This window comes from Schistocerca nitens, chromosome 8 (genome assembly GCF_023898315.1).
Source record: "Schistocerca nitens isolate TAMUIC-IGC-003100 chromosome 8, iqSchNite1.1, whole genome shotgun sequence".
Taxonomy (NCBI): domain Eukaryota; kingdom Metazoa; phylum Arthropoda; class Insecta; order Orthoptera; family Acrididae; genus Schistocerca; species Schistocerca nitens.
Genome location: NC_064621.1, coordinates 377,028,644 through 377,100,732, shown reverse-complemented (window position 1 = coordinate 377,100,732; position 72,089 = coordinate 377,028,644).

The window sequence follows — 72,089 nt, the reverse complement described above, 5'->3', positions numbered from 1 at the left end:
ATGACATCCACTTTTTTACACATCAGGCCGCAGAGGACAAGGACCTCAAAGTGGTTGTCAAACGTCTACCTGCCGAAGTTACGGAGGAAGAACTGAAAGACGCACTGATAGAGAAGGGTTTTCCTGTCATCAACGTCCACCAGTTTAAAAATCGAGACGACAACACGAAGGAATTACGACCTCAAGATGCTTACTGTGTCACGTTGCCAGCCCAAAAGGAAAACTACAAGATTTACGACATGAAATACCTTCTATATACTAAAGTCGTTATTGAAACCTACAACAGACAGGAAGGACCTGTTCAATGTCGCCACTGCCAGCGATTCGAACATACGGCTAATTATTGCAGCTTGCCTGCTCGCTGCGTTCGCTGTGGAGGGCAACACCGATCTTCAGCCTGTACTCATCCCCGAGGGGCTCCGCCGAAATGTGCTAACTGTGAAAAGGACCATCCCGCCACATGGCGTGGCTGCCAGAAGTACCAGGAACTTCTCAGGAAATACAGACAACGGTCTTCCCCGCAGCCCTCTCAACGGAGGACTCGTGTCATACGGAACTCCAACCTGACGCCACACCCTCCGCCCCATCGTCAGCAACCGCCACAAGAACAGCCGGCGGCGACACGGCAGCCAGTAACACAGCCTCCTCCTGAAGCACTTCCATCTCGACAGCACCGCCAACATTATTCATACGCCCACGCAGCGTCACCACGCCGACCGGAACCGGAAACCTACGTCTCACCAGCTCATTTGATGGAATCTATAGCTCCAGCGCTCTCTGATGTCGCGAAACTTCTCACCGCCGTGCAGCAACAACTAGTGGGGATAGTTTCTTTAATCGAAAGTGTATTGACGTCCTTTGGAACACCTTAAGATGTCTCGCCCTGGGACCACGAGAAACCTGAAAATCTGTATATGGAACGCCAACGGAATGAAACACAAGAAAACAGAATTCACTGAATTTTTACAACGTCACAAAATCGACATCGCACTTGTATCGGAAACGCACCTTCGTCCCACAACTGAGCTCAGATTTCGTAACATGTACGTCTATAGAACGGACAGACAAGGCCAACGAGGTGGAGGGACCGCAGTTCTGCTTAAAAGGGAACTGCGGCACCATCATGAAACACTACCACACCTCCAACATCTGGAGGCAACAGCAGTAACGGTTCGATCGGCGACAGGCAACATCACTTTCATTGCGGCGTACAACAGCCCCGGTAAAAACCTGGTGCCAGACGACCTAAGGAGTATCTTCACCAATTTTGACAAAATATTCCTCGGAGGTGACCTCAACAGCAAGCACGTCGCGTGGAATTCCCGGCGTACGAACCCTCGTGGACGAACTTTGATTGCCATGGAAGAAGAACTGGGCATCACAGTCCATGGCCCACGAGAGCCGACACGGATTCCTTACGTCGATCGGCAAGAAGCAGACGTCCTAGATATTGCTATCATCAAAAATATTGAGACGAACCTCCAGCTCCGCACCGTTGACGATCTTTCGTCTGACCACCGACCTGTTATCAGCATAGTGGAACACGCAACGGCCAACCTTCCGCCCCCAACCTCACAAACTCTGAACTGGGGTCAATTTCGGACATATCTTGACAACAATATCTGCCCGACGCAGGACGTTTCAACACCGGGAGCCATCGACATCGCGGTACAAACTTTGACGCAGAAGATAAAGGCAGCCAAACGGAGGGCAACTACTCACACGGTCTACCCTGTAGTAGCTTTCGATGAGTTCCCGCCTCTACTCCAAGAACTGAAGACACAGAGAAACAGGAGTAGGCGACGTTGGCTCCGCTATAGAAACCCGATCGATCGACGAGAAACACACGTCTTAACACGAGAACTGCACAGGAGAGTGGCCGAGTGGCGACAGCAGGTCTGGGAAGATAAGATGGATGAGTTCTTACTTCGAACCAAGAACGAATGGCAGGTAGTCAAGAACATACGACACCAGCGGCCACCTAAACGAGCCATCAGAGGACCAGATGGCCTCCTCTATGACGAACTCGCCCAGGCGGAGCTGTATGCTACGACTTACCAAGAACAGATGTCTACACCAGCGACCCCCGTGAACGACGTCCGCCTGCAAGAACGGGAAGCCGTCGTTACAGCAGAATGGACTGCTTTTCGTGCTGCGCCTGTGCAGAGCCGCCCACAACTCACCACACCAGCAGAGATCCGTAAAATTATCCGGAAGACTCGGAATAATGCGCCGGGCAGCGACTCCATAAGCAACACCGATTTGAAACAGTTGCCCAGGAAGCCAACTGTCCTCCTTACCCGAATTCTCAACAGCTGTCTTCTGCAGGGATATTTTCCTACGGCATGGAAGACGGCTCGAGTAGTTCCAGTACCCAAGCCAGGTAAAGACCCAGCAGAACCCAACAGTTACCGGCCAATTAGCCTCTTGCCGACCCTTGGCAAGGTGCTCGAGAGAGTGCTGTTGAAGAGGCTCCATGACACGCTTACAGCGCATGATGTTATACGACCCGAACAATTCGGTTTCAAGGACAAGTTATCTGCCGAACTTCAACTTTTACGGGTCACCGAACGGATACAAGAAGGATACAACAAGGAGCACTTCACTATTGGTGTCTTCCTTGACATCGAAAAAGCTTACGATAAGGTGTGGCGGCCCAACCTTATCGTCAAACTGCATCGCACTACCCCTATTGCGGATTGTTACATTAGACTCATTGACAGCTTTCTGCAGGACAGGAAACTGTATGTACGAGTCGACGACAAAAACTCCGAAATGAAACTGATCTCCGCAGGAATTCCACAGGGCTCTGTCATTTCGCCTCTGCTTTTCAACATATATATAAATGACATCCCAACAGTCCCCCTTGTTACGGCGAGTTTTTATGCGGACGATACGGCTTTTCTGACAACTGGACGACACTTGGACCAGCTAATCGCTAGGATGCAACGGCAACTTGCTGTTATGGAACGCTGGGCGCTGCAAAATAAGATAACGATCAACCCGACGAAGACGGCAGCCGTTCTGTTCACACGGAGGAAACCAGTTCTGAACGACAGACTCCAAATAGCTGACCAATTTATCCCTTGGTCGCCGGGAGTGAAGTATCTCGGTGTCTACCTTGACAAAAAATTACTCTTTACGCAGCATATTGACGACAAGAAGACGGCAGCCCAGAAGATGGCCAGGTCATTGATTCCGTTCCTGAAGAGTAAGGATCTCAACCCTAAGACTAAACTCCAATTGTATAGGGCAACAGTGGAACCCACAATATTGTATGGCTCCACCTCGTGGGGAACTACGTGCGTCTCCAACTGCAAAAAACTCCAAGCGCTGCAAAACATTTGCTATCGATGGATCACAGGAGCTCCATGGTGGACACGAAACGTCGACATCCGCACCGCACTCCACGAGACCACTATACAAGAGAAGGTCCATGACAAGGCTCTACGAGTTTTTGACAAGATCGATGCCCTTAGGGGCGAAGTTCGACAATTAGCAACGGTAGGAACGGTAAACCCTGCAAGATGGCACAAGTATCGAGTACCGAAGTCAATAACGTTTCACCCCCCCATAGGCAATCTGTCATAACACGAGGAAGCAGTCCCACATAACAGCCTTGACACATTTCACCCTCCACAGGAGATAGACATCACCAAAGACAGCAGGCTAAAGGACCCATTGCGTGCCCAAGCCTAACTGAATGTGTAATAAATAAAATGTTTTCCTTTTATCCTTACATCCCATCCTAGAAGAATAAGTCATCAAGGATGATCTCTTCAGTCCACACCACACACTAAAAAAAATGGCACACACAGTGCCTCGGTTGAGGTCGTGCCGAAAGCCCCCGCGATTCTGAGAACAACACTCCTCTGACAGCGCCTCACAATGGTTTTATGCGTAGCTAAGCATAATCGTTGTGCCGAAACACTAGCCGAAAAACAAGTTAGTGACTTCAAGAGTGCTGTGTACACTGCTGGCCACCGTAAATGCAACACCCTGAAGGAAGCATCCGAATCAAGTGAAATTTACACCATGAGTTTGCAGCGATGAGATATGCAACTGATTAGAATTTCAGCGCAGACGCACATCACGCGCGCCTGTGGCGCCACCTCATAGCGCCATTTAAGGCTTGGCGATTTCGACGGGTGTACGTTCGGCACGTGTGTTTACCTTGTGGTTGTTTCACAAGACGATCAGTTATGCCTCGTAGACAACAGCGAACATCTTTCGATCAAGTATCCGAGTTCGACAGAGGAAGGCTAGTGGCTTACCGAGATTGTGAACTATCATACAGAGAAATCGCTAGTCGTGTTGGACGAAACCAAACAACTGTAATGCGGATATGTGACCGTTGGATGCAGGAGGGTACGACGGACCGACGTGGTCGATCGCATTCACCTCGGTGCACCACTGCACGTGCTGATAGGCAAATTGTGCGCATGGCAGTGACGGATCGCTCAGTGACATCCCGAAGCATAGCACAGCACATTGCGTCTGTAACGCATCATCCAGTGTCTGCGCGTACCATTCGACGCCGTTTACAGCAGAGTGGTGTGTCCGCAAGACGTCCATTGCTTCGTCTACCATTGACGCAGAACCACAGACGTCTCCGTCGCCAATGGTGTGATGACAGACGGATGTGGACGGCAGAATGGAATGACGTTGTCTTTACTGACGAGGCACGCTTCTGTCTGTAGCACCACGATGGTCGGATTCGAGTGTGGAGAAACCGTGGAGAGAGGATGCTGGACAGCTGCATTATGCACCGCCACACTGGTCTTGCACCGGGTATTATGGTATGGGGCGGCATTGGATATTACTCTCGCACGCCTCTAGTACGCATTGCCGGTACTTTAAATAGCCGGCGCTACATATCAGAGGTGCTGGAGCCAGTTGTCCTTCCTTACCTTCAGAGCTCGGCCACAGACATATTTCAACAGGATAATGCGCGACCACACGTGGCACGCATTGTCTAAAGGTTCTTCGTCAATAACCAGATTGAATTGCTTCCCTGGCCGGCTCGCTCTCCGGATCTTTCGCCGATAGAAAACATGTGGTCCATGGTTGCTCAACGAGTGACCCAGATTATATCCCCAGCTGCCACACCAGATGATCTTTGGCAACGTGTGGAAGCTGCTTGGGCTGCTGTACCCCAGGATCACATCCAACGTCTCTTTGACTCAATGCCGACACGTGTGGCAACGGTGATCTCCAACAATGGCGGCTACTCTGGCTACTGATTCTGGCAGGAACCACATGTCACAGACGTCTGTAAACGTAATCATTTGATACTTGGTCAACATGTTATCTACAAAATAAATTTTGTTGTGCTACCTCTTGTCTTTCTTGGTGTTGCATTTACGGTGGCCAGCAGTGTAGTATGTCCTCATCGTCTGAAAGGGTAGTCTGTATCTTATAGTGTTCAGTCTTGCAAATTTTATGCCTGAGTTTCGTCGCTTTGTCAATTGTCAGTCTGGCATGTTCGTTAAAGTGTATATATTCGTCAGTATAAATGCCAAATTATCTTGTCATAGCTTTCCATTTTATAGATATATTCTTTAACTTCATCAATGGATTTCTTTTCAGGGTGCATCTTAGATATAGGTAAACAGTTTTGTTAGTTGCTATGGTGAGTTTGTTGTTCGTGCACCATTCACAGATGAACGCGAGGAGCCACGTTGTTACACACTCTAATTTTGATCTGGAGTTTGTAATGCCAGACTGAAAATTCATCTGCTTACGCAACCACCCCATTTGCAGTGTCTTTGTCATCTAGTGCGTTCAGTAGTGATTCTACGGCTATAGGTCAGCATAAGGGTCTTTGCAGACAACTACTTGTTACCCTCTTTACGACCTCTTAGCGGCCAGTCTTCCATTCCACTATTCAGTTTTTACAATAATCTCTAAGGGTGTTGCATAGAGTCAGCGAAACATTGATCTCTCTTAGTCTTGGGCCGGCCGAAGTGGCCGTGCGGTTAAAGGCGCTGCAGCCTGGAACCGCAAGACCGCTACGGTCGCAGGTTCGAATCCTGCCTCGGGCATGGATGTTTGTGATGTCCTTAGGTTAGTTAGGTTTAACTAGTTCTAAGTTCTAGGGGACTAATGACCTCAGCAGTTGAGTCCCATAGTACTCAGAGCCATTTCTTAGTCTTGAAACAACGCCGGCCACCAGAGGTTGTCGAAAGCACCAGCTATGTCAATTAGTACTGCTACTATGCATTTGTCACGTATTGTCTGTGTCATTTCTGTGGTTCTTTTTTCTGCGGCGCCGATGGATTTATGAGGTCGAAAACCGAATTGATGTGGGTAAAGGCCGAAGAGCTGCAGGTGCGTCTGAAGTCTGTCGCACTTCAGCCTCTCCTGTATTTTTTTCCAGAATGTTAATGAGGCAAATTGATCTGTATATCTTAGATTTAGTAGGTCTTTGTCCTCTGTTGTCTGGATTAAAACCGGATTTGCCGTCTTCCGTATTTTCTGTGTTCGTCCTTCTAGTAGAGCATCATTCAGTAAGTCTGCCAGCTATGGTACGATAAGTGGGGCTGCTTGTTTGATAGTTTCAAGGTGGATGCCCAAGACCGGAAGCCTTTTTGTTGTTTGTTTTGTGTATTGCCAATGCAACTTCCTCGCCAGCAGAGGGGACAGTGACACCTTCGTTTTCATATTTGTCATAGGGTAGTCTGCGATGTGCGGTGTGAAGATGGCTGTCCTGAGTGTGGTCATCGTGAGGAAGTAATTTGTTGAGGAGATACTGTGCTGTGCATCTCCATCCTTTTTGTTGTAGTACCATCTAATTTATAAGCTGTTGATAATGTTTTAGGGGTGCTGATACGTTCTGTTTGCAGTTTAAACGGTTCCCCTTAGACGTTGTTCTGTAAGTGTGTCCCAACATATGTGTCCCGGTGGTCTTTCCTGTTCTTATGTAGTTCGTCTTTCTATCGTGCTTTAACGACTTTTCTGTGCTGTATTTGAATTTTGTAATATGTCGTTTATCACAGTGTCTTTTCTTAGCCGTCAACAGTGCTGAACATGGTGCCCTTTGTTTGGGTGTGTCACGTGCTTTTGCTATTGCTGTAGCCTGCGCTCTTTGTAAGACGACTTTAAGAACGTGAGCTCTGAAGTCTATGCTTCCTTGGGCTACACATAAAGGAAACTCTTCAGTCACATGCCTTAGTTTTTGCCAATTGGGCTTGCGTTGCAGCAACCTTCCGTGTGCCTCTGTGTTTGTTTGTTTTAGTGTATATAACTATTAAATTTGATTAGCCAATTCGCTACCTGGATTAATGATGCGCTGTTAGCCAGAGAAATGTCCATGTTGGTGCCTGCTCCACTATTTCCGTGGTAAGTTGGCGGTTGGCTTGATTTGTTTAAAACGAAAAATTGCATTGTTTTATAACGTCGACTGTTATTTGTCCTCTGGCGTCCGGTCTGTCAGAGTGCCAGAAGGTTGACCAAGCATTTATGTTGTTAAGATAATCAGTCGTCTGTCATTTGCAAATGGTGCAGTTTCTTTTATTACTTCAGCAAAAGACTCTATATCAAATGAACTCTGGGCGTAGATCGACGAGATGATAGAAGTTTCCCTGCCTGAAGTTATTTCGACTGTAACCGTATGTTGTGTGCATGGTTAGTGAAAGCTAGTTTCCAACCATAGAACTAGAATGCATTAGGATAAGACGTGGAAAATTATTAGCAGTATACTGCTGCCCATCAAAATTGCTGCAAATCATCAGCATTTCGGCGAAACCGATGTATGTACGAAGAAGTAAAGACATCAAAATTGTGTAGACAAGGAAAAGTTACAGAGCGAATTTATCATTCAGAAGTTGCATTTGAATGACTGTTAATTTTTGTGCCTTGTGTATGAATAAGAAATTTGTACCATATATCTCAGAATTAGACAGAGTAATGGGTAATTTGGGGATGTATTTAATGTTGCTGTTGCGATGTGTAAGTGTTACTGTAAAACACATGAAAATGTAGCAGCAAGAACAACAGTACGATTTGACAAAAATAAATAACTCTGATAATTCTTATTTATGTGCTGCTGAGCTCGACTATAGTTTCATTAATTCTTTACTTGACACTGAAATATATGCACCTAACAGTGTATCACACCACAACCTCTATCCGTAATAACACTGGTGTCGTAAATACTTTTGTTTCAAGTCACTGATAAATTAGTCTCTGAAAAATTAATCTTAGGCACCAGCCATAAAATTATTTCATTTACGTAAAAGAAGATTGTTCTAATGCATGTTATTTTCACTTTTACAATAGAAAAATAATAAATTCCTTTGGGTTCTTGTCCTCGGAGTACAAATATTGTAATAATGATCGAAAGAATTAGTGTCTCATTATTTCTGCAGTTTAAAATTGCCGCTCCATACGCTCACGTAATGGCGGCAAACAAAGCAGTCTCGACTGCAGCAGACACAAAACTTAACACATTCATAGTTGGCTGTTTAGTTACAAATAAAAGTCCGTACACAAGAATTCCATTTTGTAAATTTTACGTTATAATTTTCCTTTGACCACTTATGGCTATATTTTACTGTATTTAAAGGAACAGACCTCAGCTTATCTTCGATCTCATCCGCTTCATACAACATAGAGAAGAAGAACATAAGAAGGAAGAATTCCACAGACAATACAAAGCCAGTACACTCTTTTAATGGTATTACCTTTTGTTATGTGGTTATTCTTTGTAGGAAACTGGTTATAAAATAATAAAACATATTGTTGTTATTTCACAATGTAATAATAATTCACAATATAATAATAAGTCTTTTCTCACTCAAAAGTCATTTTTGAAAAAACATTCGTTAACTGATAAGTCTCGAGCACTGTCCCATACACTGGCGACATTACAACAGTTACAAGACGTAAGCTGTCGAGACTGCAATCGCGTTGGAGGTGATCGTACGAATTTTATTTGAATACGGAATCGATGGGCTTAGGAGAGCAATTCTCAACACCTTGCTGGATCCCAACGTCCCAATCCTACTATCAGCCCAGAGGATGTATTATTTTACGCTCGCTCGTGAAGGATCATCCAGCATTGACGCGACTTCGGCCGACGCCGTAGAAGAGGGAGACACGTCACAGTGTTGTGCTGAACGATGACTCCAGATGCAGGAGTCATACCATGTACACTTCTCAGACGACTCCTGCTTCTGTGTACCGCATCATGAAGGACATATTCGTTTGTCAAGGCTCTAAAAAGAACGGAGTTCGTCGCATCGTATTTGTCATCTTCCAACTGAGCATCTTACGTGATCAAATGGGATGCCACAGGATAAACAACACGATCAAAAAATGGTTCAAATGGCTCTGAGCACTACGGGACTTAACGTCTGAGGTCATCAGTCCCCTAGAACTTAGAACTACTTAAACCTAACTAACCTAAGGCCATCACACACATCCATGCCCCAGGCGGTCGCGCGGTTCCAGACTGTAACGCCACACCGGCCGGCAACAACACGATCACGTCGGATTCATATAGCTGGTAATTTGAGCAGCAGTCATTAAAATTCTGACTTATAATTAAATGCGTGCCTATGGAGTATCGTCTCAGTTGTGTGACTTGATTCGTGATTTCCTATCAGAAAGGTCACAGTTCATTATAATTGAGGGAAAGTCATCGAATAAAACAGAAGCAATATCTGGTGTTTCCCAAGGAAATGTTATAGATCTGAACCAGCACGGAGTGAAATACCCGTGTCATCCGAGCTCAAACCGACTCAACGCCCTCACTGATTAGAACCAATATTGGTACCAGAGCTGACATGGCACGTCTGCATGCTAAATTCCGCACACTATAGTAGGTGTTTCAGCTGTCTCTTATGGCGTCTTTTTATGTAACCTGCAGTGTTATAATTCGAGATAGTCACATTTTTTCGCTCGCTAAGCGTATGTTACCAGTCCTAAACAGAAATTAACGGGACCTTTTTGTAGGAAATTTAACGCAGTTGAATTTTGTACTTGGATATATTTTTGCTGGTGGTCACAGTTTTCGAGTTGTTCAGGAAAAACTTCCAAAAGCTGCCTTCAAACGCACTTACACCTCCACAGTCATCCCTCACCACTGAGATTTCTCGTAAGTTGTCCGTAGTACTCCCTCCTAACACTACAAAAATTTCCGATTACACCTACTATTCCTAATATTTCATCACTTTTTGATCCCTATTGATTGAGCTGTTACGCCACCAGGATATTCGGCTAATTCATTAACATCATTAATTTAAAAGTGCTGGTGAGGGTAATAAAAGAAAAAACGGATTTTATAAACGTTACACTAAAACTAATTACAGTGACAGTTATATCCAAACTTAACCATTATAAGCACAGTAGTTTCTGTAGTCAGAAGGCCTGACGAACACAAGGATATAATTGTTTATTTTATACTGCCAAAATTCACAAAGTTATTTGGTGAAATTCACACAAACGTCAATTTTACAATTCGTAAGTGCTCGTGTTAGCCGATGGCGTAATGAAGATAATCATTGAAGACTAAAAATGAGCGAATATTGAGAAATAATTCGTGCAGTAACAAACAGTAGTACTGTGATAGGAGTGATTGCCATGATCAACGTATTAGAAATCCTGATCGCTGGGGGCTGAGTGTTAAGAGACCATTTGAGCGTCACTTTTGTACGTCCCTGTTAAATTACTCGAAAATTACAACAGTTAGCGGAAACGTATCAGAGGAAAAATTTAAGAACATTAAATTTAATGCTAGAAGATAATCTTTTTTGTCTAAGGCTTATGCACGACTTCTAGTTTCTCCTATTTTATTATGATGATCATTTCTCTCCAAGTAGGTGGGCGCCAGCAGTACATTTTCGCAATCGGAATCGGAGATTCTGCCACAACGAAAGTCTCCTTTGCGTTAATGATTGCCATCTCAATTCACGTGTAATGCCCGTAGCACTCTGCCCCCAATTCGCGATAGTACATAAGTAACTGCCCTTCTTTGAATTTTTTCAATGTCCCCCGTCAGTCCCATCCGATGCGGATGCCCCACGCAAAGCAATGCTTAAAAAGGTGAACAAGCTTAGTGTAAGCGGTTTCTTTAGTAGACCTGTTGCATTTTCTAAGTGTTCTGCCAATAAATCGCAGTCTTTGTTTTGTATTCCCAAAGCATACAGGATTAATACGAGCAGTTAGCGCATAGCGAGCGAGCGAATATGAAAATCTCGCACCTGATATTTGAAGGCCAGATACAACATTGCACGTTGCATAAAACGACATCGATAGGGGTTGCTGAATCGCACTATATACCCCGAAACATGAGTTCCCTATACTATTTACACCCAGCAAGCAATATTTCGTTAAGTGCTGCCCTCCATGATGTTGCAGTTCTAAAGGCCTACAGTGTGTTAACGGACAGGAATACTAAATTATAAATTAAAATCCAAAGTGTAATTACGAAGAGTGCAGAACCGCTTAGTTTCCTAATTATGATGTCAGCCGTTGTCGTTGTGTCATTATAGAGGTGCAGTCAGTATTTTTTTGCATAGCGCATTGTTCTATTCCCGGTAGCACGCTGCCGCTTGGTTTACGTCTTACACGACTGTACCTCATTGCACGTGATCCTGGTTATCGGATAGGATAGATGAACACTCGACTTAAACCCATGGAAAGTCTGTGTTCGGTTATGTCGACGGTTTACGCAGAAACTCCTAATAATGAAGTTCTTCGTTTTTCGCGATTTGTGGAAGTACATGCGATAGTACACTCTGTGCCGTCGAGTATATCATCGCATTCCAATCTGACTGCAGCGGCCAGCAGAAGCCTGTAATCGGGCGGAAGTCAGCAACGGTAAACACGAGGTGTGAGTTGTTGTGAACCATTATAAAATGGAATAAATCGCACATGTAATGAACAGTTACTTCAGCTAGCACCCTACGCATGATAGTTTCGTAACTGAGAATCTAAATATTTCCAAATCCATAATAACATACAGTTCTCTTCTTACTTTCGCATAAACACCAAATTATACAGTATTCATGCATCTGAGAAGTAACCTGATTTTTGTTCAGTATTAAACTACGTATATGGTGGATTTCGTTTTATTATGAGAAAACAAAATTAGGGGTGATCGAAGTTGATATTTTCATGCATACCTTCTAAGGACAAAACTAAATATCTTGGATTATCACGTCGTCGGGCTCTCTCTTCTTCCATCGTTGTAGACGGGCATACCTTGGAACGAGTTGAAGGGTTACAGTACTTGGGCTCAATATTAACCAACAAAAGTGAAGTGACGAAAGAAGTACATCAACGCATAGCAAGTGCCAATGGCGTGTTCTTTAGTCTGAACAATCCTCGTCTGGTATCTCAAAAGAACAAAGTCCATCTGTACACGACACTGCTGAAACCAGTACTTTTATACGCCTGTGAAACTTAGGTGACATCAACAGTGACAGAAGACTCAGTACGTGCGTTTGAAAGAAAAGTACTTCGAAAGGTATATGGACCCGCCTACAACAGCATGGAAGGTAAATGGGAAAGAAGAAAGAAGGAAGACAAGAAGACCTGTACCAGAGGTTTGGAAAGCCACACATTGCACAAATATTGGGGCAGAGGGGACTACTGTGGTTTGGTCACATCTTACGAGCTGACGGATCCCTTCCTGAGAAAGTCCTCCACTCTCAACCCACGGGAAAACGCCCAAGAACGCGATGGAAGAATCGAGTGACGACGATCCTTGAAGAAGTGGAACCGGCGGCCGTGGAGGATGACGCTAGAAACCGAAAAAGATGGAATGCGATCTGCACCAAATACCTCCTCTCTTGTGATTGACAGACATTTCTTTTATTGAGGTTTTGTGTTTGTAATGTTTTTTTTCTGTTGTTCTGCTGCTGTATGCCTCGAAGGCCCTTTAATGCAATAAATGATGAAATCCTTTTCATTTCCTATGTAATCTACTACATTTCCCCTAGTAATAATTTGACCCGCATACCAGAGCCTCAGCCGTGGAGTTCAAAATCCCCGTGTAGTCCTCCTAATGTTGGTTTTCGGTGTTTAGCGAAGCAGGCTTACTGCTGATATCCTTCCTCTTTCTCCATTCCGAGTTGGTTCTCTACGCCAAGAGATTAAAATCATTCATAATTCATTCATAACTGCAACATGACTGACGTAATGAGAGCGAAATATGACTTGTATTCGATACGACAACGGAGATAATCCTCCTGAGTGAGTGTGGCCAATTTACAAGTGCGTGCTGAAAAGTTATGCCTCCGAATTTTTATGTGACCACTCATAAAGCTTTCTTTTTTTTAAAAAAAAGTCATTATTAAAATTCTACATCTTGTTGATATTTGCAGCCATTTTCATCAGTTGCCAATCTTAAGAATAAGACCAATTCCCCGTCTTTTGCAGCTGAAATTTTGTTCTAGAGCATCGGACATGTTTCGCCATGTATCTTCAGTGGTAGTCATTTTTGTATCCTGTTCATCCAGCCATTTGTGGTCCTGTGCGTAATAAATGTCAATTGTATAAGTTTCTTTCAGTAAATACTTCATCGCACGTAACCAATACTGCAAAGAACATCATATGTTTGCGCTGTTCTTGGTCACATGAAGTGCAAATATCTGCAGTTTTCTACAGTGTGGGTTATGTCCGAAGAAATATTTTTCTGAAATAGATCTATACCATGTGCATTTAGCACGTATAGATCATCAAATGCTTGAATGAACAGCACATAAAAATGACTCCACGTAAAATGCGTAGCATGCATAGGCGGTACTCAAGAACAAATTTCACTTGTAAAAGGAGGAAGTTTTCTTATCTTTCCAATAAAACACAATTGAATTTCTACGTCTTTAATCTTCTTTATGTCTGAGCACTGTTCCCTGGCGACGAACAACTTTGTCCCAACAAGAGACCAGTTTGTTAATGCCGCCACTGTAGAATGTCTTGTTGACAGAGTTACAAACTCACCTCTGTTTGCACCGTTTCTTTATTATCAAAGTGAAGTCCTAGAAGCTGTTCTTTAAGTTTTGGAAACAGGTAGAAATCGGGGCCAGGTCGGGACTGTATGGGGGATGGTCGATGACTGAATACAAGATGTCGTATTGTCGCAGGTGTCGCAGCGCTGGTATGGTTATGCTGGAGGAGTGGGCGCTCTATGTGTGGGCGAACACACGCACCGGCATAGTTACGTTAAACCATCATCATGTTACTAGCTGCAATTCGGAGCCGTCTGGTGTCCAAGGGTTGCAACTTACGTCATCGAAGCGGGGTTGAGTTGGGTTGTTTTGGGGAGGAGACCTGACAGCGAGGTCATCGGTCTCATCGGATTACGGAAGGACGGGGAAAGAAGTGGGTCGTGCCCTTTCAAAGGAATCATCCCGGCATTTGCCTGGAGCAATTTGGGGAAATCACGGAAATCCTAAATCGAGATGGCCGGACTCGGGGTTGAACCGTCGTCCTCCTGAATGCGAATCAAGTGTGCTAACCACTGCTCCACCTCGCTCGGTAGCGAAGCAGGAAATCCAACCGAGTAATATCCATGACATGTAATATCACAACCGATGTTGAGAAGAGGATACAATAGTCGGAAGCATTACTTTTCAGCAACTTGGAATTCTACTGCTCTGCGCCACAATATAGCTGCCTGTCGTTACGTTTTGCACATAATAGTGGATTCCATGAAGTCAGGGCCGTAACACGGTTTTTGGGACCGCAGTTACTTGCGTTTTAATGGAAGTGGCAAAAGATGATAATTCATAACTGCAAAGTCCTTTTCTTAGCGAGTATTTTTGATTGAAACGTCGTTAAAGACCAACATGTGATTAAATTAGTGTAGTGTGAACTATGTGTTGTGGGGATCCTACAGGAATGTCAAGATTGTGGTGGTAGGAGAGCAGGAAGCGAAGGTGTGCAACATTCCAGCGAGACGCAAGCTGACGCCAGCAGTGAGAGTCCAAAAGTAATAACGAGTCCCAAGTTCCCTCGCCTGAGGGGCAACTTATGAAGTTGGCAGTGCTACCCCAACAGGAATCTGCAATATTCGTTACTTGGAACATTAAGCCGACAGAAACGTAGTCGGGGTGCCATCTTACAAACGTGATATTCGTTCCGCTCCCTCGCGCTACTAAATACGTGCTGCGCAGACGGAACAAATACATTCTAGCGTAACAGATGAGCCAACAAATCTCCTAGCGAAGTTTTTAAATAACACGCCCTTTGTTAGGGGACAGTCCCCAGTTATAGCCCGTATATCTTGCATTGTGTGGTGCTTCTGTTACTACTTTCAGTCAACAGTGTGACCAACCCGATGACGTTACATTTCTTTATTTTGTGTCAGACAAAAGAAAAATGTAAGCTATGTATGGTTTTGTTATTAAAATGTAACAGAATTATCGTTTCGTTATCCCAAACTATGAATCAAATTTTTAAAGCGTTACCTTTTTCGTCTTCTGTGGCAGTTCACAACACTTTATTTAATGCTGAACGACGAAACATTTGGTAAGTGAAACGATAATAAATACAGTAATTCAGTGTAATTCATAGTGTGCTTTTCGAGATGTCTGGTAACAACGTAATTATATATATATATATATATATATATATATATATATATATATATATATATATATATATATGTGTGTGTGTGTGTGTGTGTGTGTGTGTGTGTGTGTATGTATGTATACTGTGTATATTAAAATATGTAGCCTATTTCCACCCAAATGTTCATTACGGAATCGTTTAAATATTTCAAATAAATCGGCCAAGAAATTTTTCAGATTTTTTGTAACAACTTTCTCCTTTTTTGTATTACATACATAATCGTGTCAATTTAGATTACAAAAGGTTATGTAGACATCCACGCAACGCCCCCCTCCCCTCCCGCCCCCCTTGAACCATGGAACTTGCCGTTGGTGGGGAGGCCAGCGAACCTCAGCGATAAAGATGGCCTACCGTAGGTGCAACCACAACGGTGAGAAGCCAGACAAGGGTGTGGTTCCTAGAGAGGGGCAGCAGCCTCTTCAGTAGCTGCAGGGGCAACAGTCTGGATTATGGACTGATCTGGCCTTGTAACACTAACTAAAACGGTCTTGCTGTGCTGGTACTGCGAACGGCTGAAAGCAAAGGGAAACTACAGTCGTAATTTTTCCTGAGGACATGCAGCTATACTGTAAGGTTAAATGTTAATGGTGTCCTCTTGGGTAAAATATTCCGGAGGTAAAATAGTCCCCCATTCGGATCTCTGGCTGGGGGCTACTCAGGAGGACATCATTATCAGGAGAAACAACACTAGCATTCTACGGATCGGAGCGTAGAATGTCAGATACCTTAATCGGGCAGGTAGTTAGAAAAAATAAAAAGGGAAATGAATAGATTAAACTTACATATAGTGGAAATTAGTTCGGTGGCAGGAGGAACAAGGCATCTGGTCAGGTAAATACAGGCTTATAAATAAAAAGTCAACAAAAAGTAATGCAGAGTAGATTTAATAATGACTAAAAAAATAGGAACGCGGATAAGCTACAATGAACAGCATATTGAACGCATTATGGTAGCCAAGATAGACACAAAGCCCACGTCTACAACAGTTGTACACGATTATACGCCAACTAGTTCCGCAGATGATGAAGAGATTGAAGATACGATGCAATAAAAGTAGTTATTCACATAGTTAAGTGAGACGAGAATTTAATAGTCATGTAGGACTGGAATTCGACAGTAGGAAAAGGAAGAGAAGGAAAAGTACTAGGTGAGCATAGACTGGGAGGTAAGGAATGGAAGAGGAAGCCGCCTGGTTATATTTTGTAGAGAGCATAACTGAATAATAGCTAACCCATGGATTAAGAATCATGAAAGAAGGTTGTATACGGGGAAGAGGCCTAGAGACATTTAAGGTTTAAGACAGATTACATAATGGTAAAACAGAGATTCAGGAACCGGGTTTTAAATTGTAAGACATTTCCAGGGGATCATGTGGACACTGGCCACAATTTATTGGTTATGAACAATAGATTAAACGGGAGCATTAGGAAACGGTTGCCAAGAACAGAAGAAAGAAATACAGTAGAAGAAGAATGGGTTGTTTTGAGATATGAAATAGTGAAGATAGCAGAGGATCGAGTAAGAAAACAGACGAGGGCCAGTTTAAATCCTGGGGTAAGAGAAGAGATATTGAATGTAACTGGTGAAAAACGAAAATATAGAAACGCAGTAAATACAGCAGGTGAAAAGCACTACAAACGTCTCAAAAATGAGGTCGACAGGAAGTGCAAAATGGCTCAGTAGCGATAGCCTTGGACATATGTAAGGATGTAGAAGCATATATCACTATGGGTAAGACAGATATTACTTACAGGAAGATTAAAGAGACTTTTGTATGAAAGGGAACCACCTGTTTGAATATCAAGAGCTCAGATGGAAAACCAATCATAAGCAAAGAAGGGAAAGCAGAAAGGTAAGGAGTATGTAGAGGGTCCATATAAGGGCTATGTACGTGAGGGCAATATTATGGAAATGGAAGAGAACGTAGATGAAGATTAAATGGCAGATATGATACTTCGTGAAGAATTTGAGAGTGCGATGAAAGAGCTAAGTCGAAAGAAGGCTCCGGGAGTAGAGAACATTCCGTTAGAACCACTGATAGCCTTCGGAGAGTCAGCCATCTTGCATCTGGCTTCTGGTGAGCAAGAATATGAGACAGGTGAAATACCAACAGAATTCAGGAGGAAAATAATAATTCCAATCCCAAACGAAGCAGATGTTGACAGGTGTGAAAATTACTGAACTATCAGTTTAATAAGTCATGGTTGCAAAATACTAACACGAATTATTTACAAACGAAAACTGGTAAAAGCCGACCTCGTGCAAGCAATAAAGGAAACAAAGGAAAAAAAATCGAGTAGCATTTAAAATCCAGAGAGAAGTAATAAAAACTTCGATGTTTGTCGGTGACATTGTAATACTGTCAGAGACTTAAAAGGGCTTGGAAGAGCAGCTGCACGGAATGGACAGTGTCTTGAAAGGAGGATAAAGGCAAAACGAGAATAATGGAATGTAGTTGAATTAAATCGGGTGATGAAATGAGACACATAAAGTATTAAATGAGTTTTGCTATTATGGTGGTAAAATAATTGACTATGGTCAAAGTAGAGGGGATATAAAACGTAGACTGGCAATGGCAAAGAAAGCGGTTATGAAGAAGAGAAATTTGTTAACATAGATTCAAGTGTTAGGAGGTCTTTTCTCAAAGTATTTTGTATGGAGTGTAGCCATGGTAGCCCTGTATGAAAGTGAAATATGGACGATAAACAGTGTCGACAAGAAGAGAATAGAAGCTTTTGGAAATGTAGTGGTACAAAAGAATGCTGAAGATTAGATGGGTAGATCGCATAACTAATGAGGAGGTACTGAATAGAACTGGGGAGAAGATGAATTTGCGGCACAGCTTGACTAGAAGAAAGGATCGGTTGCAAGGACAGGTTCTGAGACTTCAAGGGATCACCAGTTTAGAACTGGAGGAATGAGTGGAGGCTAAAAATCGCGGAAGGACACCAAGAAACGAATACACTTAACAGATTCAGAAGGATTGTCGTTGTAGTAGTTATTCGGAGATGATGAGGCATGCACTGATCTTCCTCTTGTCTTGAAAATAAAGTGTGTGTTACAAGTTATCTGCTGTGGATTTCCGCGTATGAAGTCATTATTTTTGTTGGAAGGTAAGGAACGCTTGTTCTAAAATGCTCTCGTTGTCCATATATGTTTTTAAACTTTTGATTTATATTATTGCAATAAGATCGTGCTACTCAATCAACGTTCTACGCCAATTGCTTTTGAAGTTATTCGCCACAATGCCAGCAGTGCATGGTCGGGCGGTGCAGTCTGTCGTGAAGAAATCATAATCTAATAGTCTGGCACAATTATATGATCATTAAGAATCTTGTCACAATTAGTATGCACAATCATTACCACTTCGTCTAGAGACATTAATTTGGTATGTAAATTTCGTATGTATTCTATGGATAACTAAAAGCTACACACTGAAGCAGTCCATTGTTCCTTAGTTTTGCAGTCTACGGTCTGGAGGTATCTATAAGACACATCTAATGCGAGCGTCGTAAGGAAGGACTGAATTCTCGGCGGGTAAAAGTTGCACGTCAAGGGAAAGCGATCATGCTGTAATTCATAGTGACCCACGAGAAGGTGACCTCCGATGGTTCATCTAATAGGAGTACAGTACGTGATCAAAAGTATCCGGACACCCCTAAAACATACGTTTATCATATTAGGTGCCTTGTGCTTCCACATACTGCCAGGTACTCCATATCAGGGGCCGCAGTAGTCATTAGACATCGTGAGAGTGCTGAATGGGACGCTCTGCGGAACTCACGGACTTCGAACGTGGTCAGGTGATTGGGTGTCACTTGTGTCATAAATTTGTATGCAAGATTTCCACACTCCTAAACATCTATAGTGCCACTGTTTCCGATGTGACAATGAAGGGGAAACGTGAAGGACACGTACAGCACAAGAGCGTACTGGCCGACCTCGTCTGCTGACTGACAGAGACAGCCGACACAGGGCGAAATGTGTAACAGGCAGATATCTATGCAGACCATCGCACAGGAATTCCAAACTACATCAGCATTCACTGCAAATACTACGACGGCAGGTGAGAAAACTTGGATTTCATGATCGAGCGGCAGCTCAAAGGCCACACATCATGCCGCTAAATGCCAAACGACGCCTCGCTTGGTGTAAGGAGCGTAAACATAGGACGATTGAACAGTGGAAAAACGTTTCGTGCAGTGGCGAATCAACGGTACACAATGTAGCGATCCGATGGCAGGGTGAGGGTGTGGCGAATGCCCGGTGAACGTGATCTGCCACAGCGTGTAATGCCAACAGTAAAATTCGGAGGCGGTGATGTAATTGGTGTGGTCATTTCTTTAGTGGAAGGGGCTTGCACACCTTGTTGTTTTGCGTGGCATTATCACAGCACAGGCCTACATTGTCGTTTTAAGGACGCTCTTGCTTCCCATAGTTGAAGATAATTTCGGGGACGGCGATTGCATCTTCAACACGATCGAGCACCTGTTCATCGTGCACGGCCTGTAGCGGAGTGGTTAGACGACAGTAACATCTCTCTCCCTAATGGACTGGTCTGCACATAGTCCCCACCAGATCCTAAAGAACAGCTTTGGGATTTTTGGAAGGGTGACTTCGTACCTGGCCTCACCGACCGACATCAACAACTCTCCTCAGTGCAGCACTCCGTGAAGGATGGGCTGCCATTCCCCAAGAAACGTTCCAGCATCTGATTGAACGTATACCTGCGAGAGTGGAAGCTGTCATCAAGGCTAAGGGTGGGCCAACATCATACAGAATTCCAGTATTACCGATGGAGGGCGCAACGAACTTGTAAGTCACTTTCAGCCAGGTGTTCGGATACTCCTGATCACATAGTGTAGCTCACTGTTTAATAATATGGCTGAAATGAAGCTCTACAGAGAAATCGTGTGATCGCTAAATAGGAAAAAAGTGATGTTTCGCTTCTTAGACAGTTAAATGGAAAGGGATTGGGATACTTGCTTTGTCTAGTGTACGAATGTGTGTGTGTGTGTGTGTGTGTGTGTGTGTGTGTGTGTGGAGGGGATGTTCTGGTGGCGGTGTGAGGGAGAGGGGGAGCGTGCGTTAGACAGACGGCAGACAATGCACAGTGGTCGACCGACAGCTGGGGGAGTGCTGCACCGGACGGGGTCCCGTGTTCGATGCCAGACCCTTACTATCGAGCGCCGGATCTGGCAGCAGGGGACGGCGTGGGCGAGACTGCGACTGGGCGGTCCCGGGCTCGTTACCCGGTGCTGCTGACAGCGCTCCCGTAATTGTGTGCGCCCGTTCCTCTTGCAAATAAAAAGATACACGGTGCGAGGCGGCGTATAACGGTCTAGAAGGAGCACTATACCAGCACTGTTGCAGAGGAAAAATGTCGGCGAACGAGATTATTTTACTTTTTTCATTCCTGCAGAAAAAGGGAAGCTGGGACATTAGTGAGTGACTGGACGTTTGTGTTGAATCTGTGGATTGGTTGGTAGGTAAGTCGTACTAATTTCAGAAATCAGGATAACTTATGCGACCCCAGCCGCGTTGCTTACCATGGTCTATTCAGTATAGTTCGGTGATGAGGTGTGGCATAATGGACGGATTCGAATACCATATCCACAGATACCAGAATTCAAGAGAACATGTATGTTGATCATAACGAACCTGCAGCGTTACTAAGGTCTGTAGCTGTATGCGTTTTCTAAATGCTTCAACAAAACAAAATTTTAGGCCATGGTGATCGAACGTAGTAAACTATACTTAATGTCTGACTTGGACGAATCCGACGCACAGCAGCACCTAAGGTTGGTAGGCAATGAAAACCTCGTAACTCCATTTTGTTAAATTTTTACAGGAGAAGAAAAAGGTGTCTTAAAATAATAGAGGGCGGTACAGATGAAATCGTTACGTGTGTAAATAACTATATAGGAGAAGCCTGCTTATTCGCAGGTTAGAGAAATCCGTGCTCTTTCAAATACATCTATGACTATGGGTTACTGGTTACTGTAATTAAAAGATTTTCACGGTCACATGGAGTTACGAGGTTGTTTCAATGCCTACCACTGAAAAATGCAAGTACTAAGCCACATGTTCCTCTTTCATTACGTGAAAGGGGAATAACTTCCTCGCGCTACACTTTGATTACTGATGTAATACAAATGATCGATTTTGGGGTATACTTCTATTATTGCTTGTTAACAGGGAAACCAGTTACATCTGTTGTATACAAACTGTATATCGATTTTATTAAATACGTCCATGTTTTGTAAGCGGTTCTGCTGTTGATAATGGTGTGTTGTAAAAAATCGTACCCCTTACGCATTGGCGGTTATCTGGAACTTCCGGATTTGTGTTCGTCTTTCCCCCAGCAAGTGCACTGTACTTGCTGTTATCTTCACCGATCCCCCGGCACTGTTTGTCATGCGCCAGTATGTGTTACGTGAGTCGTTCGGGTTTCGCGCGGAACGGTGGCTTGCGGAAGAGTCGCATCGAAACTGTAACCGTTTGTAGATATGACTAAGTATGAATTTGGAAGTTCTTTGACAAATGATACGGCAAGTGTCTGCGGTGCTTAGAGGGCGCAATATTGTCGTGGTGGCTGATGAGAATGCTAAATCCCCCCTATGGCACAGTGGCAGTCGGGATGAAAGAGGAGGAAAGCTGGAAGAGACCTTCATGTCACTACAGCTCCTTATTGCTAATAGACCAGGTAACCCCCCGCCCCCACCACCACAACCACCTATACTGCGGAGGGGAGAGGCAGGAACTTCGATGTAACGTTAATGTCAGCAAATATAGCTGCCAACATACAAAACTGGATGGTCAGAGATAGGATCACCACTAGTGACCACAATCTAATCACATTTACGCTTTCTGACAAACAATGCAACTGGAACATGGGGTGGGAAGTGCAACTTAACTATAAAAACTAACTGGGAGCGCCTCGCAAGAGAGTTTGACGTTCCGTTTGACGAAAACGTCAACAGGCACACCGAAGAGCTGGTGAGTGCATTTACCTGGGCGGTAAAGGCTGCTGTACAATCCAGGAAGAGAGCCGTAGCGGCCTCTGCGTCACCGTCGTCTGCGGAACTAGAGCAGATGCGTCGGTGTGTCATGAGGGCGAGGAGGCTCTACCAGCGAAGTGTCGTCTGGGAAGAGAAACAACGCTGGTTGCAAATCTACAGAGACGCTAAGGAGCAATTCCAGAAGGAGCTAAGAACTGTCAGGCTCCAGAGTTGGGAAAGGTATGTGCAGAGCCAATTGGCTATTATCCCTGAGGCATTCCATACAAGACGGTAAGAGAGAAAGTCCGGTTGCCAATGGTACTCTCTACTGTCAGGGACGGGAACCGGATGACGGGATCCTGGCAGGTAACTCCTCCAGTCCCTGCTCCCTGACGATAATGTGGACAGAGAAGAGCAACGCCTAATTAGGCAAATAGTTCAGGAAGGATATCAGGAGGAAGTGGCGGCACCGATAAGATCATTAAAGAGAGGAAAGGCCCCAGGACCAGACGGCATCATAGCGGACATATCCCTCCATTTGGAAACAGGCCAATGTCGTGATTATTAAGAAAGGCCAAGACAGAGACCCAAAGGAAGTCAAGTCCTAGAGACCACTCTGTCTGTTGGACCTGTTGGGCAAACTGCTAAATCGGTTGCTGGCTGACAGACTGACGGCATACCGAATGCTGGGTGGGATGAGCGGCAGGCAATTCGGTTTTCGGCAGGGGCGATCGGCGTCTGACGTAATTGCCCTGGAGGACGACGTCTGTGGGTCGTCCCCATCATGGTTGACATCTGTGGTGCCTTTGACAACCTCAAGTGGCCTTCGCCCTTCTCCTGTTTGCGGGAGAAGGAGTGTCCAGGACTGCTATACGGCTGTCTGAGTAGCTATTGTATGGATGGGTATGTCTGGCTATCGTCCCCTAGGAGGAGAATTGACAAAAAGATCACAAAGGGGTGTCCACAGGTCTCTGTTCTGGAGCCACTCTTTTGGGACATAAACATGGAGTCTCTCTTGGAAAGCCTGGAGAATAGTGAAGATGTGCTCGAGGCGATAGCCTACGCGGACGACCTCCTCCTGCTGGCGGGTGGCAGTAGCCGCGAAGATCTTGAACCAAAGATCGATAGGGCTACCAGAATTCTAACACAATACTGCCAAAGAACTAAGATGAAAATTGCACCCAAAAATCATTGTGCCTCTTACTAAAGGGCCAATGGGCCAGAAATCCGGCAGTGAGAACCGAGGGCTCGCCAGTTATTCGGCGTCGTTAGGCCTGGTATCTGGGTGTTATCATAGCTGAGAAATGGAGCTTCGCCCAACATATCGAAATGGTAACCCAAAGGTCGTTAGAGGCCTTGAATAACATTATCGTGATTGGGCACTGGAGATTTCACCTTCCCCCAGATCTGATCAGACTTTATCACACCATTCTCGCCTCCATCGTGGGTCAGGGCACACAGGCTCACGAGGGTCGTGCCTGCCATGGCTGTGATGAGGGAGCAGCGCAATATGTTTTTACGTTCGATCGGTCCATACAGAACATCTCCTGCGGGGGGGGGGGGGGGGCACTCTTAATTCTCATGGGATTATGGCCCTTGGACAAAATCAGGGAACAAGCAGCCTGGTATTGGGTTAAAAAGAGGAGAACTTGAAAAAACCGAACACATTCTCGGTGTGGAGGTGGGGGAGAAATTTTCAATCACAAGGAGAGGGGAAGAACTGTGGCAGGAATTCTGGGAAGAGACAGCAAGAAGGACATACCAGTTACTGCCAAATATTAAGGAACGACTTCAACTGTCGCACTTCAAACCGAGCAAGGGCTTGCAGCACTTCCTTACAGGTCATGGGCCGTACCCGGCATATCTTTGCCGTTTCTAAAAGAGGGCTAACCCCTCGTGTGACTGTGGTACTGAAATTGGCACTCCGGACCACGTGATATACGAGTGTCCCATTTTCGATGATGTAGCCACCGATCTAAGACTCCAATTACCCAATAAAGACACATACCATCTGATTAAGGACCCAACGACATTCAAGATCATCGATAGTCTTGCGAGCGAGTTATCGGCAAAGGTCGTGCATGAATATCGTAGGGAAAATATATAAATCGTGACCATAATATGAGATACCCGCACCTATCCCATTTCGCCGGGGCGTGGACTGGCCGATCGCCGCGTTTTATTATAATTAAGTTACACTTCGGAATCCGGCACGTCTTGGAGTAGGGGGAAGATGCGAAAAACCCGGATTTGACTTAATGCACACCGATAATGACTCATAGTAGGTAGGTTGTTTTTAAGTAGACTGTAAATTTTGGACATCCATTAACAGTACCTGCAGCGATTTCCAGGTTAAGGCCAGCCCAGTGCTAGGTTAGCTCGGTGGGCACGGCCAAAGTTGTAGGTTTATAGATCAACCGGCACATCTGTAACGCTGCAGGAGTAGCTTGTTAGGACAACACAGTAGATAAAGTAGAAAATAGAACGTAGACTTACCCATAGCAAACAAACACTCTCTCATCCTGTAGCAAGATAGAAGGTAGAAAACTAGTAATAGCAATAATGCTGCTAAAGTAAATTACCGTGTTGTAGTAATTAAGACCCACTTATATATAAGGTGGTGGGTTATTATCTATGAATATCAATGGCTGAATAAAGAATGTAAAATATTATAAAGCAAGAGTGAGTAATTATTCCTTTTATTCGCGGGTAATTACGCACGAAATCAGTCAGTAGCATCCGTTGGCAGAATCTATTTTTATTTAAACAGTAGTAAAGGCTATCGTGGAAAGCTGTAGCGTGACAGACGCATTTGGATAAGCATTACAGTACTGTAAAACTTCAGCGTGAAATACTAATTACAATTTAACCATTAATCCATACATGTTTGTGTCTAGGCATGTCCGAAAGTATATTACTTACGAATTCAATACTCGCATTGAAAAACAGTGCGTACAGTTAACCTTTGAAAGCAATCTTTTTCCACCTGAATTTGAGGCACTTCAATATTCGTAAAGTGACGCGCCATTCGTTTCAGGCATCACAATCAAACTTCACAAGTAATATATTGTGTTTCTTAACAATCCCAACATCTCCATCTACAAGACTACCCTGTAATTCACTTTTAAGTACCTGGCAGAGTCTTCATCGCCCTACTTTCACTAAGTTTCCCTACAATTCCACTCTCGAACAGCGCGCAGGAAACATGAACACTTAAATATTTCCGTGACAGCTCTAATATCTGTTATTTTATTACAATGGTCATATCTCCCTATGTAGGTGCGTGTCAACAAAATAGTTTCGGATTCTGAGGAGAACGTTGGAGATTGAAATTTCGTGAAAATATCGCCGCAACGAAAAACGCCTTTGTTTAAATGAGTGCCACCTCAAGTCGCGTCTCATATCCATGACACTCTCTCCTCCATTTTGCGGTAACATAAAACGAACTGCTGTTCTGTGACTTTTTTTTTATGCTCTCCGCCAGTCCTATCCAGTAGGGATCCCATTCCGCTCGTACTCTTAGCAGAAGACGTAAAAGTGTAGTGTAAGCTATCTCTTCTAGACTTGTAGCATCTTCTAAGTCTTCTGGCCATATAACGCAGTGGTTTCCTTCAGCACAACACTAGCTACGTCATCATTCCAATTTAAGGCGTTCGTAATTGAAATTCTTAGGTATATAGTTGAGATGACAGCCTGTAGACTTGTGTAATTTATCGTGTAACCGAAATTCAGTGGATTCCTTTTAGTACTGATGTGAATGCCTTCATACTTTTCATTATTTAGAGTCAATCGCCACTGTTCACACCATACCGAAATCTGGCCTAAATCATTTTGCATTTGTTTTTGAGCTTCTGATCGCTTTATTAGACAGTAAATGATTGCATGAACTGTACACAATCGAAGATGGCTGCACAAATTGTCTCCTAAATTATCTACATAGAAACAGCAGAGAGCCTATAACTCTTCCTTCGGGAAAGCCAGATAACATTTCAGTTTTAATCGATGACTTTCCGTCAGTTACTGCGGTTTGTGACCTTTCTGACAAGAAATCACAAATCCAGTCCCACAACTGCGACGATACTCCATAGAAAGACTATTTGATTAGAGGTCGTTTGTGAGAAATTGTGACAAAAGCCTTCTGAAAATTTATAAAAGTGAAATAAATCAGAGATCTCCCATTAATAGTACTCTTTACGTAGTGTAAATAAAGAGCTAGTTGTGTTTCATAAGAACGATATTTTTTGAATCCGTGCTGCCTGTGTCAACAGATAGTTTTCCTTGAGGTATTTCATAATGTTCGAATATAGGATATGTTCCTAAATCCTGCTGCTAATCGATGTCAATGATACGGGTCTGTAATTCATCATATAACTCCTACTTCACTTCTCGAGAATTGGTGTGACCTGTGTAACTTCCCAGTCTTTAGGCACTTCGATGATACCTACTCCTAAGTCACTGCTGTTGCCAACAGTTTTTACTTCTAATTCTGGAACTTTACTTCTTCTTCTCTGGTGAACGAATTTCGTAAATTCACATAAATAATTTCGCTTCATTAGCACTGTCAAAAGTAACATTACGATCGCTACAGTGCAGTGAAGGTATTTATTATATCTTGGCGCTGGCGTACTTCATTTACCACCAGAAGCTCTTTTGATTATCTGCCAGATTTCGAGAGAGAGTTTCCTTATGGAAACTGTTATAAGCTTCTCACACTGTAGTTCGCACTAAATTTCGAGCTTATTAAACCTTCGCCAGCCTTCGGGTTTTTGCGTTCTTACCTAAGTCTCATTACCGGAAACTATTGTGATACAGGCGAAGGGAGGTTACAGCTTGGAAAACCGATGACAACCAGTATCCAGCAATAGCCCTTCATCACTTAGGTGTAATAAAGTGAAGTTATGCGAAATCTTTCCTATTTGACAGCTGATCGTACCAGCTAAAGCTGAGCTTTTACTGTTTCTTACAGTGACATGTGTTGTCGCTACTGCGTCACCACTGTTAGCATTTTACGCTTATCCTAAAATCAACGAATGATGTCGCATTATTAGACGTTAAATTTACATTTTAACGATAGGAGCATTTTAATTTTCAAACCTCCAGTTATTTTCTCATATTTTTTCTATTTTTGATTAGATACGTGTGTTGAACTATTTGCTTCTGGTCTCTACGTCATTTCTTTTTAATGCCACTAGAACACTACTTACAAGTTCTTAGCATACTTAAATAAGTGATAGATGAAGATTGTATCCTCGGACAGCCTGTTATGATAATTCTTAATAATTCCTGTTCTGTGTCACGCAAGATTCAGACTGTCCCTACATTTTACTTACTTTTGATGATATGGTTTATTCTCTTAAATCATCCGCAACTGTGTTTGTTTTTACTGGATTTCGGGCCGTGCCACTTCATCCAGTTCAGCAGCAATGTCAATTATGACGATACGAACGTAAGGATAACCCAACACCAGTCGTTATTTCGTTCAAATTCTTTGTTTAAGTGAAACAAGTATTCGAGAATGTTGGTGAAGATAGAGATACACGCATGTGTGTGTGTGTGTGTGTGTGTGTAAGAAAGAGAGAGATAGGGGGGTAGAGTTTATCCAATAAAAATCCGCTTCAGTTGCCAATAATTTTCTTAATTTATTCCACGACCCATGTCGAAGTCTAAAACTTCGTCTTCTGGTTTCACCAAATAATTACAAGAACACAAATGTGTGGATCTGTTCATGTTCTTTGTTGATGTTAGTTTCATAAGGATGGTGATATGGCTAGTGTTGCCAATTGTTGCACATTCACACTAGCAATAGGTTACTCTCTGCGTCTATATTTTTTGTGTTTATTTTTCATTTAGTGTTACGAATCTGAAACTGCTTGGAGATGTGAGATTCATTACGTTCCAAGGGAATATAAAAGGTTGTCACATTTCAGTTCAGCAGTATAATATGAATATCTTGTTCTGGAGTATCCTCGTGTCTGGCTTTTTTCTTTGTTTTAGTGATGCTGGCTGAGCTCACCGTTGTATGAGTGGCCACTAATCTTATTGGACTGAAGTATTAGCTTAAGATATTTCACGTCTATGTTTCCATTTATTTCCCATTCAACAAAACCTGATGACTCTGCATGTGACGTGATGTAAAATATAACGCATTATTTAAAAGGGAGCTATTTATTCGCACATCTGGGATAGAGTAACACGAAGATGGACGTCAAAATATTATGAACTTTTGGCTGAAAAACCTTTGAGAAAAATAGAAACGCAGTTTGGAATATGAACGGCTGGAGAAGGAAAGTTCAGAAACCTCCTTACGTTAGAAACTGTGGTATAATACGTTTGTCTCTCTAAAATGATTTCTATCAATGATGGACTTTAAGTAAAATCTGTTTATTCCTCTATTGGAGGCATTGAATATTATAATGAGATAAATATGATTCCATTACTGTCAAATACTTCAGGAACTGAATTTAACGTTATTTACTGGTATTTAAGAAATAGGCGAGCAGTGCGGTGCTTTGATATTAAATGGAAAACTAACTATAATCTCTTTATATGAAATGATATGAGTGAAAGGGAAAGGAAAGGTGGGAAATTCGTGACTTCCAGCCGCACAGGGCATTGTGGTGACGCATTAGTGAAACACTAGGTTGGCAACCCGTCGTCTGCCGAGCACAGCGCACTCTAGCGGGCTGTGCAGCTCGACGGAACTGGAGTGTGCCTGGTTCACTTCTTCGCTGGATTTCAGCCTAGGCAGATGCAGTTTCACAATCGGCCCTCAGCCGTTCTGTAATGTTTGCATTGATTCTCTGAGGAGGGCCCATCAGGCTTAGTCCCTGAGAGTATGTTGTATTTGTTCATGGTATTCCATGTTATGAGAGTGTCAGTACGTAGCCGCAGCTGCAGTCCTACAAACTACTGAAGATAAGTAATTTCGTTGTACTATGTGTTTCTTGAATAATAATCCTTCTCTCTAACAGTGTGCTGTACCGCATATTATTGCAACCTGGACTCCTGCAGCTCCTATCAACTCGGCCTCCTACTTATTTGCATTTAGTAACGAGCTGAAAACACCCACGTGTTTTGTGCCTCTAAACAGTGAGACACAGTAGACTCGAAGCCGGATGTTCTGCTTCTCTAGAATGATTGACGTAATCGCGTCGGTCCTATGGACACGCTGTACTCCAACCCAGATTCTCAACTTACTGCCCACTGCAGTACAGAGTCAATCGTCAGTTAACGCCCTATTCATTAGGAATTTGGACTATGTTTATGCTCTCAGGAGATAACAAATGTGAAGGAGCCGTCGCGCTCTTACAGAAATGCTCTCGTATATATTTGAGTGTTGTCTGTTCTGTCGGACGTTTCTGTTATCTCTTTACAAACGAAGCAACCGCCGCCTTTGTGTCCCGCCAGGGGGTACGCACACTGTGCCGCGCCAACTTAACGGCGATGCGCATGAGCTCCCTCTCAGTCGTTTTCCACCTGTAACTGCAGGACTGCCATCCAAGGACAAGTGCTGCGAGTCATGTGCGACATGGGCGCTATAAGCATTTTCTGTCAACTTATCTAACCAAGGAACACGTCGCTCGGATATGCTGCAAGATAGCCTTGAAACTCTGTCTGGTATTTGTGTTTACAGAATTCACGGGCAAAGTGGGATTACTGAACCTTAGCCACCCTCGCTTGTTGGACTTGTTTGAGGAGAACCTTAATGTATGGTACTGTACGAACAACTATTTGGAGTTATGTCTGCTGTGTCCTAGGATTTTTTTAATGCTATGTGCAATATTGTTTTCGGTTTGGGTTATCCCAAATATTACTTCAAGAGTTTACCGATTCCAACTTTCCAACTTACATTGCTAAAGCTATTTATGACACAGTTATTCCTGTCTGTCGGGTTTGAGCCCTATTGCTAATTCAAGAAAACTATTTCTGCTGGTTTTTTTTGTAATTATTTTGTACTCAAGATTAACGTAAGTTTACGCTTACTACTCACTGTTTCAGATGAAGCCACATGGATGCTGTTTAAATTTTATTTATACATTATTTTATGGTACTAGCTTGAGTTATCGCCGCTTACCTAGGTAAATTCTCTCTTGGCTGAGATTTTCAGTCTATTTAACGACATGTTTCGCTAATGTAATGAGACAATCGCTACCTATTTATGAGACTTCAAGTAATATTTCTATGACAAGTTTGTTTGTGTGGCCATCCTCCGCCGCAAGCATGATTTACTTAAAGATTGTATTTCATGCAGTTTCATAGTTGATCAATGGCTTTGTTGATCTGATGTGCTTACATGTGTTAACTGAATGGTTGCTGATGCTCTATGTACTTTTTTTTTATCTTATGGTAACTGATATAATTTTCAGCCTCTTCTGATAGAGCCTGAACTAGTCTTGTGCGTTATTGAATTCAATTTTAGACAAAGGCTGTACGCAATGTCATGATTTCAAACCTCAACAGAAAATGGTTCGGTATTCAGATATTAATTCTTTGTTACTAATTTTCTTGTACTCGTTTGTCAAATTTCATGAGTTGAAAGAAATTCATAGTAAGTGTTGGTTTCAATAAATATACACTCCTGGAAATTGAAATAAGAACACCGCGATTTCTTGTCCCAGGAAGGGGAAACTTTATTGACACATTCCTGGGGTCAGATACATCACATGATCACACTGACAGAACCACAGGCACATAGACACAGGCAACAGAGCATGCACAATGACGGCACTAGTACAGTGTATATCCACCTTTCGCAGCAATGCAGGCTGCTATTCTCCCATGGAGACGATCGTAGAGATGCTGGATGTAGTCCTGTGGAACGGCTTGCCATGCCATTTCCACCTGGCGCCTCAGTTGGACCAGCGTTCGTGCTGGACGTGCAGACCGCGTGAGACGACGCTTCATCCAGTCCCAAACATGCTCAATGGGGGACAGATCCGGAGATCTTGCTGGCCAGGGTAGTTGACTTACACCTTCTAGAGCACGTTGGGTGGCACGGGATACATGCGGACGTGCATTGTCCTGTTGGAACAGCAAGTTCCAATGCCGGTCTAGGAATGGTGGAACGATGGGTTCGATGACGGTTTGGATGTACCGCGCACTATTCAGAGTCCCCTCGACGATCACCAGTGGTGTACGGCCAGTGTAGGAGATCGCTCCCCACACCATGATGCCGGGTGTTGGCCCTGTGTGCCTCGGTCGTATGCAGTCCTGATTGTGGCGCTCACCTGCACGGCGCCTAACACGCATACGACCATCATTGGCACCAAGGTAGAAGCGACTCTCATCGCTGAAGGCGACACGTCTCCATTCGTCCCTCCATTCACGCCTGTCGCGACACCACTGGAGGCGGGCTGCACGATGTTGGGGCGTGAGCGGAAGACGGCCTAACGGTGTGCGGGACCGTAGCCCAGCTTCATGGAGACGGTTGCGAATGGTCCTCGCCGATACCCCAGGAGCAACAGTGTCCCTAATTTGCTGGGAAGTGGAGGTGCGGTCCCCTACGGCACTGCGTAGGATCCTACGGTCTTGGCGTGCATCCGTGCGTCGCTGCGGTCCGGTCCCAGGTCGACGGGCACGTGCACCTTCCGCCGACCACTGGCGACAACATCGATGTACTGTGGAGACCTCACGCCCCACGTGTTGAGCAATTCGGCGGTACGTCCACCCGGCCTCCCGCATGCCCACTATACGCCCTCGCTCAAAGTCCGTCAACTGCACATACGGTTCACGTCCACGCTGTCGCGGCATGCTACCAGTGTTAAAGACTGCGCTGGAGCTCCGTATGCCACGGCAAACTGGCTGACACTGACGGCGGCGGTGCACAAATGCTGCGCAGCTAGCGCCATTCGACGGCCAACACCTCGGTTCCTGGTGTGTCCGCTGTGCCGTGCGTGTGATCATTGCTTGTACAGCCCTCTCGCAGTGTCCGGAGCAAGTATGGTTGGTCTGACACACCGGTGTCAATGTGTTCTTTTTTCCATTTCCAGGAGTGTATCTTTTCTGGCTGAAGTATTTTGTTTTTTTGTGGCCTGGCACCTTACCATTCCAAGCCTCACGCTTGATAACGTGTTTCAGTAAGTTTAATTGAAAATGATATTAACATGCATGCAGCTTCTATTGTGATGCTGTCAATCGAGTACAAACGAAACGCAGCATAGAAACAATGCTCTAATTGCCAATTGTTTTGGTACGGAATGCAATAATCATGTACTGCTGTAATTTGTCGCTATATTCTGCTCTTTATACATTGAAATGTAATTAGTTTCTGGATTGCATTAAAAGCTTGCTATTCACAACGCTGATGAAGCGCCGTCGACGTTAGCGGTTCGTAAGCGTGTCTCGAAATTTTGTACGGTGTGACTACACGTATAATAACTATGAATGTTTAGAAGAGGCCAAAGATTTTTTTAGTTACCTGAAGTTTATTCCCATGCAACGTTCTTGTCTTAACTTGCCTAGTGACATACGAAAAACAATTTATACAAACGCAAGCTATTTGTTAAAACTCGTTTTTCCTACGCAGTCTATGGTTAAGGAGGTACCATCTACTAGTGTCCACGGTGATGTGCATCTCATAGTGCGACATACTACGGTTTATTTGCGTTCCATTAGCGCAGTGATCCACAAATTGGGGATAATTAAAGTCTGGGGGTACAATGAAATTCTTTGAGGGGTGGAAACCTAAAGGTTTTGATTGTATATCAGTGGCGAAACTATTTATGAAAGATCATTACTATTGTCATAAATATTCTAAAAGTCCAATATTGATTGCATAAGACCAATTATTACTTTTTTCAACTATTGTCATTAATGCATGAAACGATGCGCTGGAGGTTATTGCTAGTTAAACGAGTGTCTTCCACATCGTACATACATACTTCGGGCTTTGTACTGTGCCCTTATAAAGAAACACGTAACTAATGATTCATGTCTCATTAAAATTTCTTCAAGTGATAGGTAGTTCCTGTAATTGATAAGTAATTGGCTTTTTACTCACTCTGAAACAGATGAACGAAATAATTGATAGCACGACATTAACTGCTTAATGGCTACCATTATTATTTTTAATACCATTAATGGCAGTGGTCAAGCCGGCTGCTGTGGTCGAGCAGTTGTAGGCGCTTCAGTCCGGAACCACACGGCTGCTACGGTCACAGGTTCGAAACCTGCCTCGGGCATGGATGTGTGTGATGTCCTTAGGTTAATGAGGTTTAAGTAGTTCTACGTCTAGGGGACTGATGATCTTAGATGTTAAGTCCCATAATGCTCAGAGCCATTTGAATCATTTTGAGCAGTGGTCAAACACAAAGCATTAGCGACCTTCAAGCTTCCCATTTTTGCCATTTCAAAAGTAAGGAATCCCACAAGCAAGTGATATAAAAACGGTAAGTAGAGTGCACGCATTTTGAACTCATTGGTTTTAAATTGTGTACAGGGTGCATGTGAAGCAACTGCCTCTAGGTACATCACTGGTGAGAAGCATGTTTTGTAACAAGTGTCTACCTTCGTTGGGGATAGTTATCTTCCTTTTCTGAGAAAGAATGTGCCGAGAATGACTTAATCGTTTATTCTACCACACGCACCACTCGAACACAGCACGTGGAAAAGAAACGTGACATTCAAGATTTATAGATGTGAAAGTAGATTCTTAACTATGATAGCAACGGGAACAAAAATAAGGAACTGAAAAGAGCTGGAGCATGAGCTATGATGTGCACTTACAGAAAAAAAACCAATATAAAAAAGCTGTTAGAGAAAGAAGTAATAATTTGTCTCTTTAACTCATTAGTTCTTGGTTTCATTAAATATCTAAAGAAAGTAAATATCATTGTCTTTCATGGTTTTAAAAATAAAAGTGTTCAAATAAAATTCGTTTTCATTTTTCATTGCTGCCTTGTTCCATGGCTTTCAGGAAAGTACGTGGGAAAAGCGCAAGTTGTGTTTCGCAACACCAATGTTTGTGAATTACAACCTCGTTAGGATAGAGAGGGTATTTCTGTTCTAGATACCGCGTAATAATTGAGCTCTTATCTTCTAAGACGGATGTCTGATATTGAGAGATATTTTTGTGCATCATTTATGCTATCCATCTCGTAAACTAACAACATACCATAAGTTCTGATGAACAAGCAAAATGTTCCTGCTGCTGTAAAAGCATGGGTATTTTGTGAAGCAGAAGGAAACAATTTATGTATCAGTCGTAACAACTGTGGCAGAGCGTGGCGTAAGGTCGTGGGGCCGGGGGGGGGGGGGGCGGGGGGGAGGGTGCGTTGGCCAAATCATTCGCTGGAATTGTCCAGAATGTTGTTCAAACCAATCGCGAACAATTGAGGCCCACTCACATGGCGCATTGCTATCTACAGAAAGTCCACCGTTGTTTGCGTACATGAAGTCCATGAATGTCTGCCATTCGTCTCCAAGTATCCGAACATAACCATTTCCAGTCAATTATCGGTTCAGTTGGACCAGCGGACCCAGTCCGTTCCGTGTAAACACGGCAAAAACCATTACGGAGCTGCGAGCAACCTGCTCAGTACCTTTTTGACCTCTTGGGTTCATGCCTTCTTGGGATCGAACCTTACCATCAGCTCTTACCAACTGAAATCAGGGCTCATCCGACCAGGCTACAGTTTTCCACTCGTCTAGGGTCCAACTAGTACAATCACGAGTCCAGGAAAGGCGCTGCAGGAGATGTCGTGCTGTTAGCAAAGGCACTAGCGTCCGTCGTCCTCTGTCATACTCCATTGAAACCAAATTTCGCAGCACTGTCCCCAGATGCGTTCCTCGTTTGACCCACATTGATTTCTACTGTTATTCCTCGCAGAGTTGCTTCTGTGTTAGCGCTACAACACTGCGCAAACGCCGCTGCTCTCGGTCGTTAAGGCCGTCGGCCAGTGCGTTGCCTTTGGTGGAAGCTAATGCTTGCAATTTGGGGTTCTCGGTACCATCTTGACGCTGTGGATGTCATAATACTAAATTCCCTTACGCAATTTCCAACTACATTCCGAGTACAAAGTCTGTTAATGCCCGTCCTTCGCCCACTATTACATCGAAAACCTTTTCACATGAATCTTCTGATTATGCAACTATCGTGTTCACATGTTCAAGGGAATTTTGGTCAAAAATGAAACCATGAAATTAAATCTGCCTTTCTGCTGTGCTAGTCATACATATCCATGCTTCCGTAGCATTCCTGCCGTAGGAGATGTATTGAATCTGTGGAAGTCTTGATCGACAATGAGCGACCATAGGTTCTAGACTCCTCCCCGTCATTTCCGATTAAGCAACGTCGACTTTCGCCTCATACAAACAATACGTTTTTTATTTAGTGGACTAATCGCAGTTTCATGATAAGTCCTAGCCACGCTGGAACAGATCTTTTTGCCTTGGTTGCGTTATGGCAACGTGGCCAGGCGTTGCCTCCAGAACAAGGATGGCTGTAGGGGACTGGAGTCACGGCGCTGCTATCTAGCGTCGCCTGGCGTTCGCTAACAGAGTTACGATTCGTTAGCGTCGCCGCCGCCGCGGGGAGCGCTAATCGAGTGTAGGCACCAAGTTCGGAAGGCAGGTCACCGCAGGGCGCGCCGGTGCAAATTTGATCAGCGCCGGCACGAGGTGAGGGTCCGCGCTGCGTCTTTGTTCGCTCCGTCTGCTTCTGGAGGCTGCCCTCCCGGTGGCCTCTGAGTAAACTTGGCACTTTCCAGGGCAATACACCAAGTAGCAACTGTTGCAGCGGAAATTACTCGAAATAATAGCGAACACAGTTACATGTTCTAAATGTTTCACCAGCGCAATTGTTTGGCGTCTGATGGGATTATCAGAGCCCAAAGTATTCTTTTAGAAGACGAATGCGATTAACACGGAAAATTTTATGGGTTCCAGGATTTACAAATGGTTCTGAACACTATGGGACTTAACATCTGAGGTCATCAGTCCCCTAGAACTTAGAACTACTTAAACGTAACTAACCTAAGTTAGGCAGGATTCCAACCTGTGACCGTAGAAGTCACACGGTTCCAGACTGAAGCGCCTAGAACCGCTCGGGCACCGCGACCGGCCAGGATATACAAAAACATTTATTTATATTTCAGTGCCAATTAAGGTATATAACTTAATTTGTCCAACGTTGTACACAGGAGCTCAAACATTTTTATGCATGACAATTTGCCTGTTGGCTTCTGTCTCGGTTCTTCTGACGACGTTTGAAGGATGATTATTTGAGGTTTTGCCAGCACGAGTGGCAAGGGGAGAACCGCACAGGAAGTGACCACGGAAAAGCCCTTGGACGTTGAAGCAACAGGTTCACGTAATCCCCCTGCCGCGAGCTCGACTCCATTCCACTATCAGCAGTGGATGGTGAAGCTTTGACAATGCCAGTCGTTCGTGCTGGTGAAACGTCAGGAAAATCATCATACGTCGACCGAAGAATACGAGAGAAATGCAATCAGCAAATTTGTCAACAAGTGATCACGAAAACCTTAAGAGTTCTTGTGCATGTTGGTAGGCTGCAGTTCAATGTGCGCACGGTTTGTTGCTCGACAGATAGCGAAGCTGTACTTCACTTATCGTCACATGCTCTTAAACGTGACATGTACTGCGGCCTCTACTGCGTCATAGATTCGTTGTCTCAAATCTACCACATGTCCGAAGCTTTGTTCTGTAAACAATGTCCTTGATAAAACCTCGTGCACTGAAATCCAGTGGAGTCAGAGCAGGAAGTCGAGGAGGCCAGTCATTGCCGTCATCACCCCCCCCCCCCTCCCACCCTTACTATCCAACGGCCAAGAAACGTCGTCTTGCTAGAGAATGATGTCGGGAGGCATATGTGGAACTGCGTAGTTCGCTAACATGTCACGAAGGTGAGCCATATCACTTGCGGACATGCACCATGCGACTCAGTGGTGTTCATTAAATGGTGAGCATCACGTTTTGGAAAGTGTTTCTATCGATTGCGTATTTACCCAACAGCATAAATGTCGAGTTCTTTCGTTACGAGCTTTTGTTTGTGTGTTCTTCTAGCCCCGGCACACTGTATATAGCCGGCGATTAAATTTGCAACATAAGGAAGGATAGCAGGTAACGAAATTATTCTGCAAGTATACTAGAAAGAACACGGGAATAAATCTGTGTCGTGGCAGATAAGGTGCGAAATACAGTACACGGAGATGCCACATCTTCGGGGCCCTACCGACGGTTGGCGAGACGGGCGCCCGCCAATGGTTCAGAGCACAAAGGTGCGGAGAAAAAATAAAAAAGACGTGAGTTCTCCTAACCCTAGTGTTCCTGTCTTCTGTTTACTAGACGAAGCCTTTCCCTCAGACCGCGATTTTAAAAGCACCCTCGTGGCACAGAGTCATATCTGCAGAGTAATTTCGGCCAGGCAGCATAATTAAGAATCGCGGACATAGTTTATGTGACAACGGTGCGATTCGTTCCAAAACTGCCTTCCAGCGGCGCCCTTACCCGTGGGCAAGGCGGGTCCGTAGCTCCCCTATAGCTCTTAGGGAGAGGAAAAAATATAGTACAGTCTGGTGCTTTTCTTTCAGTAAAATAAATTAAAAGTCGATATAAGACAGGTTTCTCACAGAGTCTGGAACTTTTTTGTGGCTACGTATAATCATTCATTTTTCTTCCAAAGTATTGAAATTACTCCATACCTTCAGGAATGGTCACCCTCCCTTACAAGCCAACATACAGGCGCCCCTGCAGCCGTCTGCTCAGCTCTTTCATGTTTAACAACAGAGTTCTTGCAACTACATCGCTACTATACTCTTGGATCTCAAAGGTCGACGAGTTGGCACCATGGAGGTATAAAATAAAAGTAGAGGTCCCGAAGTGACAACTGTGAAGCCAAGAAATTCAGTTTGTACCCACCTTGATCCGACCAAACTACAGGTGTTCTAAGCTTGTGTGATAAGTGTCGTCTCTAATTTTTCGAAGGATTTAGAACCATGGCTGAGAATAGCGGTATTTTGGTCGGATCAAGATGGCTAACCACTGAATTTCTTGGCTTCACAGTAGTGACGTCAGGGTCTCCCCTTTAATTTTGTACCTCCATAAAGACGTGTTTAGGTTTTGGGTGTATGAATCGTTCCGACTCTGACGTGAAATATAAAGGAATAACATTTCAAGTGTTAGCTGTCTCGCTAGCATGCCATTTTGGCACTTTTACTGCGAACAGATTTGTGCTACTTCTTGTGTTTTTCTCTCGGTCGGAAAGCTCGGTGGGAGAATTCTCTGAGGAGACAGAAATGACGAGTGTCTAAATGGAACACTATACTTACGTTCTCAGCATTTTTGAGAAGAGAACATCGACTGATCGCTCTCAACCATTGACTTAGGAAAAATAGTGTGACGTCAAATTTTCCCGCTCACCCAAAACATTTGCTAAAGGTACGTTAATTCACAAATGTAAAGTTCACACCTCTGAGTAAAATATACGTGCCACAGATAATCGAGAAGCATCGAATAATTTACATTCTCAATAGTTATGTTCTGCGATCATATACTCATTTACAAAAGTTAACCATAATTTAACACATATAAATTATATATGGGGGCGCAGTCTACTTTCAAGATTCCAATTATTTCTATAAGTACTGGTATTTCTAGAAGATTGTTTCACAGTAACGTTACTTTACTTAACTGTGCTTGTAGATACCAGAAACAAGTTGTATCTATGTGGCCATGGAGGGGGAGGGGTGATGGCCAACTTAGTTTTCACCTGATATTCTTCTGTCACAACTCTTCCAGAACAGGCCATGAAGGCCCAAAGGCCCAAAGGTACCGACCGGCCGCCGCGTCATCCTCAGCCCACAGGCGTCAATGGATGCGGGTATAGAGGGCCATGTGGTCAGCACACCGCTCTCCCGGCCGTATGTCAGTTTTCGTAACCGGAGTCGCTACTTCCCGGTCGAGTACTCCTCAGTTTGCCTCACAAGGTCTGAGCCAACAGCACTCGGCAGACCGGATGGTCACCCATCCAAGTGCTAGCCCAGCCCGACAGCCTTAACTTCGGTGATCTGACTGGAACCGATGTGACCACTGTGGCAACGCCGTTGGCAGTCCACTCACAGTGTATCTAAATTACTTATCGCAAAAATACGGATCGTCCATTAGGCAGTTCGGTGATGGTGCTGTTGAATAGAGAGAAGTTAGTAATTTCTAGCAGTATGCAGAAAGAGTTGCAGAGGATAACTGGTTGTTTCTCGTTGAAGTTATGGTTCTGTTGTGAAACATCAAAAATATCGTAAACCTCTACCACAAAATTAAATGTAACGTGGCACACAATTTTGTAACTATTATCTGTTGGACCAGTTACATTAACAGTATGTCAAGTGACAGCACGCGTGGTGATACATTGTGCTAGTTAAAGAAGGCTCAGCCCTCAGAAATATTTTAGACGCCGAGGGAATAAGTGTTCAAGTCTTTCCCTCAAGTGTTTATCATTCACAGCTACACACATAGGACAGATCTTAAACTGTCAATTAAACACTACAACAATATTTTCTGTCAGAGTAATGAGAATTTTATAAAGGAACAAAATACATATTGGAAAGTAAGATTGATATTTCTGGAGAGGACTTAAATAAGAGTAAATTTTAGGCTTTAACATGTTATGTTTTGTTTAGAAACGGAAGAAGAAAGAAATCTCTATCTCTAAAGGAAAGACCTACCTACCCATCTTCAATGTTGGCTTCTACCAGCGAAGTGCTGAATGAAATTTCTTCTCTTATTTGTCACTACATTTCAGGAGAACTAAACCTACCCAAGACACACTCAGAAACTGGTGAACTCAAAAGGAACAAGAATCAGTCCGTAACTAAGAATTAACACTACATAAAACGAATTAAAGCCCTTGAGCGGTATAAGCGACGACTGAAGAAGAAAGTGTCGTCTTCAAGTGCTACCCTTAAGGAACAGAAGGATTAAATGTTCTTGAAAATACACCTGTAATGCAAAGCGGTTTGCGGCAGGGATAAAGTGCGAAGGTAGTGGACATGCTGCAGTCAGATCACATGGGCCAGAATTGCGCTACTCTACTCTGACTCTGCATTTTTATTCTTCCAGGGCATACTCTTACACTAGGCGCTGCTTTGATACATGTCTACCACACCCTAGAACGATATCAAAGTGGTACCGTGTATGGGAGGAGCACCGAGACTCGCATTTGAGGCATTTAATACAACTAAAATAAATCCAATTCACCTAGACCAAGTATCAAATTCTCTGTAGCTTATTAGTGGATGAAACTGCCATAAAGCAGCATTTAGGAATTAATGGTGTGTACTGTAACTGTTGCGTTGAAGTGGAGTTTTGCCAAAGTGGCATTTGTACTCATACTTGTTGCCATGAAAGGTTCTTGGAAGCTCCCAGTTGCATACTTATGGACTGGTGGTATTACCTGGCGCACAAAAAAAAAAATTTAGTTTAGTAATACACTAGTCTTATTAATTCAGGTGATTCGAGTTGCCTCACTCACTTGTGATGGTTCGACCACAAGTTAATCAATGGCTCGATGCCTAGGATGTGACCTTGGTTATGAATGCACAATGGACATGAATGGATGCAGGTGATCAGACAGGATGCTTAGGTACGCCACCTGTCAGAGTCGTGTCTAGACGTATCAAGAGGAAGACATCACTCCAACTGCGCACGCCCCACACCGTTACAGAGCCTCCACCCCTGCTGACATGCAGGGTCCATGGATTCATGAGGTTGTCTCCACACCCGTACACGTTCGTCCGCTCGATACAATTTGAAACAAGAGTCGTCCGACCAGGCAACATGTTTCCAGTCATCAGCAGTCCAATGTAGGTGTTGACGGGCCGTGGGAACGCGTAAAGCTTTGCGTCAGTCAGTTATCAAGGGTACACGAGTGGGCCTTCGGCTCTGAATGTCCATATCGATGATGTTACGATGAATGTTTCGAACGCTGACAGTTGCTGATGGACCTGCATAGAAATCTGCAGCAATTTGTTGAAGGGTTGTACTTCTGTCACGTTGAACGATTCTCTTCAGTCGTCGTCGGTCTCGTCCTTGCAGGATCTTTTCCCAGCCGCAGCGATGTCGGAGATTTGATATTTTACCGGATTCCTGATATTCACGGTACACTCGTGAAATGGTCGTACGGGAAAATCCCCACTTCATCGCTATCTCGGAGATGTTGTGTCCCATTGCTGGTGCGCCGACTGTAACACCACTTCCAAAATCACTTAAATCTTAATAACCTGCCGTTGTAGCAGTAGCAACCGATCTAATAAATGTGCCAGACACTTGTCTTACATAGGTGTTGCCGACCGCAGCGCCGTATTCTGCCTGTTTACGTATCTCTGTATTTGCGTACGCATGCCTTTACCAGTGCTTTTGTGATTGAATGTATTTACAGATATTTTTAATGCAGTCGGTAGTCGTGGTGGTCGGAACAATAATCCCACTGCACGGTACTATGTGGCGTGCTGAAAAGCATGCATATTACTCGGTCAGCTTTCCCGCTCCATTGACGCAGATAGCAACTGTCTGTCGCTAGTGGGATCAGAATTGTAGCGTGTAACATGGCGATGACGATGTGTCTGTGCTTCAGAAACAGCATGCTGTATTCGAGTGTCTAACTATAGAGAACTTCGCACACACGTGGAGTACCTTCTGCTTGACCATAACAGTGCCCATGCCTTGGGTTCACAGTCATTGTTATCGATGACAATACAGACTCAGCCACATACGATTTTCATTTGTTTCAAAAACTTAAAGAACTTAAAGACAATCTTCAAGGACTTTCCTTTGACAACGATAAAGTAGTGCAAACAGAGGCGGCTGGGCTGCTCTCGCATTGGGTGAAGCGCGTTCACTACCAGGGTCATTACGTTGACAAATAAATATGTAGACATGAAGAATAAAGATTGAAAATGTTATTAAACTTTGTTTTATCTAAAACGCTTTAAGAGTTTTCACATAAAAAATTCTGATACATTACTTTTAAGCACGCCCTCGTAGTTCATGAAGTGGAAAAATGCAATTGTGTGCCTTTAGACGAAACTTTAATCCTTTGTTACAGCAGTTCTCATGTTGAAGATCAGATCAGTCGTATTTAACTGAACTGTGACTTTTAGCTATGATTACTCTGCTTTCGGAATTTTTCTATCTTAAGTGGCAATCCATGTCGTTATGCATGTATCCGTACTTGTGCTGCGTCACCTGGAGAAAAACTTAGGTGTTGAATATTGTTTATCTGTGTTGCGATGAGACGGAAGTGATGTTTCCTGCTCTCTTGTTCACGAGAAGAGCAGAGCATGGTTAATTTTACCATTCAATGATGTTATTCAGAAGGCAGATTACATGGAATTTAAAAGTGTCATTGAGAAATCTCTTTTGTACATGTGTGTCTGAGGTACTTGCTGAATTTATACTCAGATCAGTCTTTAACTACTTAGCAGAAGACTTTGTAAGTAGGCTGTTTAGGTTTTTATATTGGTAACACCATGAAGCGCTCTGTATGAAAATCACTGGCTGTGCTGTGTGCAGTCTGTGGTTGGCTGCATTGTTGTTCGCCATTGTACTGTTGGGCAGTTCGATGTTAACACCGCGTAGCGTTGCGCAGTTGGAGGTGAGCCGCCAGCATTGGTGGATGTGGGGAGAGAAATGGCGGCGTTTTGAGAGCTGATAATCTGGACGTGTGTCCATCAGAGACAGTACATCAGTTGGAGGTGAGCCGCCAGCAGTGGTGGATGTGGGGAAGTGAGCTGGCGGATTTTTGAGACCAGATGATCTGGACGTGTGTCCATCAGAAACAGTACATTTGTAAGAATGGATGTCATGAACTGCTATATATGTATATATATATATATATATATATATAAATGACTTTTGAACACTATTAAGGTAAATACATTGTTTGTTCTCTATCAAAATCTTTCATTTGCTAACTATGCGTATCAGTAGTTAGTGCCTTCAGTAGTTTGAATCTTTTATTTAGCTGGCAGTATTGGTGCTCACTGTATTGCAGTAGTTTGAGTAACAAAGATTTTTGTGAGGTAAGTGATTTGTGAAAGGTATAGGTTATTGTTAGTCGGGGCCATTCTGTTGTAGGGATTATTAAAAGTCAGACTGCGTTGCGCTAAAAATATTGTGTGTCAGTTTCGTGTTGATCAGAATAGGGGAAGAGCGAAATGTCTGAGTACGTTCAGTTCTGCACAGCTGATTGAAAATCAAATAATGTAAGAGGTTTATCAGCACACAAATTCAATAACTTTTCTAAGGGGACGTTTCATATGTCGACCCTTAGCCGAGGATACCTCACTGGAATCTTCTAATTTTTTCTTGTAGTTTGTGTAATTAGTGTAGCTTTTGTTTATTGCTAGCGCGTAGTTGTAGAGAGAATCTCCTTTGTAGTTGTAGTTTTTCATTGTTGTACAGTAAAACGGTTGTGGCATGCATGTAGATTTGCACCAAGTATTCTGCAGCTGCGCTTGCAATTAACTAGATATTATTTTCACTGCTATGTTAATGTGTTTTCTTATTTTGCTCTTCAAATTGTGCTTTTCTGTGTTGTGGTGTGAAATATTGTGACAATAATGGCGTGTGAAAAACGTAACACTAGGCTCCAAAGTAAACTGAGAAATAATAGTGACGACGAGCGTAGCTTATCAGCACCGCTGTGTAATGAATTAACAGACATTCAAATTAGTAATTTGGTAATTGTGCATAGGGAAATGGAGCGGGCGGCAAATAATGGTGTAGACAGTGAAACAAGTGGTGAACAGGGAAGCAATATCGATCGATCGATCGGCAACAGCTCGCCTCAGGAATCCGAAATGACAGAACACAATATTGCAAATACTGTAGACTCAGGTTCTGGGTCCTCGCCGTTTTCTCAAATGAGTAAAGACACATTTTCTGCTTTTGAAAATGTGAATCTTGCCGGTGAAAATGCACTGCCAAAAAGCATAGAGAAATAGATCCCAGACACTAATACATTATTATTGCAATTAATGCAACGAATGGAACAAAATCAGAGACAAACACAGCAAAAGCTTCAAAAGTTAGACACAATGGAACCAAATCTTCGGAAATTAGGCACCACGCTTGAACAAACACGTGAAGTTTTAACTACTGAGTTACATAACATTGAATCGAAATGTCAAAAAGTCTGCAATGACGTAAAAACACAAATTTGTGAGCATTTTCTACCTATTTTTTCGCGGCATGAAAATGCATTACAGAATCACGAAGCAGCCATAAAAGAACTGCAAACTATTGTTCATGAAAATCATGAGACCTTGCAAGGTAACATTGACTCAGTTGCATCTACCGATTCGGTTACGCAACTTGCAAAAACTCAGGAAAACTTAAAGCACACAGTAGATACACTGAAAATTGGCTCAGAAAGACACAAGGAGGAAATTAGTTCATTATCAGAGAAATTAGTGGAACTTTAGGATCAGCTAAATAACTTATCTACGAAGGTAGATGATAATCTGAATGACACAAAACCGGTAGTCTTCAATGACACAGAAGAGTGCGAACAAATTAGGAAATTCAAACAAAATCAGAATCAAATTAATACGCAACACCAAAGAGAAATCCGGGAAGTACAACATCAGCTGACACAGGTAATACAAGAACTACGTATTTCAGAGGACACTCGCGCTCCAATACGGGAAGAGGGACATAGAAATACGGAACAGCCACAAAATAATAACACAGGGCACTTCGGAAATTATGAAAGAAATTGGCAAGGTACTCCTAATTTTGGGATGGAGCCGCCGAAATGACGTAACAATGACCGACATGTGACTCGCCGACATGATGATTTTGACTATAAGCTGTTTATTACTACACGTAAATACAAAACATTTAAGAATTCCGGCAACGACATTCATCCACAAGCGTGGCTTCTACAATTCTATCATTGTTTTCCTCCCAACTGGTCATTTGAGCACAGATTAGAATTTATGTGTGGCTACTTAGAGAATGAACCAGCTGTAAGAATGCGATCGGTCATTCACGATTGCCACAGTGAAGCAGAATTTGATCATGCCTTCGTCTCAGCATATTGGTCTCAAGCTACACAAGACCGAGTAAATCATAGCATCATAATGATGAAACATTCCGAACAATCTGAATTTTCCAGTCTTGTGAAATATTTTGAAGACATGTTGCACAAGAATCAGTACCTGTCAAACCCATACAGCCCCTCAGAACTCATCCGCATTTGCTTAATCAAATTGCCTGAACATTTACGACATATTATTTTGGCAGGACGGTGCAAAGACGACATTGAAGCCTTTTAGGGACTGTTACAAGAATTGGAAGTTGACACTGACAATCACGGGACGCGAAAACAAGAACACAATAAGTACAGGTCACATCCGTCACAATTCCGCGTTGACAGAAATAATAACTGGACACGACAAAGCCATTCTTACAACGTAAATCGTTACCGAAACAGACACCACCCGTATGACAACCGTTGGCTGAGTAGTAATAATTACAGAGAAAGATCGCATTTCCATAGTAATGAATGTGACAGAGACAACCATAGAAACAGACAATATGTGAACCAAAACAATTATTATCAAGGGAGACAGAATAACTTCAGACACAATGGTCCACCGCGCAGTTACGATTCCGGGAGAAATTCTCCACCACATGACTGACAAAAAAGAAACTATGTAAACTAGCGACAAAACGACAGACATGAATTTCATCAGAACTGGCGGGATCCGAACAGGGCAGGGCCCTCTCGGCAAGGTGAATTTGTAGAAGTTAGATCTCCTAATCCCAATAAAGACGCGCGCCAACAAAGAGACAGACAATGACTCGCACCGCAGGCAGCCACGTGCGCCGGCTGGCTCAGAGAAAAATAACATAGACGCTAACCTTGAGAAAAATTTTAGCATTCCTTACCGACGTATACCACATGATAATTGTGTTGAAGTTGAAACTCTGCGTACTAGGAAGAGTAAATGTTTACACCATATTCCACATGTAAAACCGTTTATTGAAAGATATTCCGCTTTTTAACTTAGTCTTTGCTATAAAATTTTTCACTTCACATTACTAGTACGCTTTGTCAGGCTTAGAAACTGTTAACATGCAACTATGTTTTAAAGCTAACTATCCAGTCTAGGGAACATATTTAGACAGTAATTACGAATGCATTGTTATAGTGAACAGATGACACAGTGTTATTGCGTGTGTACATTCTTGCTTGTTAGTTGTACGATTACGTAACAACTAAAAGGCTCACATACTTAGAACATATAGCAGTACTGCTAATGAGATTTTAATGCAACATTTTGGTTTCCTTGAGAATACATTCTGGATTTAAAGTACTTTCTGTGAGATTAAAGATGACTTAACATTTGGTTTCTTTGACAGCTACACGATTATAGCACAACGCTACTAATGTGTGACACAATGTACATTGTTGCTTTTGTGCTGTATCTGTTTTATATCTGCACAGTTTTTATGTATTATTCTGGAAAGTAAAACATGTTTTAGTAGTAACTACGCAAAGCATTTCCCTTTTGTTTATGATGAGGTGAGTACATTGACTTCAGCAGAACTTTGCTTACAAAGGACGATAACTACGACATTTCCACAGAATTATCTTACAGCAAGACGCACATTTAGCGCTACACGACATGCATTTGAGTGATTAATTTTGTACTTAAAACATTTATTTTTAAAGATTTTTGAATTACAATGATACAAAGGTTTTCCCTGATACATTTCATTCCATTGCTGTAGTCTGTAACACCTGAGGGTATAATTACATAAATCCTCAGGGGGGTACACGCTTACTTTGTGTACCATGCCATTTAAGTCACCGATTTTATCGCCTACTTTTATTATTTGTTAACATCGAGTATAGATTTAAGTGTCAGGAAGTTGTTTCTGAAAGTATTTGTGTGGAATGTAGCCATGTATGGAAGTGAAACGTGGACGATAAACAGTTTAGACAAGAAGAGAATAGAAGCTTTCGAAATGTGGTGCTACAGAAGAATGCTGAAGATTAGATGGGTAGATCACATAATTAATGAGGAGGTATTGAATAGAATAGGGGAGAAGAGGAGCTTGTGGCACAACTTGACTAGAAGAAGGGATCGGTTGGTAGGACATATTCTGAGACATCGAGGGATCACAAATTTAGTATTGGAGGGCAGCGTGGAGGGTAAAAATCGGAGAGGTCGACCAAGAGATGAATACACTAAACAGATTCAGAAGGATGTCGGTTGCAGTAGGTACTGGGAGATGAAGAAGCTTGCACAGGATAGAGTAGCATGGAGAGCTGCATCAAACCAGTCTCAGGACTGAAGACCACAACAACAACCTTCTATCTTGCTCCAGGACGTGAGAGTATTTGTTTGCTGTGGGTAAGTCCACATTCTGCTTTCTACTTTATGTACTGTAATGTCCTAACAAGCTACTCCTGCAGCGTTACAGATGTGCCAATTGATCTATAAACTACAACTTTTGGCCGTGCCCAACGAGCCAACCTGGCACTGGGCTGGCCTTAATCGGGAAATAGCTGCAGGTACTGTTAATGGATGTCCAAAATCTACAGTCTACTTACGAACTCCCTACCTACTATGAGTCATTATCGGTGTGCATTAAGTCAAATCTGGGTTTTTCGCATCTCCCCCCCCCCCTCCCACCTCTATTCCAAGACGTGGCGGATTCCGTCGTCTAGGTCTGATTGATAACTGAGTGTCATAGGTGTTGTGTCGATTCCCTAAAGTCTCGACACAATGAGTGGCTAGGGGCACGCGAAACTAACGCAGACGGGCGTAAATTCTGAAACAGGAGACTGGATGAAAAACTATAAAGAAAAGAAGGGATCTTCTTTTATACTTAACTTTTAATGATGTTCTTCTTGTTGAAATACATCCCGTGAGTAGTAGTAAGCAATTAGCACTGATACAAAAGGCGCCTTGCTAGATAGTAGCTATGGACTAAGCTGAAGGCTATTCAATCTGTCTCTCGGCAAATGAGAGGAAGACTTGATACGTGTGGTCGCAAGCTATGTCGTCCGTACAACTGGGGCGAGGTCAAGTCCGTGTCTTGTGACCTGCCCTGTGGTGGCGCTACGTTTGCGATTACACAGTGGCGACACGCGGGTCCGACATGTACTACAGGACCGCGGCCGATTTAAGTTACCACCTAGCAAGTGTGGTGTCTAGCGGTGACACCACAATAGGACTATTACTTTTCACAATATATACCCTAGTAGACACCCTCGGAAATTGCTTGGGGCTTTTCGTTCATGATACTATTGTATACAGACAAGTCACAAAGCGAGATGGTCGTACCAATATGCAGGCCTGCAGAAGAGTGACGGCGCTTGGTTCAGTTGGTGCCAACTGACCTTCAACACAAACTGATGTAACGCATTCTGAACAGAAAAACACTTTATTGTGTTTACGCGATAACAGAACAATCACTGCAAGCTGTTGCTTACATAAGATATATAAGCACATGCGGGAGGAGCGATCTGAAGTGGAACGTGCACATAAAATCAGTTTCGCGTAAGGCAGATGCCAGATTGAGATTCACCAGAAGAGTCCCCTGGAAATGTAGTCCGTCAACAAAGGGAGTAGCATGCTAAACTATCGTTCGACTAATACATGCTGGGATCCGCATCAGATAGGATTAATAGGGGAAACAGAAAAGATCCAAAGAACAGCAGCATGTATTGTTACAGGGTTTTCAGTAACGGCGAGAGCGTCACAGAGATGCTCAGCCAGCTACAGTGGCAGACGCTGCGAGAGAGGGCTCTTGCTTCGCTGTATGGTCTACTGTTAAAATTCCGAAAGTGTATGTTTCTAGAAGAATCAGCCACTGTATTGCTTTCTTCTACGTACAGATCGCGAAAAGTCCACAAATACAAAATTAGAGATATTCGAGCGCACATAGAGGCTTACCAGTAATCGTTTTTCCGTTGGACGTGGAAAGGAGGAAACTGACTGGCGTAAGCAAAGTACCCTCCACCACACACAGTAAGGTGGCGTGCTGAGTATAGATGTAGACGTGGATGTAGATAATATTACGGGAGTTTTCAGTTGTTGTGCCTATACACACTTACACTCTGCTCATCTAAACTGAGTCGCTGTGTAAACAAACATACGACTTTGCTCTGCCATTAGTTATCGACTGCGCTGCTGAGGCATCTGACACTGTAAGACCACTAGGGTGGGATTTAGTTACTTTTTTATAGTTAATTTGTTTCTGGCAATATTTGTCATCAATGCCATATATTTAAGTATTATTATTCTGTAATTCATTCTTATCACATTTACTCAAGCAATCAGGTGTTCCGCTAAATCTGTCTTGATGAAATTGCAGAGTGCTAGTTCCACGCTGGGCTGGTTGGGGAGAATGGTGTGGGGTACCTTTGGTAACTCATTGAGGGCTGCAGGATCAGGTTGGTACACTATGTAATCAAAAGTATCCGGACACCCCCAAAACATACGGTTTTCTTATTAGATGCATTGTGCTGCGACCTACTGCCGGGTACTCCATGTCAGCGACCTCAATAGTCATTAGAGATCCTGAGAGAGCAGAATGGAACACTCCATTGAACTCAAGGACTTCGAATGTCAATAGGTGGTTGGATGTCACTTGTGTCATACGACTGCACGTGATATTTTCACACTCCTAAACATCCCTAGGTCCACTGTTTCCTATGTGATAGTGAAGTGAAAACCTGAAGGTACACATACAGCACAAAAGCGTACAGGCCGACCTCGTCTGTTGACTGACAGAGGTTGCCGACAGTTCAAGAGGGTCGTAATGTATAATAGGCAGACATCTATCCAGACCGTCACATAGAATTCCAAACTGCATCAGGATCCACTGCAAGTACTGTGACAGTTAGGCGGGAGGTGAGAAAACTAGAATTTCATGGTCGAGTGACTGCTCATAAGCCACACATCATGCCGGTAAACGTCAAACGACGCCTCGCTTGTTTTTTTTTTTTTTTTTTTTTTTTTTTTTTTTTTTTTTTTTTTACAGTCTACTGACTGGTTTGCTGCGGCCCGCCACGAATTCCTTTCCTGTGCTAACCTCTTAATCTCAGAGTAGCAGCCGGCCGGTGTGGCCGTGCGGTTCTAGGCGCCTCAGTCTGGAACCGCGTGACCGCTACGGTCGCAGGTTCGAATCCTGCCTCGGGCATGGATGTGTGTGATGTCCTTAGGTTAGTTAGGTTTAAGTAGTTCTAAGTTCTAGGGGACTGATGACCACAGATGTTAAGTCCCATAGTGCTGAGAGCCATTTGAACCATTCAGAGTAGCACTTGCAACCTACGTCCTCAATTATTTGCTTGACGTATTCCAATCTCTGTCTCCCTCTACAGTTTTTGCCCTCTACAGCTCCCTCTAGTACCCTGGAAGTCATTCCCTCATGTCTTAGCAGATGTCCTATCATCCTGTCCCTTCTCCTTATCAATGTTTTCCACATATTCCTTTCCTCTCCGATTCTGCGTAGAACCTCCTCATTCCTTATCTTATCAGTCCACCTAATTTTCAACATTCGTCTATAGCACCACATCTCAAATACTTCGATTCTCTTCTGTTCCGGTTTTCCCAGAGTCCATGTTACACTACCATACAATGCTGTACTCCAAACGTACATCCTCAGAAATTTCTTCCTCAAATTAAGGCCGGTATTTGATATTAGTAGACTTCTCTGCGCCAGAAATGCCTTTTTTGCCATAGCGAGTCTGCTTTTGATGTCCTCCTTGCTCCGTCCGTCATTGGTTATTTTACTGCCTAGGTAGCAGAATTCCTTAACTTCATTGACTTCGTGACCATCAATCCTGATGTCAAGTTTCTCGCTGTTCTCATTTCTACTACTTCTCATTACCTTCGTCTTTCTCCTATTTACTCTCAAACCATACTGTGTACTCATTAGACTGTTCATTCCGTTCAGCAGATCATTTAATTCTTCTTCACTTGCACTCAGGATAGCAATGTCATCAGCGAATGGTATCATTGATATCCTTTCACCTTGTATTTTAATTCCACTCCTGAACCTTTCTTTCATTTCCATCATTGCTTTCTCGATGTACAGATTGAAGAGTAGGGGCGAAAGGCTACAGCCTTGTCTTACACCCTTCTTAATACGAGCACTTCGTTCTTGATCGTCCACTCTTATTATTCCCTCTTGGTTGTTGTACATATTGTATATGACCCGTCTCTCCCTATAGCTCACCCCTACTTTTTTCAGAATCTCGAACAGCTCGCACCATTTTATATTGTCGAACGCTTTTTCCAGGTCGACAAATCCTATGAAAGTGTCTTGATTTTTCTTTAGTCTTGCTTCCATTACTAGCCATAACGTCAGAATTGCCTCTCTCGTCCCTTTACTTTTCCTAAAGCCAAACTGATCGTCACCTAGCGCATTCTCAATTTTCTTTTCCATCCTTCTGTATATTATTCTTGTAAGCAGCTTCGATGCATGAGCTGTAAAGCTGATGGTGCGATAATTCTCGCACTTGTCAGCTCTTGCCGTCGTCGGAATTGTGTGGATGATGCTTTTTCGAAAGTCAGATGGTGTCGCCAGACTCATATATTCTACACACCAACGTGAATAGTCGTTTTGTTGCCACTTCCCCCAATGATTTTAGAAATTCTGATGAAATGTTACCTATCCCTTCTGCCGTATTTGACCGTAAGTCCTCCAAAGATCTTTTAAATTCCGATTCTAATACTGGATCCCCCATCTCTTCTAAATCGACTCCTGTTTCTTCTTCTATCACATCAGACAAATCTTCACCCTCATACAGGCTTTCAATGTATTCTTTCCACCTATCTGCTCTCTCCTCTGCATTTAACAGTGGAATTCCCGTTGCACTCTTAATGTTACCATCGTTGCTTTTAATGTCACCAAAGGTTGTTTTGACTTTCCTGTATGCTGAGTCTGTCCTTCCGACAATCATATCATTTTCGATGTCTTCACATTTTTCCTGCAGCCATTTCGTCTTAGCTTCCCTGCACTTTCTATTTATTTCGTTCCTCAGCGACTTGTATTTTCGTATTCCTGATTTTCTCGGAACATGTTTGTACTTCCTCCTTTCATCAATCAACTGAAGTATTTCTTCTGTTACCCATGGTTTCTTCGCAGCTACCTTCTTTGTACCTATGTTTTCCTTCCCAACTTCTGTGATGGCCCTTTTTAGAGATGTCCATTCCTCTTCAACTGTACTGCCTACTGCGCTATTCCTTATTGCTGTATCTATAGCGTTAGAGAACTTCAAACGTATCTCGTCATTCCTTAGTACTTCCGTATCCCACTTCTTTGCGTATTGATTCATCCTGACTAATGTCTTGAACTTCAGCCTACTCTTCATCACTACTATATTGCGATCTGAGTCTATATCTGCTCCTGGGTACGCCTTACAATCCAGTATATGATTTCGGAATCTCTGTCTGACCATGATGTACTCTAATTGAAATCTTCCAGTATCTCCCGGCCTTTTCCAAGTATACCTCCTCCTCTTGTGATTCTTGTGATTGGTATAAGGAGCGTAAACATGGGACGATTGAACAGTGGAAAAACGTCGTGAGGAGTGACTAATCAACGGTACACAATGTGGTGATCCAAAGGCAGGGTGTGGGTATGGCGAATGCCTGGTGAACTGCATCTGCCAGCGTGTGTAGTGCCAACAGTAAAATTCGGAGGCGGTGGTGTTATGGTGTGGTCGTGTTTGGCTTCCAAACCTATCACAGCACAGGCCTACATTGATGTTTTAAACACCTTCTTGCTTCCCACTGTTGAAGAACAATTCTGGGATTGCGATAGCATCTTTCAAGACGATCGAGCATCTTACCATGATGCGCAGCCTGAGGCGGAGTGGTTACACGACAACAACATCCCTGTAATGGACTGGCCTGCACAGAGTCTTAACCTGAATCCTATCGAACACCTTTGGGATTTTTGGAACGCCGACTTCGTACCAGGCCTCACCAACCGACATCGATACCTCTCCTTACTGCAGCACTCCGTCAAGTATGGGTTGCCATTCCCCAAGAAATCTTCCAGCAACTGCTTGAACGTATGCCTGCGAGAGTGGAAGGTGTCATCAAGGCTAAGGGTGGGCTTACACCATACTGAATTCTAACATTACCGATGGAGGGCGCCACGAAGTCATTTTCAGCCAGGTGTCCGGATACTTCTGATTACATGGTGTACGTCTGTGCACCTCAGCTGGGAACAAAGGCCTTAACCTGGCTAGCTGCCAAGTCCAGTTCAGCCGGGTCACCGTGCTGACAGCCAGTGCTACTCCTGTGGTCGTCATACTGTCTGTGTTTTACAAGCAACCCTTTTTCGTGATGAAGATCCGTGACGCGACTGCACTAGTCTGCAAGCCAGGGCGAAATGTATTTCTGCATCCTCGGACAATAGTCGCTTCAGGCCATTGAGATATTGCATCGCTTTTGGTACATATCCTCTGAACCACGTATGAGTATGCATATCGATACATCTCCCTCGCATCGAATCTCGTCCTTACTCATCTTTGTCGGTTGGCGGCCCAAAGGTTGTGCGGTGATGCCCCATCATTCGAAATGGGTGTGATTTAGGAGCCAGCTCATATGGCGAGCGGGAATGAATCTGACTGGTCAGAGAGCCCTAAAGAGCGCTTTATTTTGGAATATGAAAACAAGAAACAGTTAATGAATCATGAGCAGCCTATAAGTTGCAACAAAAGGTGGTTTTATTTAACATTTGGCCACGGTTTCGACGAACATAAACCCATCTTCTCCTGAAATACTTAAATTTCACATTAGTTACATGCGAGTGGTTGGCTTGTTTACATTCTTTTACCGATCTCTGACCGTTGCTGAAGCGCAGCCACAGCCAAATTATAAAAACAAGTAATGTGTTATGGCGACTGTACTGAAACTGAATGCAATGGCTAACTGGAGAGTTATGAAACTGGGTGAATGTTACTGGGATGTGAACGAACTTCAGTGATTATTGGGACTTTCTTTCTCTGAACACAAAGTTTAATAAATTCATTTTCTAATAGAAACCGTAATTTTCAGAAACTTTTCTCGTAATTTTCATGGGTTTAGTGGTCTAGTCATGCGCAGAAGTGAGAATACTTGTTTGATAAGTCACTTGTCAAGTAGACCCACAGTTCAGAAGTTCGTTACTGTGACACGGGTACCTAAGGATACGGCTATCGACCTGGCCTGTAGATACGTAGTGCGATGCCAACTAAAACTACAACAGAAAAAATAATTCAGTATTCAGAACCAACAGATAACAGATAGGGAGCACCAAAACACGTCAACTCCATATTCCTAAAACAATCTTCAATCTTAAAAACCACAAACCATGACAATTATTACTACCACGTTTCAATCAGTTATCAAGTAGTACACTCGCTTGTATGTATATAATTTGCTGATATCTGATGTTAGTATTAGATGACAACGCGTTAACAGTTGTCCATGAAATGCCGCCCATAGGTATAGACCATACGCATGTTGATAGTACATTATTAAGCTCACAAGTAGATCTTTGAAACAATGGAGATTTGTGGTATGTTCGTATGGGACCAAACTGCTGAAGTCGTCGGTGCCTAGGCTTACGCACAACTTAATTTAACTTAAACTACACTCCTGGAAATGGAAAAAAGAACACATTGACACCGGTGTGTCAGACCCACCATACTTGCTCCGGACACTGTGAGAGGGCTGTACAAGCAATGATCACACGCACGGCACAGCGGACACACCAGGAACCGCGGTGTTGGCCGTCGAATGGCGCTAGCTGCGCAGCGTTTGTGCACCGCCGCCGTCAGTGTCAGCCAGTTTGCCATGGCATACGGAGCTCCATCGCAGTCTTTAACACTGGTAGCATGCCGCGACAACGTGGACGTGAACCGTATGTGCAGTTGACGGACTTTGAGCGAGGGCGTATAGTGGGCATGCGGGAGGCCGGGTGGACGTCCCGCCGAATTGCTCAACACGTGGGGCGTGAGGTCTCCACAGTACATCGATGTTGTCGCCAGTGGTCGGCGGAAGGTGCACGTGCCCGTCGACCTGGGACCGGACCGCAGCGACGCACGGATGCACGCCAAGACCGTAGGATCCTACGCAGTGCCGTAGGGCACCGCACCGCCACTTCCCAGCAAATTAGGGACACTGTTGCTCCTGGGGTATCGGCGAGGACCATTCGCAACCGTCTCCATGAAGCTGGGCTACGGTCCCGCACACCGTTAGGCCGTCTTCCGCTCACGCCCCAACATCGTGCAGCCCGCCTCCAGTGGTGTCGCGACAGGCGTGAATGGAGGGACGAATGGAGACGTGTCGTCTTCAGCGATGAGAGTCACTTCTGCCTTGGTGCCAATGATGGTCGTATGCGTGTTTGGCGCCGTGCAGGTGAGCGCCACAATCAGGACTGCATACGACCGAGGCACACAGGGCCAACACCCGGCATCATGGTGTGGGGAGCGATCTCCTACACTGGCCGTACACCACTGGTGATCGTGGAGGGGACACTGAATAGTGCACGGTACATCCAAACCGTTATCGAACCCATCGTTCTACCATTCCTAGACCGGCAAGGGAACTTGCTGTTCCAACAGGACAATGCACGTCCGCATGTATCCCGTGCCACCCAACGTGCTCTAGAAGGTGTAAGTGAACTACCCTGGCCAGCAAGATCTCCGGATCTGTCCCCCATTGAGCATGTTTGGGACTGGATGAAGCGTCGTCTCACGCGGTCTGCACGTCCGGCACGAACGCTGGTCCAACTGAGGCGCCAGGTGGAAATGGCATGGCAAGCCGTTCCGCAGGACTACATCCAGCATCTCTACGATCGTCTCCATGGGAGAATAGCAGCCTGCATTGCTGTGAAAGGTGGATATACACTGTACTAGTGCCGACATTGTGCATGCTCTGTTGCCTGTGTCTATGTGCCTGTGGTTCTGTCAGTGTTATCATGTGATGTATCTGACCCCAGGAATGTGTCAATAAAGTTTCCCCTTCCTGGGACAATGAATTCACGGTGTTCTTATTTCAATTTCCAGGAATGTATCTTTACGCTAGGGAGAACACACACCCATGCCCTAGAGAGGACTAGAACCTCTGACGGGGGAGTTGCGCGAACCGTGGCAAGGCGCCCTAAACCAAGCGGCAACCCGGCGCGGCTGATCTTTGAATAGAATTGCACTAGTTTCATGTCTTAATTTAAGCTTCTCTGTTCTCTATTGTAGCACGGGTAGGCGGCCTTTGAAGGTCGAAACCAGCTATGATTCTATCATAAAAAGGTCACTATGTCAGAAATTAAAAACATAATACCTTACAATGAGTCAGTCGCCCCCTCCGCAAACGGAATGTCGCTTATTAGAGAGTGTCGTTTTTCTCTTTCACATGGCGTCATTGTCTATTATGAAGCTTTATTAGTAACGCGTTAACTCATGTGGCAGCCGTGAAATAATTTGGCGCCATTATTTTACACCATATCGTATTCCCCACACCACCCACCGCTCACACTGTCCACTCTCTCGAGATGCTGCTCCCACTCACCATCTTGTTTAATTGTCGTCCTTTACATAGCTGCAGAGTAGTTCGTAATCGGCACAGCCAGTAGCAGAGAATAAGGTGCCATCTCCTGTGGTGTGGCAGTTCCAAGACACTACCATTTCGCGGCTACGTCACAACCGCGCCGCCTATCGAAACCGCGCGAGTTAGCATGCCTTCCGACACTCGCTATATCGTAACGTTTTGGCGCCGGCTTCAGGAGCCAATATTATGTCACTCAGTTTCTTATTACATAGTTTGAAAAAAAATTATGCTTCCGTACATATTGCAAATTAAATTCCTCCATCCCCACACTTTCTCTTTGTATGTTCAGGCTAATGTCACAAACTACTGTAGAGATTTTGATAATGTTTTCACTAATAAATAGATCGATTCAGAAGGAATGGTTTTCTTTATAATATACAAAGAGGTGACAAAAAATACATAGTGTCGGACCTCCTTTTACCCGACCTAGTGCAGAAGCTCCAAGTGTCATGGACTTAACGAGTCGTGACAATCTCCTACAGAAATATTGAGCCATACTGCCTTTATAGACGTCCATAATTTCGAAAGCGTTGCCGGTGCAGGATTTTGTTAACAAACTGACCTCTCGATTATGACACATAAATGTTCCATTATTTTCATCATGTCGTGCGGACTGGCGGACCAAATCAATCCCTCGAAATGTCTAGGGTGTTCTACAAGCCAGTCGTGAACAACTGTGGTCCGATGACATGGCGTATTGTCATCCATAGAAAGTCCTCTGTTGAATGTCTGCAAATGGTCTCCTAGTAGCCGAACACATCCATTTTCAATCAATGAACGGTTCGGTTGGAGGAGTGGACCCTGTCCATTGCATGTAAATACATCCCACACGTATATGGAATCACCACCAGCTTGCACATTGCTTTGTTGACAACCTGGGTCAACGGTTTCGTGGGGTCTGCACCAAATTCTAACCTTACAGTCAGCTCTTACCAAATGAAATCAGAACTCGTACGACCAGGCTATAGTTCTTAAGTTGTCTACAGTCCAACCGATATTGTCACAAGCCCAGCAGAGGTTGCAGGTGATGTCGTGCTATTACCAAAGGCACTAGCTCCGGTCGTCTTCTGCCATAGCCCATTAACGCAAATTTCGCCAAACTGTCCTAACGGATACGTTCGTCGTACGTCCCACACTGATTTTCTCGGTTGTTTCACTCAATGTTGCTTGTCTGTGGAAACTGATAACAGTATACAAACGCCGCTACTCTCGGTCGTTAAGTGAAGGCCGCCGGCCATGGTGTGAGGTAACGCCGGAAATGCAGTATTCTGGACACATTCTTTACATTGCGGATCTCGGAATGCTGAGTTCCATACCGATTTCCGAAGTGCAATGTCCCATTCACCTAGCTCCAACTACCATTCCATGTGAAGAGTCTGTTAATTCCTGTCGTGCGACCGTAATCCACGTCGATAACCACTTCTCGTGCATTAAGTAAGTCAAATAAGAGCTCTGACAATGCACTGCACTTTTATATCTCGTGTACGCAATACTACAGCCTTTTATACGTGCATATAGCTATCCCATGGCTTTTGGCACCTCAGTGTATTACCAGTAAGCAGTTATGAGTTGCGATGTTCCATACTTAATTGGCGTTTGGAATGACATCTTGTGGCAATGATGCGCACTGCGAGCTGGTCATCTACGGGGAGGGTGGTATCTGGCGGGTAATCAAAGGCACCATCGGAGTGGTTGATTACGTGAACATTATTGTGGACCACCTGAACTTTCCACTTTTTATGTCTTCCATGACGTACGACTACGATACTTCCAGCAGCAGAACTGTCGGCCTCACAAGGTCAGAATCGTCCTACAAAGGTTTGAGGGAACACGATAGAGAACTCGCGCTGATGTCTTGGCCATCTAAATCTCCTGATCAGATCGCAAGTGCACACACCTGGTACGCTGTAGGAATCCAGCTCAGAGCGCACTAAGCGACTGCCAGTAATTTACGGGAATTAGTCGATATCTGGTGCCATAAATCTCAGGAAACCCAACTAGGACTCGTCAAATTAATGGCAGTTACAAACGCCACTATATTACGTTCCAGAGGTGGAGTAACAGGCTATTATATATATAGATCGAACATCTTCAATTGAGAGCAGCACTTGCACCTTCGTCCTCGTTTACTTGCTGGATGTATTGCAATCTCCCTTTACGGTTATTGCCCTCTACAGGCCCGTCTAGTACCATGCAGACTGTCCCTGATATCTTAACACAAGTCCTGTTATCCTCTGCCTTTTTCTTGTCAGTGTTTGACATCCTTTCCTTTCTTCGTCTTTCTGCCGGGTGCTCCCTCGTTCCGTATCTTATCGGTACATCTAATTTTCCATATTCTTCTGTAGCACCGCATCACAAACGCATCGCTTCTCCTCTGCGCCGGTTTTCCTGCTGTCCATGATTCACTATCGTACAATGCTGTGCTACAAACGTATACTGACAGATATTTCTTCCCGACATTAAGGCCTATGTTTGATACTAAAACACCTATTTTAAAATGGAATGCGCTCGTTGCTTGTGCTTGTCTGCTTTTTACGCCCCGTTGCTTCGTCCGTCATGTCTTCGAAGACACAGTCTTTTTTCAGTTCACTCTCAATCCATGTTCTGTACTCATTAGACGCTTAAATGTATTCAACAAGTCCTCCAACTCTTCTTCATCCTCACAAGCATAGCTATATCATCAATGAATGTTATCATTAATATCCTTGAACCCTAAATTTTAATCTCACTCTTGAACGTTTCTTTTACTTCTGTCATTGCTCCTTCGATGTATAGCTCGAGCATCAGGGACGAAAGACTGTAACCCTGTCTAATGTCTACTATAAGTACTGGCACTTCGCTCTTGGTCCTCGAATTTTATTGTTCCGCCTTGGTAAATATTGTATGTTATCCATCTTCCCCTATGTTTAGTCCTATTTTTCTCAAAATTTCAAACTTCTTGCACCATTTTACATCGTCAAACACTTTTTTTTTAACGCCCGCAATCCCAATGAGCTTGTCTTGAATTTTCTTCAGCCTTGCTTTCGTTATCAAGCGCAACGTCAGAACTGCCTGTCTTGTGCCTTGTGCCAACTTGATAGTCATCTAACAGATCTTCATTCGCTTTTCCACACTTCTGTATATTGTCCTTGTCGGCGCCTTGGAGGCATGAGCTTTTAAGCCTATTGTACGTTAGTTCTAGCACTGTGGGTGATATTTCCTCGAAAGTCTGATGGTATGTCGCCAGTCTCATAGATTCTGCCTATAAACTTGAATAATTGTTTAATTGCCACTATCCCCTATTATTTTAGGAACTCTGATGAAATTTTATCAATCACCTGTGGCTTATTTGATCTTCATTCTTTCATAACGCGTTTAAATTCTGGCACTCACACTGGGCCCAATGAGTCTCCCACATCGACTCCGGTTTCTTCTTCTATGACGTCGTCAGGCAAGTCGTAGAGACCTTCACCGTACTCCTTCCACCTGTCTGCTCTCTCTTCTGCGTTCAACAGTGAAATTTCCATTGGATTATTAATGTTTCAAACCCTACTTTTAACTTCACCAAGGGTTACTTTCACTTTTTTGTACGCTAGTCAGTCCTCCCGGCGGTCATTTCCTTTTCCATTTCTTTAAAACTTTCCTGTACACGTACTGCCTTGGCTGTAATCCACTTTAATTTTTTTTTCATTTATAAGGGGTTTATATTACTGTATCTCTGTCGTTCCTTGAGCAGTTTGGTTCTTACTTCTTCCGTTGAAGTACTCCCTCTGCTGCAGAAGGTTTCTTCGCAATTGTCTTTCTTGTACCAATGTTTGTTTGTGCACCATCCGTGGTCGCCCCTCTTTAGAGATATCCAGTTCTGTTCAACTATCTACTCTGGTATTCCTTATTACCGTATACCCATCTTAGTGAATTTAAGACGCTTCTCATTATTGCTCACCACTTCAGTATTCCACTTCGTTCCACACTTATTCTTTCGAACGGTTCCCTTAAACTTCAGCCTACTCTTCATCATTCCAAACTAAAACACTACTAAGCAGTTATCCACCCTGATGCACTATATGCCTCAGAATGCTTGAATCTGAACAGTAAAGGCTTGACAGATAAACTAGAGATTCAGGAGAGGAAGATCCTGAGAAAAATTCTGCGACCGATCAAAGTAGATGGTGAGTACAGAAGACAATCACAACAAGAGCTATACAATCATACTGAGAAAATCACAGATGCATTAAGGAAGAGGTGCCTCGCTTTCTATGGACATATCACAAGGATAGACCAAACAAGGCTCACCAACAGACTTCTCAACTACTGGAAGAGCAGGAAGACCGTGACACCATGGCTGATAGTAGTCAAGAAAAACAGCCAGGAGCTGAACATAACTGAAAGTGACATTAGAAACCGAGCACTTCTTAGAAGGATACTAAAAGAGAAGGGGTGTCAGGACAGATCACACCGTAAAAAGACTTGTGGTCTTTGGACAAAGGAGAGAAAGGAGAAACATAGCCAGAGAATGCTGGATTACTGGGCAAGCATCAAGTCCCTCTCCAGGCTGAAAAGTTGAATATCGTGGTCGTTAGCTGGCCCATTCGAAAGTAGATGATGTGTCTATATCTGCTCCTGGGTACGCCCTACAATTTAATATCTGGTTTCGGTATATGTAATCTTCCCGTGTCTCTGCTTCTTTTCCAAGTACGCCTCCTTCTCTTGTGATTCTTGAACAGAGTAAACGCTGTTATCATCAGAAATTTGCTGCAGAACTCAGTCTTTCTCCTCACTCATTTCTATTACCAAGCCCATATCCTCCCTTAACGTTTTCTTCTAATCCTTTCCCTACAAATGCGTTCCAATCATTAGTTCATCTCGCTTTTCAAACCGAATTACCGGTACAATATCCTCACACACTGTCTCTGCCTCTTCATCACCTGCTTGCGATGCTGGCATGCACATCTGAACAGTCGTTGTCGACGTTGTTTTGATATCGAATCTGATGAGAAGACCCAATCTCTGAAAAGTTCACAGAAACTCACTGTCTGCCCCAACAACCTATTATGAAGGAATCCTACTCCCGTTATACGATTTTACGCTGCTGCTGATGTTACGCTAAATTCGTCTGACCAGATGTCTTCACCGTATTTTCATTTCAATTTACTGATCCCTCTTATATCTAGATTTTGGCTTTGCATTTCCCTTTTCAGATTTCCCAGCTTTTCTTACAATTTTCAAACTTCTAACATTGCACGCTTTTATCTCATGGTCACCTCAGCATTGGCAGTCCCCTCCTGTACATTCGAATGAGAGCCAGAATTCAGTAATACACAATGAATTACAGACGTTCGTAAGAGCATGGTTCAAAATGGCTCTGAGCACTATGGGACTCAACTGCTGTGGTCATCAGTCCCCTAGAACTTAGAACTACTTAAACCTAACTAACCTAAGGACATCAAACACACCCATGCCCGAGGTAGGATTCGAACCTGCGACCGTAGCAGCAGCGCGGCTCCGGACTCGTAAGAGCGTATTACTTCTTACTAACCATGCATTCTTTGAATGTACTACACGTTATTTACCATAAGACTGTTAGCACTCAGTGGAGAGAATTTGAGCGCATGAGAACGCGTCATCAACAAAATATTACAAAATACTCTCTAGAGTATCATAAACCTGTTGACACGTAGGAGCTTACTGTGAGCAGCATCAGCATGCTATAATGACGTACAGGCCAAACATACGTTGTAGTCAGGCAGCAAAACCTGGTATCTGAAACTGTGTCTTCTCGATGACATTTGCACTTTTACCTCTGTTTCTAATTACGTCTTCGCCGTAGAATGTTTAACAATATTCCGTCCTTATTTTTGTCGGTAGATTGATTACCGCAATACCATATAGCAGTGCAGATGCACGTAGAGACAAATAATACGGCAAGTTTCTCTAAGAACGTGAAAGTGCGTTCAGGCTGAAGGTGGAATGTGTGAAGAATTATTTTGACGTATTGAAAATGTATCGAATGTAGCAAATTTGCAACTCGCCAATGAGGAATAAGCAACAAATTTACGTCGTAACAATAAAAATTCACAAGCCTTTATCTCAGGATGATTTCGAAATGGGACGCAGGGGTCTACGAACATTTTTGCTTCACGTATCGATTTCAGTTACAACCCCAAACACTTACCTTTCTGTGGTCCCTGCAGACGTTGAAAAATGTTAATTTGGACTATTTTGAAGTGAAATCAATTAACTACAGGCTTCAATGAAAACTGAATACACTGAAACTTACTGGAAATAACTTTGATATACAGGCAACACTCATAGCTACTATGACGATGTTTTAAGGCTAACAGCTCAATAAAATAAATCTTTCGTTGAAATTTTCACGGGGTGATAAAGAGCTACGGTATGAGAGTTTACGAATCTAAACAGGAAAATGAATAACTGTGTTTAGGTCAGATGTTGGCACAAAATGGTCGATTTTTGATTCTATAGCATGAAACTGACGAGCATAGTGCCATTGGAAATTACGTGGCACGTATTAAATGAAGCTCTCGGTTTACGTGGTTTGTGGTTTTGATTATAAAATTAGATTGGTTTCGTAGAAGATAGTGTCTTGATACGCCTGTACTATGGATTACCTCATACCCATGTATCGGAAAAAAAGGTGGGGGTTAACAGACCAGTTGTGATCTCACAGTTTATTCAGAAATGTAAACAAGGGAGCCAAAAGCATAACTAGTGCTTCTGATCGAGTCGTAACGAGACAGAGGGATAAGAACTTGTTAACTTGTAAGTCCTTCTGGTAAGGCCCTTGGTGACACTGGCTGTCAGAGGATGAAATAAGATGTAGAGCATTACAACGGCAAAAGTGTCTACTGATTAGTAGAAAATACAGAAAAAATAATTTATTTTGGTTATGAGCGTACAGTGTTCAAGAGTCAATGCTTGACTGAGAGTAATGAATGTCCAAATTAACTTTGGGTAACTGATTAAAAATTTGCTACAGGATTCAGCTTTGTTAAAGGTAAAAAAGAAAAGTTATTGAACGAAACTGCTGCTCTAACAGCCTTTTCGAACTACAAGGATACCCTTATATTACTTGAACTGAATTTTAATGAGAACGTAAATTGCTGATGCTCAGACGTCATTGAGCCTATTTGAAAAGGAAAATTAATCTTTGATGGTGGGCACAGCGATAATTATATAACCAGCAGATGTTTCAGTAAAATGAAAGTCCATAATGGGAGGATGCTAATTCTCCGGAGAAATTGCATTATTGAATGGGAGAGGCTTCAATAAAGCAATTAAACGTTCCATTAAAGAGGTAAGAGCGAACGTTGATTCATTGCAAATCCTTTGAAAAATAAATTACCGAGATATAAAGCAGATCGAAGTCAAATGTTTCTGCCGTAAAATGTTTATAGAAGGCATTTAGATAATGGAATACCGCATAGTTATCAAGTTCGTACACGATTCCTGGATAAAACCAAAAAACCAAAACCGCAGTATACCATCCTAACAGATCGAATCAAACAGGTCCTACTCACATTAGCTCGAACTTAACCTAGTAGTTTAGAGGAAAGTGGCCTCCAATTTGTGGGGAAATTTCATTAGTCAAACGTAGACACGGACTTTAGAAAACTGAACGTAGAGTTGCGATGTACACCATCTAGTCTCCTTATTAAAGAAGCAAGATGCATTTCGACAGCATACCGTACATTTTAAACACGATGCTTTAACATACAAAGAGTTACAATATGACCTGAATACGATCTGCACATAGTTGTGCAATTAGTGTAGTAAGAAGTATTACACATCTATGTTCGATGACTGTTTTAATGTACGAGGAGCTATATCATATGAACAAGATCTCAACCTGCGATAATTTTTACACAGTAGTGGTAACCTTAAATGCCACGCAGAGTAGGTCGTAGGTACTGCCAACTGCTTGTGTAATACGCCCGTCCTGCCGTCCGAAAAGAAATCGAAACATTTTCACAAGGCGTGGCAATGTGGTGCAACTATTGCACAAGTTTAGAAAAATAGTGACCAAGCAAAATGCGCAGCTATGTACCTAGTAACACAATTCATTATGGGAAGAAGCGACCGCCGTATACAGTGTCTGTGAAGTATCTTCTGAACAAATAGCGAGGACCGCAGTATAGACGTAAAACAAAGCATAGTGTTATAGAAAGCGGTTGGACATCAAAAAGCATTGCGTGAAGACTTCAGTGAGTACCGTAACAGAATATAATCGAAAGATACTTCACAGTACCAAAAGAAATTCTGATGTAAATCGAAACTGATCGTAGCAAAACAAATTCAGAGATGCTGAACTTAATTTTAAAAATGTTGCTTTTTGAAGAAAGACACAGACGCATTGCGCCAGTTTAGTTCACGCCCCTCAAAAAAGAGTATTGTAGATATAAGTTTCAGGGGCGTTGAGATTTACCTGAATATTACTAAAACTAAACAAATCTTCAATGAATCTGAATTAGCTGTAGTTTTAACCACGGTTTACCGTAGGTCCCTCGAACAGGTAACCGAATGCAGTTGGCGAAAAGTAGTATGGGTACACCCATCTGCAGAAAGGACATGACAAAAAAAACTAACGTCTACTTTCATTGTTGTTGAAATATAGAATACAACTTGAGTTTAAATATAATGTGACATTTGTGAGATCTGGCATAGTTAAGGAGACACAAGATCCTTGAGAGTTCGTTGTAAATTTATTTTTTCTTATATTAATATGAAGGAGCATTTAGATAACCGATTATAGTTATTAAAAACGATCTTCAGATGATAGCCTTCAATGCAATTAGTATCACAAAGCTTTAAATTCATAATGAATAGTATTTGAAACTCAGTGGCCTCCTCCATGCCTACCAGTATCGATTCCAGTAACATCAATCTTGCAAAACCCATGCCTCGGTTTTTTTATGGACATCGTATAAGCCATCGATCAAACAGCATTTCATTCGTTGCCACAGGAACGCATATTAACAAACTACAATAATTAAAGACATCAAACTAAAACTGTGATTGGGATGAGAATTTCTTAAAAAAGAGAGCGTGATTTTATTTTATTTGTTGAAACCACTTTCAACGCTTCAGTGCGCAATCTGCAGGCTGTTGTTGATGCGGTACGGGTTGATGTGGTCCCTATATACGTATATCGCATTATCTGCGTATCCAGTTATGCTGGCAACTGGTGTGATATATATATATATATATATATATATATCATACCAACCCGTACCGCATCAACAAGAGGCTGAAGATGGCACATTGAAGGGTTGAAATTGGTTGCAACAAAATAAAATAAAATCATAAGGACGGCTGTAGGTGTTTTATTTTGTCACAATTGTAAAGGAAGTTGTCTTCAAAGACATGCGTCGTCATAGTTCAGTGTGAAATGACAAAAAGGAATGCATGTGGACTTTATTCGGTTTAGTTTAAGTAGTAGCGCGTTTAATTCTCCCTACTCAAGATACATTTATGACGTGAAATGTATCATACAAATTATAGTTTTCACCCTTCTTAAGAGGAAACGATACAGCTTCTTAATGGAATAAAACAGCCCGAATCAAGGGTGGAGACCAATTTTCAATTTACTTCACAATCACAAAATGTGTCAGACGAGATTGTGGGCGTATGCAGTATCTTCTTAGTCGTACGACTGGATTCGTGAGTTCCTGTCAAGAAGATCACCGTTCGTAGTAACTGACGGTAAGTCATCGCCTAAGAGAGTAGTAATACCTAGCGTTCCCAACGGAATAGGGTCTTTACTGTTCTTGATCGACATGAACGACATAAGAGATAATCTGAGCAGCTCTGTTGAACTGTTTGCACGTGATGCTGTCATATACCGCCTCGTGAAGTCATCATATGATAAAAACCAATTGAAAATTGATTTAGACAAGTTACCTGCAAGGAACGACAGATGAATAATGAAAAGTATGGAATCATCCACATGAGTACTAAAAGAAATCCACTAATTTTCGGTTACACAAATAAATCACACAAATCTAAAGGCTTTAAATTCAACGAAATACCTAGGGACTACAATTACGAGTAACTTCAGTTGCAATAGTTACAGAGATAATCTGAAGAATGAAAACCAGAGACTGCGATTTATTGGCAGAACACTTAGAAAGTGCAAAGGGTCTTCTAAAGAGACTGCTTACACCAATCTTGTCGGCCCTCTTCTGGAGTAATGCTGCGGGATGTGCGACTCGCATTAGGTGGGGCTGACGGAGAAGTTCTAAAAAGTTCAAAGAGGGGCAGCTTGTTAGGTGCTATCTTGAAATAGGAAAGACTGTGATAGACATGTGAGTTGAGGTGGCAATCATTAAAAATAAAGGGTTTTTCGTTGCTACAGGATCTTCTCATGAAATTATCAGCACTTTTCAGCTCCGTCGTCAAAATATTTTGTTGGCGCCCACCTACGTAGGAAGAAATGATCATCATAATAAAATGAGAGAAATCACAGTTCGCACAGAAAGGCTGAAGTACTCGTTTTCCCGAGCGCCGTTCGAGAATGCCTTGGTAGAGTAATACTTAAAGGCTGTTCGATGAATTCTCCGCCCGGCACTTAACTGTGAATTGCAGAGTAATCATGATCATGTAGATGCAGATCAGATGCACTTTTCAACTTATATTCTGTAGCAGTTTTTCGAAAATCATTTCTACATCTACATACATACTCCGCAATCCACCGTACGGTGCGTGGTGGAGGGTACCTCTTACCACAACTAGCATCTTCTCTCCCTGTTCCACTCCCAAACATAACGAGGGAAAAATGACTGCCTATATGCCTCTGTGCGAGCCCTAATCTCTCTTATCTTTGTGGCCTTTCCACGAAATATAAGTTGGCGGCAGTAAAATTGTACTGCAGTCAGCCTCAAATGCTGGTTCTCTAAATTTCCTCAGTAGCGATTCACGAAAAGAACGCCTCCTTTCCTCCAGAGACTCCCACCCGAGTCCCTGAAGCATTTCCGTAACACTCGCGTGGTGATCAAACCTACCAGTAACACATCTAGCAACCCGCCTCTGAATTGCTTCTATGTCCTCCCTCAATCCGACCTGATAGGGATCCCAAACGCTCGAGCAGTACTCAAGAATAGGTCGTATTAGTGTTTTATAAGCGGTCTCCTTTACAGATGAACCACATCTTCCCAAAATTCTACCAATGAACCGAAGACGACTATCCGCCTTCCCCACAACTGCCATTAAATGTTTGTCCCACTTCAATATTTAATCGACGTGACTGTGTCAAGCGCTACACTACTAATGGAGTATTCAAACATTACGGGATTCTTTTTCGTATTCATCTGCATTAATTTACATTTATCTATATTTAGAGTTAGCTGCCATTCTTTCCACCAATCACAAATCCTGTTCAAGTCATCTTGTATCCTCCTACAGTCAATCAACGACGACACCTTCCCGTACACCACAGCATCATCAGCAAACAGCCGCACATTGCTATCCACCCTATCCAAAAGATCATTTATGTAGATAGAAAACAACAGCGGACCTACCACACTTCCCTGGGATACTCCAGATGATACCCTCACCTCCGATGAACACTCACCATCGAGGACAACGTACTGGCTTCTATTACTTAAGAAGTCTTCGAGCCACTCACATATTTGGGAACCACTCCCATATGCTCGTACCTTAGTTAGGAGTCTGCAGTGGGGCACCGAGTCAAACGCTTTCCGGAAGTCAAGGAATATGGCATCCGTCTGATATCCTTCATTCATGGTTCGCAAGATATCACGACCTCAACAAATACATCAAGATCAATGAGAAAGATATGACTAGCATCTGGTAGGCAAATGATTCTGTAATAACTGCTCGTAATATAGCAGACCTTCGGGTTCGTCTAAAAATAATAGAATAATTAGTAAAGAGTTTAAACTTAATAGCTGTCTTTAAAATGTAATGGTTAATATTAGGAAGAATATAGACGACAAGATTATAGACATGAGTGGGTCCATGCTTATGTCAGAAATATCATATCATTTGGATGGCGACTAACTGAAAAATCGAATAATAACGAAGAGATAAAAATTATAATCGGCATGTTCGTGCTTCTGTAACAGTTCTTTCAAGACTCGGTCAACACTGAGTCTTGAAAGAACTGTGGCAGAGTCCCGAATAACATGGGACTGACCTACTGGAACATACATTGATACTATGAAATGGTGCATTGATAATGGCTAGGTATTAACCAAAATTTAGCTTTGCCGAATGAAACCTGCAAGAAAAGGACGACTGATTGCTGTACTCTGGCCTCGCGGGGTAGCCGAACGGTCTGAGTCGCCTTGTAACGGTCCGTGCGGCTTCCCCCATCGGAGGTTACAGTCCTCCCTCGGGCACATGTGTGTGTGTGTGTGTGTGTGTGTGTGTTGTACATAGCGAAAGTTAGTTTAAGTTACATTAAGTATTGTATAGGCTTAGGGACCTTAGTCCTTTTTTTTTTCTTTTTTTTGCTGTGCTCCGTCATTCCAAACGTACAGTACAATTTTTAGATTTTAATTGCTTATAAAATAATGATTATAATGTAACAAATATTATTAAAATGATGTATCTATAGTCACAATGTGAGTAAATAATACTGACTACGAACTAATGAAGTAAATACTCGTACTACATCTGCTATTGCCACTAATAGTGATAATAATAATAATTATAATAATAATAACAATGTCCTTTTAGTCACTGCTAGTCTGTTTTCATGTCCTGCCTACTCCGTCCATCATAGGTTATTTTGCTGCCTAAGTAGAAGCACTCCTTATCTTGGTCTACTTCGCGATCATTAATTACGATGTTAAGTTTCTCGCTGTTCTCTTTTCTGCTACTTCTCATTATTTTCATCTTTCTTCGATTTACTCTCAGTCCATAGTTTGTACTCATTAGACTCTTTGTTCCACTCAAAAAATCTTGTAATTCTTCTTCACTTGGAATAGCAATGTCATCAGCGAATCTTACCAATGATATCCTTTCACCTTTAATTTTAACTCCTCTCTTGACCCTTTATTTTATTTCCGTCATTGCTTGTTCGATATATAGATTGAACAGTAGGGGCGAAAGATTACATCCCTGTCCTACGCCCCGTTTCTCTATGCACTTAGTTCTTGGTATCCAGTCTTGTTGTCCCCTCTTTGTTCTTGTACATATTATTTATTAAACGTCTTTCTGTGTAGAGTACCCATATTTTCCTCAGAATTTCGAACATCTAGCACCATTTGACGCTGTTGAACGCTTGTTGCAGATCGACCAATCCTAAGAAAGTGTCTTGATTTTCCTTCAGCCTTGCTTTTATTGTCAACCGCATCGTTAAAATCGCCTCTCTGGTGCCTTTACCTTCCATAAAGTCAAATTAATCGTCGTCTAACAGACCCTCGATTTTCTTTTCTGTTCTGCTGTATATTATTCTGTTAGTAGCTTGGATGCAAGAGCTGTTAAGTTGACAGTGTTAAATTCTCGCACTTGTCGCTACTTGCAATATTCGTAATTGTGTGGATGATGTTTTTCCGAAAGTCAGATGGTATATCGCCAGTCTCATACTTTCTACGTATCAGAGAGATTAGTAGTTTTGTTGCTACCTCCCCCAGTTATTTTAGAAATTCTGACATAATGTTATCTATCCCTTCTGTCCCATTCGATCTCAAGTCTTCCATGCGCTTTTAAATTCTGATTCTAATACTGAACCACTATCGCTCCTACATCAACTGTTTTTTCTTCTCACACTTCATCAGACAAGTTTCCCTCCTTATAGAGGCCTTCGGCGTCCTCTTTCCACCTATCCGCTCTCTGCTGCGCAGTTAACAGTGGAATTAGCACTGGATTCTTAATATTAACCCCCTTGCTTTTAATTTCACCGAAGATTATCTTGTATTTCTATATGCACTGTTGTAACGTACATTAAAAATCACAGAACTTTCAGGTGAAGGTTTTTTTGTATCTCTTACCGTTTCAGCGGTATTCATTCAGAAACATTAATCATAATTTTAAGGGGGTTTTTCAGACCCTCGGCAACCGTATGGGCAGATGTAAAGAAATATTTGTGTTTATTTTGCTTCACACTACTACATACTCAAAGCCGATCAAAATCGAAGTTTATCCTTCGGATAGGTTTACTTCTGAGTTTCATGAGCTGATTTACTTCTTCAGAGAGCCAATGTGCAGGCTTGCCTCTTACTTTTCCGGTATTAGGCGGTAGCTTTGTGTTTGTATGTGGGGGGATTCAAATTTATGTATGGCACCACCTACATTTAGCTAACTACAGAAAATGCTTATTATCAGTACCTTGACTAAATTTTAGTTCATTTAAAATCCTAAATTGTGGTAATATTTTTCGAGTAAATATGTTAACTCTCATTCAATACTTTATGTTATCAGGAGAGTACTCTAGCAAAGATGCAACTGTCCATACACGGAGGGATATACGAATATTTATTGGTCGAAAATACGCGTACGCTTAAATTTGGACCACCGTTTAAGACTTACGTCGGAAAAGATAACATAAAATGAAGTAAGAGACTGAATGAAGTAGACCCATAAAATAAGGAAATTACAATTAAGAAATCAGTAATCCAGTGGCAGAAACCACTGAAAATGGCTCGAAAGGCCAAAATAAGGTCATGCTCACTAAAACAACATATTATAACGTTGTAGAGAAGTTACCACAAAAATTTTAGATTTATGTCTCTAAAAATAAAGCACTAATGTAATAAATTATTTTAGTTTTGCATTGTAAGAAGGCATCTCGGTGTAATATCAATCTTTAAAGAACAGTTGATAGTGAATCGAAACACAGCCACGATTTATTTAGTTTTTGGGAAGGACTTGAACGTAAGTTTCTGCTTAATAGGCTTACAACCGATTACAGTATTGCTTCATTTGGTATTCGTGATGTACTATGCTAAGCTAGATAGTCCGCTTTTGT